Source organism: Poecilia reticulata, chromosome 18, assembly GCF_904066995.2.
Source record: "Poecilia reticulata chromosome 18, P_reticulata-male-v2, whole genome shotgun sequence".
Lineage (NCBI taxonomy): Eukaryota > Metazoa > Chordata > Actinopteri > Cyprinodontiformes > Poeciliidae > Poecilia > Poecilia reticulata.
Window position 1 is genome coordinate 24,789,252 of NC_088847.1, and position 70,536 is coordinate 24,859,787.

At 42.8% G+C, this 70,536-nt stretch overlaps 6 protein-coding genes across 8 annotated transcripts in view; 2 read left to right on the forward strand and 4 right to left on the reverse strand.

Annotated features, from left to right (window-relative positions):
* Window positions 1–950: 950 nt before the first annotated feature.
* On the forward strand, window positions 951–9,739 carry LOC145548542 (butyrophilin subfamily 2 member A2-like). The gene is made up of 3 exons (XM_081599095.1): window positions 951–1,074; window positions 4,158–4,499; window positions 5,862–9,739. The coding sequence occupies exons 1-3, from the start codon at window positions 1,011–1,013 to the stop codon at window positions 5,954–5,956; spliced, it is 501 nt and encodes a 166-aa protein (XP_081455221.1). The 5' UTR covers window positions 951–1,010; the 3' UTR covers window positions 5,957–9,739.
* Window positions 9,740–12,507: 2,768 nt separating this feature from the next.
* On the reverse strand, window positions 12,508–13,919 carry LOC145548543 (uncharacterized). Its single transcript, XM_081599096.1, has 3 exons — window positions 13,485–13,919; window positions 13,269–13,304; window positions 12,508–13,070 (listed from the first exon to the last, which is right to left on the reverse strand). Exons 1-3 carry the CDS (start codon window positions 13,513–13,515, stop codon window positions 12,781–12,783), a joined length of 357 nt encoding a protein of 118 aa, XP_081455222.1. The 5' UTR covers window positions 13,516–13,919; the 3' UTR covers window positions 12,508–12,780.
* Window positions 13,920–15,314: 1,395 nt separating this feature from the next.
* Window positions 15,315–21,841, forward strand: LOC145548541 (cell surface A33 antigen-like). The gene is made up of 3 exons (XM_081599094.1): window positions 15,315–15,447; window positions 17,053–17,397; window positions 20,164–21,841. The coding sequence occupies exons 1-3, from the start codon at window positions 15,330–15,332 to the stop codon at window positions 20,256–20,258; spliced, it is 558 nt and encodes a 185-aa protein (XP_081455220.1). The 5' UTR covers window positions 15,315–15,329; the 3' UTR covers window positions 20,259–21,841.
* Window positions 21,842–22,199: 358 nt separating this feature from the next.
* Window positions 22,200–23,637, reverse strand: LOC145548540 (uncharacterized). The gene is made up of 3 exons (XM_081599092.1): window positions 23,427–23,637; window positions 23,165–23,353; window positions 22,200–22,528 (listed from the first exon to the last, which is right to left on the reverse strand). Exons 1-3 carry the CDS (start codon window positions 23,635–23,637, stop codon window positions 22,347–22,349), a joined length of 582 nt encoding a protein of 193 aa, XP_081455218.1. The 3' UTR covers window positions 22,200–22,346.
* Window positions 23,638–32,188: 8,551 nt separating this feature from the next.
* On the reverse strand, window positions 32,189–37,687 carry LOC145548927 (CD276 antigen-like). Of its 2 annotated transcripts, none has more exons than XM_081600039.1 (3): window positions 37,470–37,687; window positions 32,777–33,115; window positions 32,189–32,697 (listed from the first exon to the last, which is right to left on the reverse strand). In XM_081600039.1, exons 1-3 carry the CDS (start codon window positions 37,528–37,530, stop codon window positions 32,546–32,548), a joined length of 552 nt encoding a protein of 183 aa, XP_081456165.1. In that variant the 5' UTR covers window positions 37,531–37,687; the 3' UTR covers window positions 32,189–32,545. The 2 variants fall into 2 exon arrangements, with proteins under 2 accessions (XP_081456165.1, XP_081456164.1); XM_081600038.1 differs by lacking the exon at window positions 37,470–37,687 and adding an exon at window positions 34,244–34,518 and having other exon boundaries at window positions 32,227–32,697.
* Window positions 37,688–42,702: 5,015 nt separating this feature from the next.
* The window catches only part of LOC103460288 (uncharacterized), a 71,839-nt gene continuing 44,005 nt past the window's right edge, over window positions 42,703–70,536 (reverse strand). The window contains exons 1-3 of one of the 2 annotated variants that reach the window (XR_014084561.1): window positions 56,673–56,695; window positions 52,670–52,765; window positions 42,703–42,870 (exon numbers count right to left, since the gene is read on the reverse strand). The gene's annotated coding sequence lies outside the window, so the exon portion shown is untranslated. Of the gene's footprint in view, window positions 42,871–52,669; window positions 52,766–56,672; window positions 56,696–70,536 lie in introns of those variants that run through there. The other variant, XR_014084559.1, reaches the window with a different exon arrangement.

Below are 70,536 nucleotides of genomic sequence, written 5' to 3' on the forward strand. Positions count from 1 at the left end.
AAATAAAAAAAAATGATTATTTAGGTAAAGTTGGAATTTAAGTTGTTGGATCTGAAGATGCTTCACTGACACAAAGCTCTGATTTTTACAGTAAACTAAATGAGTCACATCAGATGGTGGTTCATATTTTTATCTCTGTGGGACATGACAACTGAAGCTCCGTATCATGTGGAGCCACTAAACCACAACATCAAACTCTTCCACATCTTTTAACTCTTGGGCTGCACTGACAATAAATGCTGTGTTTCATTGTCCCTTATGTAACAGTAGATAGTATTTGCTGTTGTTTTAAACTTTTTGCCACAGTTAGAGTCTTTTGCAAACAAACCGTGTCGCGCTGAGTGTCGCTGTTGAAGCCGCTCCAGTGAAAATGTCCAGTCTGAGCTGACGGCTGCATCAAACCCATCAAGAAAAGGGGTGAAGCACCAGGAGGGAGTGGTGCTGTTGGCTGAGGTAGGAACTTTTCTGCAGCTGCTGCAGGAATGGACATGTTGGAGGAGAGCGGATCCACTGGGCCAACTGGAACCTCCCCAAATCAGTTAGACAGAGTCTGAAGGGTTTCTGAAATCCTGATAAGATCCTGTTGGAAGTTATCATTGCTCTTATTTTGTATGTTTTATTTTGGATTTAATAAAGAATTAAATACAGAATAATATAATTTATGCTTTAGCTAATGAAATAGTAACATAACAAATAGTTGGTTTATTCTTCTGTCCAGATTTGAACACTTTTGCTTGTGGATGAATAAAATAGACCTTCAGTTCAGGTTTGACCAGTCTAGTTGTTTTTCTGGTTTAACTGGTGTCTGACTTCATCCATCATCTTCAAAATACTTTAAAAAAACTTTGTTTTACTGAGAGAAATTACAGTTGTTTAGATTTTATTTTAGACTAAAATAATCCCGCCTCTTTGCAACAGCTGCTGTTTTTTAAAAAGAGGAAATACCTGAACTGCTTTGTCTGTAGCTTCAGTTCAGACACGTCTTATGATCGTGAAGGTTGTTTTTCCTCATGGCGACTTTAACGCAGCTGCTGGTTCTGGTTCTGGTTTCAGGCGTTTGTTACCCGTTTTCTGGTAAGTTCCACCTAAACAGCTGAAACACATCAGAAACTCACACTAACCTCCTTTACTGAGGAAATGTTGATGTTTATGGCAGTAAAGTTTTAGGAGGTTCAGATGGTTCTGGATGACAGAGTCCAGTTTGATCTGCTGCCGTTTTCTGCTGTTTTCTGCTGTTTTCTGTCTTTTGCTGGTTGATTTTGTCCAACTACTCAACTCTAGAACTTTACAGACATTTTTATTTTTATTCACCAACTAATGCAGAACAATCATTACAGACCAACAAATTAGTGCAAATTTACTGTTACCCTACAAATAACAACAGAATAATAACAGAAAAACTAACAAATAAAAACCTGGGGAGTTTACATTATTATTATTTACATTGTTTAATTTCCCTCTAGGATTAATAAAGTCTGTTTGAATGTGAATTCAGATGGATACATTCAGAACAAAGACAAAACAGAACATTTTCCTTTAATCAGTTATTTTTTGATTTGCTTTATTTTCATGTTCTCTAATATTTATTGATTAACCTACAGAGCCACAAATACTTTGGTAGAAGTTGAAAAGAGTGAAAGAGATTAAATAGATAATTCTAGTACTTGAGTAAAAGTATTGATATTATACTCAACTACGTGTTAAGTTGCTCAGTCTGAAGTTTACTCAATTTAAAGAAGTTTTTGCTTTTGAGAATTCTCACGTACTCAAAAGAAAATAATATATTTTGTAATATCATTAAGCTGCTGTACAGTTTTCTAAGTGATTTTACTGAACCTTGTACCTTCCTAACTGATGATGTACTGATGACAGTGTAGTGGTCAATACCACCTAACCCAAGATTAAGACCAAGACTTTTAGGGTCCGAGACCAAGTCGAGACCAAGACCAGCGGCCTGCGCTACAGGACACGATAAAATGTAAAATATGATCACAATTGCTTCTCAAAATGATCTGAAAGATCCATATTCCCATAAAAACACGAGGGCTGTAGTGATACAATAATATCACGATACGATACACAATTTTCTGCTCACGATATGATATATATTGCGATATTCAGCAAACGATACAATTCAATACACTTTTGCGATTTTCTGAAAGATTTTAGAGGGACAGAGTGATTTTGGTGACATTTTGTGACTGTTATAGAGTTGGATTGAATTAATTTAACTGAAAACTGATTAAAAACACCAAATACACGATACCTGGCTCTGGTTGGACATGGACACAGATTTAAAGTTGACAGCTGGGCAAAATGAATCAAAGAAGTGGTGAGAAAACATGTTTCTTTTAATTGAAACAGTACAAACTGTAGCTTACATGCATTTGTAAAGTAAATAAAGTGCACCAAGTACCTGCTCTGAATAGTTTGATACCTTTTTAACACTTAACATCTGAAGGAATCACTCTAAGCCTGATGACCGAATTACTCTCCTGGTGAAGCAAGCAGTGAGTGACAGTTGGATGTTACGATACTTGTGGATGAAAATCGATTTTTTTCTAGGAAAGAAAATATTGATATATATCGCAAAATGGATATTATTACACAGCCCTAAAAAACACCTAGATATTAAATACTTAATACATTTTACCAATATTAAAATGAAGTGCTTCCATCTTTGTGCTACAATCCGTGATGGTCTCGTGCCATCCCTAAAAAGATAACGCCCTGGGCGTTTGCCCATATTGCTCATGTCAGAAACCACCACTGTCTGCACCATTAAACATAGCAATTGAGGCAATGCCCTGACGGTAAATAACGCTCAACTATGAACACTGACCAAGGAGCAACAAGCAAGAAGTAACCAAGCACAAGGTGCTCACCGTAACTGTTTTCACCTTCCCTCCCGCTACATGAAGCCAGGCAGTCTGACACCATGGCAGACATTACAGCTGCCACTGTGAATAAAAACAATCATAGAGCAATGTGCATTCTGTGCGTGCTCTTTCGTTCTTGTGTTTTAGTTATCTGTTAATTAAAAACATATCAATGTACATGATTAAATAAAATAATAATAGCTACTGCAGTGTATGCAGAGCATTACAAGAACAAAGAACGGCTCTCAGTGACACTCCAGTCCTATTTTCTAAGTAAAGAGCCGTTCAGAAGAATCAACTGTTCCTGAATGTCACATCACTATATTGCAGACTTTTGGTCACAGCGTTGTCCCATACATGCGACAAGTCAGTCAACACCTCCGCACAATAATTCAGTGCAGTGAGTGACAACTTTTTTTCATTACAAATGCTTATGTCTCTCTATACAGCTAGCTTTGCTAACATCACGTTAACGGAACTTACCTTCTTTGAGCTTCTTTTCTAAGTGACGAAAAAAGTTAGACCTCTGAGTGACAACCTGTGAAAAACGAGACATCAACCACAGTAGATGAGATGCGTTTATGATCCATCTCCACTGAGATGGAGAAATGTCTTTGACATCTGACAGAAATCATCTCTACAATATTTACAAATTAAACCCATAAAACAACAACTTCATAAATCTTGAACTAGCAAAAGACATTATTGAGATCACTGTATTAAAAATATTGTTAAATAGGTGAATAGACAATTGATCTATTTGAGGGATCTCTTGGTCAAAATCTAAATCTATTTATATAATTACATACTATAAAAGTATAATGTTTAGTTTTTGTTGGTGAGACCAACAGTTTTCTACCAGACTGCAGCATCTTAAAGGAGGATCACAGAGGATGAGTCGGGTCATCGTGAATCTGGATCCCTTCATATAAATCACTGGGATAGACGTCAAACTGGTGACCAGTTAACTAACCAGTCTGTCTGGTAACAAGGTTGAGTTACCTCTCTTCTTTAATATTCACTCATATCTATTTTTAGAAACATAAGTAATACTAAAAATGCATCTCAACATGAAACTTGAAAAGTTGAAAACTGTAATATAATTTTTTTGACTCCACTGAGTCTCACTGCTTTACAGACCAGAACAGCTGAGCTTAACCAGATCATTTAAATATTCTGTAATTTATTTATGTTCTAACCAGATTTTTCATCAGTGCTTCTTTTGGTGAAACTCAGAAACCAGAGTCTGTCTTGAATGTCTGGTTTCCTCTCCTTCAGATCAGATCAACATCACAGCGAAACCTGGACAGGAAGTCACTCTACCATGTCGGCTTACGAACAGCGGACTTATCAAAGTAGTAGATTGGACCAGGGATAATCTGGGTTCATATCGTGTTCTTCTGTTCAGAAGTTCACAGTTTGTCACAGATCAGCAGCATCCATCTTTTAAGGACCGGGTGGATCTGCTGGACAAACAGATGCAGAACGGAGACACGTCTTTGGTTCTGAGGAACGTTGTGCCTGAAGATGGAGGAACATACAAATGTCAAGTCGTTTATAATGGAGCAGACAACAGGAATTTAAACCACGTCTGCATCGTCAACCTGGACGTTGCTCGAGGTGAGTCTGTCTGTCCGTCTGTCTGGACCAGATTTCAGCAGCTTCCTGCTGGTCATCATGTTTTCTAAGGCCTTAAGATGTTCTTCATCCATATCGTGTCTTTTACTCATCCATAGCTGGGAGTGGAGGAAATTATATAAGCTCTTTAATGAGCCGATGCTCATGCTCTGTATTTATCAACTCTCACCAAATGAACCAGTCTGGGTTGCATATGTGGGGTTAGATGTTGTTTACTGCAGCTGCTCAGGAGTCACACTGTGTCTCCATTGTTCAGGGTTTCTTATCCTCGTTATGAAACTGCCTGATGTCAGAGTCCAACTCACTCTGGATCCGACCTGCTCATGGGTTTGTGATCCCGTGGACTCTGTGTTAAATAATCCTGACTGAGGGATTTTCACCTAACAGAGCCACAGAGGTAACATGTTCAGTGGAGAAAGACTGATGGTTCCTACAGGCAGCTCCTTCTGCAGCTGGAAGAGATCCGGATCCTTCTGGATCTCAGATCTGAACCAGAACCAGCTCAACTGAGAGCAGCCAACCTCTAAGCTGTCCAGAAACGACTCAGCTTCATGTCTGAGCTGGAGGAAGGACAGTGACAGGGCAGAGTGAAGTCAGTCTGAGGAGGACCGACCCGTTAGTCTCTGTTGTCTGGTTCTGTAGCTCATCTTTGTCTTTCAGCTCAGCTTCTTCTTCACCACATCAGTTTAACTTACAGATACAAACAGCATCACATCATCTGCAAACAGATGAGAGATCAGACAGGCTGTGAGTCATGGAGCTGAAGTCAGGTCCAGGTTTAGAGATCCAGACTCCTGGCTGAGTGAGTTTCCCTCTAAAGCTCTGAGTTTCTCAGATCGGTTTTGGCACATCGGATGAAGTCCAGATGTCGGCTGATGCTTTTGCTGAGACAGTCTGGTCTGTCCACTGCTCTCCACCTGATGGTTACCTGACAGGTCAGCCGTCAGGGACAATGTTCATCAAGCCCAGTGATTTCTTGGACCTGGAATCTGAATGATCATGATCAGGGTGTATTTCAGATGTTGACTAAAGATGGGAACTGAGGGAAGGATGGCAGAGATGGTGGAAGCTGTGGATGGAGACGTCTCCACTTGGTTTTGTTTGATAAAAACAGAACAGATGGTCTGAAGAGAAGCTGATCTTCAACAATCACAAACTCAGGTCATGTTGGAGAAAATGTCTTCCTGCAGAACAAAGAAAGACCTGATTTGTCACTGAGCACCGAGTGAAGCCAGTTTCCACTGACAGCCTCGTTTGGCCTCCCTGTGACAGAGATGTTTGAAGATGTTTTGTTCTTCAGTTTCTACCCGACGCCTCGTTCTCACTGCTGGTTCTCCTCCACAGGGTCAAGGATCCTCTTAGGCAGAGGAAGCATAGCTGGATCTTCTGGACCGGTGATCGGACTGACAGCTCTTCTACTTCTTCTCTTTACAGACTGATTTAGGTTTAGTGGTTTCTGGAATCATTTATAGGCTTAGAGGTAAAAATATCCACCCATCACTGAATTTCAATGATTTTTTCCAATTCAATATCAATTCAGAAAAGCTCTTTGAATCGATTAGATTGGTTGGCCAGGGGTTCACGTCATACATGGATGTGTCAAAGGTCACAGTCAAGCGCACCATTTCTTCTGATTCCTACACTTCCTGCCAGTCAGACAAAGAGGACCATGTCTGAGTGAGGTGAGCAGCTAGAGGCATTTCTTTACCACAGCTCACCAGTCAGTCAAAATTCACGTAGAGCTGCGCAACCAGAGCTAACTAGAGTGGTGTTTAAAGTCCTACCTTGATCAAAACCTCTGGAAAGAATCATAATTCCTCACATTGGGTTTATATAAATATCCATACAGGTCAGCCTGTGTCCAGTTTGAGTGAAAGGAGGTGCGCGGTTTCCGCAAAGAGGTAAACTTAATCCAGCTACTGCAGCATGTGAGGCAACGAGCAGAGGTGCCAGCAGTGTGATTGGTCCAGCTTTAAATGCATAAACTATAAACCTATCTTCTATAAACATATCTTTTAGGAATAAATCTGTTCTGCCAGTGAAACGCTCAGAGCAACAGACACACTTGCAATCCAGCTTAAAACAGAAAAAAAAAAGTCAGCTCCACTGAAGGGGCCCCAAGCGGCTGCTTAGTTTGCTTTTGCCTTGGGCCGGCCATGATTCTAAGCGTAAAGCTGCATATACAGGTCCTTCTCAACAAATTAGCATATTGTGATAAAGTTAATTGTTTTCCATAATGTAATGATAAAAATTAAACTGTCATATTTTAGATTCATTGCACACCAACTGACACATTTCAGGTCTTTTATTGTTTTAATACTGATAATTTTGGCAAACAGCTCATGAAGACCCAAAATCCCCGTCTCAAAAAATGAGCATATCATGCAAAGGTTCTCTGAACGAGCCGTTAACCATCATCTGAATCAACAAAGTTACTCTAAACACCTGCAAAAGATTCCTGAGGCTTTTAAAAACTCCCAGCCTGGTTCATTACTCAAAACCGCCATCATGGGTCAGACTGCTGACCTGACTGCTGTCCAGAAGGACATCATTGACGCCCTCAAGCAAGAGGTGAGACACAGAAAGACATTTCTGAACCAATAGGCTGTTCCCAGAGTATCAAGGCTCCTCAGTGGGAAGGAAAAAGTGGCAGAAAACGCTGGACAACGAGAAGAAGAGGTGACCGGACCCTGAGGAAGATGGAGATGGACCGATTCCAGACCTTGGGGGAAGCAGTGGACTGAGTCTGGAGTAGAAACATCCAGAGCCACCGTGCTCAGGCGTGTGCAGGAAATGGGCTACAGGTGCCGCATTCCCCAGGTCAAAGGTCAAGCCTCTGTTGAACCAGAAACGGCGGCAGAAGCGCCTGACCTGGGCTACAGAGAAGCAGCACTGGACTGTTGCTCAGTGGTCCAAAGTACTTTTTCGGATGAAAGCAAATTTTGCATGTCATTCGGAAATCAAGGTGCCAGAGTCTGGAGGAAGACTGGGGAGAAGGAAATGCCCGGAACGCCTCCCTGGTGAGGTGTTTTGGGCATGTCCCACCGGGAGGAGGCCTCGGGGGAGACCCAGGACACGCTGGAGGGACGATGTCTCCACTGGCCTGGGAACACCTTGGGGTTCCTGGAGGAGCTGGAAGAAGTGGCTGAGGAGGGAAGTCTGGGCCTCCCTTCTGAAGCTGCTGCCCCCGCAACCCGACCCCGGATAAGATGGATGGATGGATGGCATTATGGAAAATAATGAACTTTATCACAATATGCTACATTTTTTGAGAAGGACCTGTATGTGCCATCATTTCTGTGGAACAGCCGTGGGCCCCATCTGAAGCTGTAAAGATAGCAGTAAAAACTTCATACCTTGATAACCTGACATGGGAATAATATATAATGTTAGTAGACAAATAATAAGTAAAAGAAAAATAAAAAAATTAGCAAATAAATAAAACATAAAAATTATATGCTTGGTACTGTAAACTTTACTGGTGATTTTGCTTTTTTGTAGTGATGAGGTTTTATTTTGATTGATTTATGTGAGCAGTGAGATTTGGCCTTTGTAACCGTTGAGGGAATTACTGTGTGACGGCGTGAGAGTTGGATTTAAAATATAAACCGACTTCTGCGGTTGTGGCCTCAGTATATCGTTTGTTTTACCTGTTTTGTGTATTTGTATTCAAAGGGGAGATAAATTGTTCAGGTGAGAATCTGCTTCAGTCTGGACAGGCTGTTGGCCTTCTGGAAGTGAGTTTGTTGATTTCTTTGAGGTCCTTTAAAATGTTACACATCTTTACAGTAATGTTTCTTGTAAAGTTGTATGTTATTTTTTATGAATTTATATAGAATGCTTATGTAGTGGTGCTTTTCTGTATCGTAGGGTCCATTTAACAAACCTGCTGCTTTTCTGGTGCCAACATTTTTATTTGTAATTCTCAAGTTAGGGAAATTGTATTTTTAATTTTGAAAATCTGTTTGAATTAATTGTTTTAATAACACATTTCACAAGTTTCTTTATTTTGTTTGTACCAAATCAAACCAACTTTAATGCTGTTCCATCTGAGGACAGTCTGGAAATCAAACCCTCTTCCATTTTTCAGCTGGATGTGTTTGGCTCATTTTTCTACATTTGGACACATTTATATCTGATGTGTGTTGATGATTTGAATGATGGTGAAATGTAATGTTTCATGTTTGTTTCCCAGTTTATTGTTTTTATGATATGAAGCTCTTTGAACTGCTGAGCTACTGAAACGTGTGATACAGATGAATATAAGACGTTTTCTCTGCAACACATATTTCATTATTTTTGTCTGTCCTGTTACCAAATGAAGGTTTTAACTGCGATGATATTAACTGAACCGTAAAGTATTTCGGTTTTGTTTTTATTCCTGCAGAACGACTTTCTGATGTTTTCAGTTTTTCCAGAAGGTGGTTTCAGGTTGAAACATGTCGAATCATTTTGGTTTTTCCCCTGAAGCTCCTCCTGTTCCTGCCTGCATGAACTCATGTGTTCATATTTCTAAGCAAACATTTTGTGTAATTCCCCAAAGCCTTTTTTAGGCCAGATCAGATAAACATATTATGAAGCTGCTGTTTGTAGCAGCAGCAGCAGCAGCTCTGTCCTCTTCCTCCGATGCTCCTCCTCATCTTCATCACTTCTTGTGATTTCTACATCCACATAGATTTCACTGCTTCTGGTTCAGTTTGAAAAGGTTTCAGATTTTACTCATCACTGTTTTGGCTGGATGGAGCTAAAGTCAGACCATTAGACGCCATTTACCCAAAAGATAAACAAATTCATAACATTTTATTTGACATTTTATTTTTCTTACCTGCAACAGATACAAAACTTCAAAATGGGTCAAAACATCTGAATATTAAAACAAATAAATCCAGTTTTTACTTTATTTATATATATGATTAAAAGCAGATTTGTGTGAATTAAAATCTGCTGTTGAGTAAAACTCACACGGTGTTGTTCTGGTTCTGGTTCTGGTTCTGGTTCTGGTTCTGGTTCTGCTGTGGTTTCTCTCCACCTAGTGGCGGGCAGCTGGTATTACAGCTCAGCTGATGTTTTCATTCTCCTTCAGGTCTCAGAGTCTCTCTGTGCTTCAACATTCATCACTTCATGTTCAGGATGATCTGGAACTGATTCATCATTAAGATGAAAATAAAGTTCTGACTCAGAATCTGACTGTAAATAAAAGTTTACAACATAAATCTGTCAAACATGTTTTCTGGTTCATCTCTCCTTCATCTGCTGTGCGGTTTGTTCTGCTCGGTTCTTCTGGATTATAATCTGGACATCTACACATCCTGCTTTGCTCCAACATGTTAGTTCATCACAGCAGGACTGGAGCCTTTGACTAGGACAAGCTGCTTTAGTCCAGATGTTCCAGATCTGAGCCTCTTCTGAAGAAGACCCAGTGTGTTTATCAGCTGAGTTGTAGTATCAGCTCTCCGCCAGTAGGTGGCAGCAGGAGGATGTTTCATCATCAGCTGATGGAGTCACGTGACTCTGAATGCTGGGTCTCTGCTGCTGGAGGTTTGTCCAGCAGGGGGCGCAGCTGCTGGGTCTCTGCTGCTGGAGGTTTGTCCAGCAGGGGGCGCAGCTGCTGGGTCTCTGCTGTTTTAGGTTTGTCCAGCAGGGGGCGCAGCTGCTGGGTCTCTGCTGCTGGAGGTTTGTCCAGCAGGGGGCGCAGCTGCTGGGTCTCTGCTGCTGATTTGTCCCTGTTGTCCGTCTCCTGTCCTCTCTGAATGATCTGTGTCTGCAGAATGAAACTCGGATCAGAGCAGCAGCTGCAGGACTGGAGACAGAAATATTCAGTCCTTCTAAACAAGCAGACGGTTAAAGTTCTCTGGAACATTCTGGTTGTTTCTGGTTGGTCTGAACTGGACCTGCAGGATGTTGGCGGCATGAGAAGCAGACCACAGCATTTAGAAGCCTTGGGGTCAGGGGTCATGTATTGAGCTCATCAGAAAACCCACTTCCTGTTCTTTTGAGAGTGATGCAAATGCTTCTGTGCAGCAGGCAGGTGCCCTTTTCTCCAGTTTCAAATGCTTTTGTTGTGTTAATCTAAATGTTTTACAGAGTCTCTGTTGAACTAAACAACATTTTAGCTCATTGTTGAACTGATGAACGTCTCCCAGGTGAATCCTGAGTTTCTCTGATGCAGGTAAATGTGTGAACCATCAGATGAACCAGTTTTCTGAAATAGACTGAAGTAGGGGTTGAACGACTACATATTTTTTAAGGTCGACTACATCAAAATAATAGTCGAGTCGATGTCGACTAGTCGCCATGACGTCATAGTGACGTAAGCGCAAAAACCCTTCACAACTACTTGGAGGCTTTATCAGCTACTTTCACAGCAAATATTGACCCCCCCTCCCCTTCTCCCGCTTTTACTAAGACTATTATGCAGAATTAAAAGAGCAATAAACAGATCATTCTTTGTGACCAGAAGAGAAAAGTTGGTGTCACAAAGTCGGTCTGACTCTTTGTTTTTTCTAAACACCTGCTGATACTGATGATCTCTGGATAGTTACTCCTATAGGAGTCAAATTATCACACTGACCACATGGCGCTTTTGGATCCTCACCAACCAAACTTATTATGAACGGATCCCGTTTGGTTACAGTTGAATCCAACGAAGCTTCCCGCTGCTCCTCAGCCCGATGAGCAGCGGGAAGCTCTGCTGACTCAGCAGCGGGAAGCTCTGCTGACTCAGCAGCGGCTCTGAACCGACACGCAGACGGCGGCAGAGATCACCTCTATCAGACCCTCAGGATGAAGCTTGGTCTTAGTTTCCAGATGTAGTCAAACCATATTTTTATAAGAGCGTAAAGCTGCCAGGTTAGAAGCTTCAGTACGCAGGTGACGCTGATCAGCTGGGGGATAAAAAAGCCTGACATCATTACGTGTCGCACATTACTCCAGGTAGTTTTTCTTTTTTTTCTTCTTTTTTTTATAGGATTTTTTCGCCACTAGTTTATTTGACAGCAATCTGACTGTAAGGGGGCAGAGAGAGCGGAGAGAGGCCTGATGGGTCCAGCGAATGGAGGACGGGAGTCGGACTCCTGACCACCGCGGGCTGAAGTCTCTGTATGCGGGGCGCCGCGCTAACCACCGCGCCGCAACGCCCCTATTGCGGGAGCCTATGCTGTAATTTACAGTTTGTCTTTGTTAAATTATTTACATTTTTATACAATTTGAGCTTTCTGACGAACTCACCTGGTCATCCTTCTTTCATTTCCTTGGAAAAACCTGCAGCCATAGTTTACCTCAGAACAAGTCGCTGACATACTGACATCATGACCGGCCAACTGATCCGAACCCAAAGACCCAAAGACCCGTCAGGCTGGAGCGCCGACACGTTCACTGACACACAGATTTAGTTTTCAACTGGATTTTGTCTGTAATCCTGTTGGGATGTTTGCATGACTTGGTTTCAGAAATTCACTGACTTGTTCAAATGCTGAGAATTATTTGAGGAATGGACCAAAGCAACTGAGACAAACGGTCAGAACCAGTCCTGATGAAAGCTGTTCCAGTTAGAAAGTCTCTAAGTTGCTGAATCTGGTTGGCTGCTTTTCAACACCGGATGCTTCCTGCTTCCTGTTTGGGAGAAGTTCTGAACCATCAGACCAACAGAACCTCCAGAACTTCAGAATGTGATGAAGCACATTTAATATTCCTGCTGGGATTATTTTAGTCACAGTTTGTGTCTCACCTTTACGGTTTTTAAGGAATAAAACCAGCAGAACCATGAAGAGCAGAGAAACAGCAGAACTGAAGAAACTGAGACGCAGGAGGAGAAACTGGAGGTCAGGAGGAGAGATGGATGGAGGGATGGAGGATGGAGGAGTGGAGGATGGAGGAGGAGTGGAGGTGATTCTCCCTGAAATGAATCAAAGTCATAATTTATTTCTGGTCTCCTGATGAAGGTTGAAGCAGACAGAGAAGCTGCTGACCTTTGACCAAAATCCTGCTGGATGGAGACTCTCCCTGACCGCTGATGTTGCACTGGTAGAGGCCTTCATCAGAGCTGGAGACATGGAGGAGGGTCATGTGACCTGATGGTCCATCACCAATGAAGGAGCCATCTTTATAGAAAGCAGCTGGGAGGTTGTGGGCTGGACTCTTTGCTCTGCAGCTCAGAGTGACGTCATCTCCCTCCATCACAGGGAGGACAGGACTCTGCAGGATCACTGATCCACCTCAACACAGAGACAAACTACAGCATTTCATCCATTTCCACACAGCAACACTAACTCCACAGTCTGATCTTACCAGAGACAGAGAGCTGGATGCTGCTGCTGCTGCTGGGGGAGGATCCAGATGTGGACTCACACCAGTACACACCAGAGTCTAATGGGAGGATGTAGATCATGTTGCAGGTAGAACCAGCAGCTTCTCCCCATCCATCTCCACACTGAGTCGTGTTTCCTCTGGTTGTGTTTCTCTTCACAGTTCCTCCATCCTCACAGATCAGAGTCACTGATTCATACTCAAAGAACTGAGATCTGCTGGGACTCACAGTCAGACGAACTGGGAGAACTGGAGATAACAGAACTGTCTGTAAATTCTCTGATCTGAATCATTGATCATGTCTGATTCCTCCACCCTATAATAAGTCAGTGATGTTCTGAATCTCAGGAGTTAAACATGATGATGTAACGTTTCAGACTCTGATTATCACCAGTTCCTGTAAGGAAGCAGCAGCTTCATTCAGCAGGTGGAGGATGAAACACTGACCTGAGTTTCCTGAGCAGCTCAGCAGGACGATGAACTCTGAGGAGAACAAAGTTCAGCTGAAGTTAACGACCGACTGCAGAACATTTCTGATCCTCACCACGAAGGTCTGACACACATTTCCTTCTTAAAGTCCTGCTGGGTTTGGGTCCAGTTTTAACCTCTGACCTCTCCATCAGAACCACCAGAACCAAAGCAGAAAGACAGACAGTTTCTCACCCAGCAGACGTCTGGCAGATGTTTCCTCCATGTCTCCTCAGAGCGTTGACCCGTCTGGGTCGGTGCTGGTGAGACCGGCTCAGTCCGCCCTCTTCCTCTGCTGCTGTTCACTTCCTGCTGCTGCTTCAACCAGCAGATAGAAACCAGGTTCAGCAGCAGCACAAAGTCTGAGTCAGGGAAGCTGCATGATGAGAGGAACTGGTGCAAAATGAGCTTTATGTCATTTTAGGTTTAAATTTAGACACAAAACCAGTTTATTTAGTTTACATCAGTTTATTAAAACCTCTATGATGAACATGAGTGATGCATTAATAATGGTAGTTACTGGAATACAGAAGCTCCTGTAATGTATCTGTACAGAACATCAGCGCCACCTGGTGTTGAATTGATATATAATATTAATTACTACTAAACATGTTATATTAAACACTATAAACATGGTCTTTATAAACTTTATGGTTTAGTGTTGGGTTGAAACATTAAACCGTATTAATGTTGAAACAAATAAACACATTAAATCAGGAGTCTGTGACCTTTATGAACCCAGGAGATGTTTTTATTCTCAGTCCACCAAAATGAAACTAGAGACATAAATGTTACAAAACCTTTTAAAATGTACATCTAGAGATTTTGATCAATATATTTTCATCCATCCATCTTCTTCCTCTTATCCGAGGTCGGGTCGCGGGGTCAGCAGCCTCAGGAGGCCCAGACTTCCCTCCCAGCCTCTTCCAGCTCCTCCAGGAACCCCAAGGCGTTTCCAGGCCATAGAGAGACATCGTCCCTCCAGCGTGTCCTGGGTCTCCCCTCCTCCCGGTGGGACCTGAACTCCTCACCAGGGAGGCGTCCAGGAGGCATCCTGACCAGATGCCCGAGCCTCAACTGGCTCCTCTTGACGTGGAGGAGCAGCGGCTCTACTCTGAGTCCCTCCCGGATGACCGAGCTTCTCTCTCTAAGGGAGAGCCCAGCCACCCTGCGGAGGAGGAAACCCATTTTGGCCGCTTGTACCCGTGATCTCGTTCTTTCGGTCATGACCCAAAGCTCATGACCATAGATGAGGGTGGGAACGTAGATCGACCGGTAAATCGAGAGCTTCGCTTTTTGGCTCAGCTCTCTCTTCACCATGACGGACCGGTACAGCGCCCGCTTCACAGTAGACGCTGCCCCAATCCGCCTGTCGATCTCCCGCTCCCTTCTTCCCTCATTCGTGAACAAGATCCCCAGATACTTAAACTCCTCCACTTGAGGCAGGACGACCCCCCTGACCCGGAGAAGGCACTCTACCCTTTTCCGGCTCAAGACCATGGCCTCGGATTTGGAGGCACTGAGCCTCATCCCGGCCGCTTCACACTCGGCTGCGAACCGCTCCAGTGAGAGCTGCAGATCACGATCTGATGAAGCCAACAGGACCACATCATCCGCAAAAAGCAGAGATGCGATCCTAAGGCCACCAAAACGGATCAACACCTCGGCTGGTCAGAGATTCTGTCCATGAAGGTAATGAACAGAATCGGTGACAAAGGGATAATCCTGTTTGTTTTGATATAAACAAAGGCATCAAATGACATTATTATAAATGACATGAAGGCACTAAGTACATAAAACAGTCTGTTAAAAATGAATACTCCCTCTCTGGTTTGCACAGTCTGAGTTGTTCTGGTTTAATCTGTGTTAACATCAAACCTAATCCAGCATTTTCAAAAAGGCTGAAAATACATAGATTTCATTCTAAACTGATATAATCCTGCTTTATTTGAAACGGTGAAACAGCCGGAGGGGTTTTATTCCTGGAGGTTGAACAGAACTGCAGCTTCTACCTGTGACGTTCTAGCTGTGACGTTCTAGATGAGACTCGTTCTGCAGGTCAGACTGTTTGCTGCTTCGCTCCTCATGGCATCTTCATCTCAGCTGCTGCTGCTTTGGCTTCTGCTGTTAGTCGTTTCTTCTGTGTCCACAGATTCTGGTAAGTTCAACTAATCATGTAGAAAACAAAGAGTCTCTGATGGAGGAATGTTTTAGTCAGTAAAGTTTAAGGAGACTCTGATTAAACCTGCTGGTTTGTCCTGCTGGATTAAAACACTCAACCAGAGGAGTGCTGGTGTTTTGTGTTGATTCCAGTTCATTTCAGTTTCCTGAAGTATTTTAACCAAATGCTGGTTGATTCTGTCCAGAGCCGATATAAACTGTCCTTTGTTCCAGTTTGAATCAGTTTCTGCTGTTTCCTCTGAACGTTTCTTTGCTGCTGAAGCTGAAGGTCGTTTATTTGTTTGACTGCAGAATGTATTTCTTGTTTCTGAGTTTAAGTTTCTTAACCGTTAAAAACCTTCATGTTAATCATCCCTGAAGCTCCGATCATATTTAATGATGAAACCAGCGTCATTAACACCAGACAGTCATGGTATCGGTTGGAGTGGGTGTTTCCAGCCGCACTGAGCAGATTTCCCTCCAGCGAAGGACATGTTGGAGCAGGTCATCATCCTCCAGGATCATTTATGTAGAGAGAGAGCGTGCTGCAGCAGGAACAGGAAGGCATGGTTCACCACACAGCTGGAGATTACCAACCAAGTCGGTTCTGGTTGAAGAACAACAACCAGCCTGTTGAGACCAACATGACCAGAGAGATCAGATTAATGAGTCAAAATGATTTGAGTTGAACTGAAGCTGCTTCTCCTCCTCAGTCTGGGTTTCTTAGCTGCTGGTCCAATCAGGATGTTGGTCAAAATGCTTGTTTTCCAGAGAAACTATGTTTGTATTTCAAATCCATCATCTACACCCACATCAGAGTCTCACTGCTTTACAGTCCAGAACAGCTGATCTATGTAACCGGGTGGTTTTACTGGAAAACATAGTTTACATCCAGTGGTTGTAAATTCCCACCCGTTCTCGGTCAGATGAGTGCTGGCGCCGTGCTCATCGGGTTGCGGTGGGAGGGTTCGGATCATGGACATTTCTGATACATGGGTTTTTGATGTCACTACCCTACCTGTCTGTATTATTGTCAGCAGATACGTTATTGTTTTTTTGGTATCACAGATTGTTGCTGTTGCCAATTATGCTCCCACAAACAGTGCAGAACTAGAACAGTGCATAGCTCCTTATTTTTATTAGCTTATTGGGCACAGCCTTAGGACTGGGTTGGTGCATGTGGGATTTGTTTTTCTTTTGTCTAACTTTATTATTTTTTTTCTACTAATTTGGTTTGCATTTGTTTTTGGTTCCAATTGCTTCTAGTCTTGTCCTGGGTTGGTGAGCTTTATTGAGTTTTAAATTAGAATAATAAAGTCTATTTTTAATAATGTAAAAGAATGTATAAATAAAAATGTGTGTACTATTTCTGTTTCATCATTCTCAGCCAGACCTACCTGGGTATTATTAATTGGGAAACTCGAGACTACTTGATATTTCAGTGGTCCACCAGTTGGCTTTAGAGTCACAATCCGGATTCTTTCCCCCGTGTTGCATAAATATTCTGAAACTTATTCATTAATTCACTAATTCATCAGTGCTTCTTTTGGTGAAATTCAGGAACCAGAGTCCAGTCTTTAATTTCTTGTTTCCTCTCCTTCAGATCAACACAGCGTCACAGCAGAATCGGGACAGAGCATCATTCTGCCTTGTCGGGCCGCTGACAGCTCACCTGCCCTGGTTGCAGAGTGGAAGAAGGCCGAACTGGGTTCTTGCTGTGTTCTGCTGGTCAGAGATTCACAGTTTGAATCAGAACACCAGAATCCAACTTTTAAGGGCCGGGTGGATCTGAGGGACAGACAGATGAAGAACGGAGACGCGTCTTTGGTTCTGAGGCAATTGACGATTGATGATACCGGGATATACGAGTGTCGAATCATTCTGGGTGGAGCAACAAGAAACTTGGTAGGACCTCCCAACAGCATCGTCAACCTGATCGTTACTTCAGGTGAGTCTGTCTGGGTTTGGATCAGAGATTTCAGCAGCTTCATTCTGTCATGTTTGAGTTTCACTCAACCAGAGCTGAGCTGGAGGGTAACAATGTTTGATAGATCTAAGACACACAAACACACCATAAAAGAAATATAACATGTAAAAGACACAGCATAAATCACTAACACCACTTGTTTTCTGATTTTCAGTGCAGGAATCATTCAGCAGATTTAATCTGTTTGATTACAGAACATTGTCATATAATCCACTTTTCAGTGCGTCTTCATCCATATAGAACAAGTCGTCCTCAAGTGTGTCAGAAGTTGGTCTGACCAGCTGATAGCTGACCACATTAGTGTTAAATGTCTTTAGCATCATGTTATGAAGGCATGAAAGATGCAACTAGTGAACAGGCAGAAAAGGATCAGAACACCCGGAATAGATGCTCCAATTCTCAACAGCAGGTTCCACCAGGATCAATGAAAGAAAGTAAAAAAACTGATCCATGCCTTCCACTGTCCACGTAATGTTTAAGTTCCTCCAGCTCATGATGGGCGTCAGAAATAGTTTAACCAGGTCCATTGTTGTAAACAGTTTCTGAGGGATCCTGGTTTGGCTCCAGCCAAGGAAATGAACTCTGGTAATTTCACAATGTCTGTGGAAAAGGAAGTACGTCAGTCGCAGGTGAACAGTTCATAGCATCCAGAGGTCCTTGTATGACTGTTCCTGTCTGGAGTGGAACAGAATAATCCCTTTTCTCCACTTGTTGTTCCTCCCTGCTGTGGGTGTTTACTCAGGCCACAGAGACACACCTGCTTCCCATCAGTGATGTTCCCTGGTTGGAGACCTGAGTTGTGTGTGGCATAGGGCAGCTGTTCACACATACAGCAGTTGACTTCGTTCCCTGCTGAGCAGCAATGGGGCGTCCGTATGCCAGGTGGAGCCTCTACTGCGCTGTGACTGGTGAGGGCCTTAGTTGTGTGGGGGAACATGTCTGCTTCCCTCTTTGTCCTGCTGAAGGTGTGGTCACTTCCCCCTCCAAACATCAGACATGCTGCAGTCACTGTGCAGTAGAGGCTCCATCTGGCATATGGACGCCCCATTTCTGCTCGGCATACAAAGATGTCAGATCCCCCAAAGTAAGGAGTGAGGATCTGTCGAGTTTCTTCACTCGACAGATCGGATTCGGAACCCCTTTGTAGCCAGAACTTCCCCGCCACTCAGGAATAGGGGTCCAACACTCTCTACAGCTTGCAGTGACTGAGATGTATCCAGCTGGGTCTTTCAACAATCTTTACAGCTGTTGGTGTGGTCATCAGCACCTGGACCGGTCCTTCCCACCGTGGACTGGTCCAGTTCCTTCATTTGATGATTTTAATGTAGACCAGGGGTCTCAAACTCAATTTACCCGGGGGCCGCTGGAGGCAGAGTCTGGCTGGATTCCACAAAAAACATTAAAAAATATCCTCAAATGTCATCAACATTTAATTATTTCTCCAATACATGAACTGCAGGCTTTGGATTCGACAAAGTCATGAGGGTGTGACAAAATTTAGGGTTCACATTGCAGCCTGATGTGACCCAATCCAGATTTTTTGTCAAATCAGACGTTTCTTGCCGGGCCGTTCACACTGCCAGTAAATGCAACCCGTATGTGTTCTGCAGTCTGAACAGGCAAACGACCTGAAAGTGTCCCGCATGCGCAGTAGAGGGCGCCATAGCCTCAGCGTTCTCTGCCAACTGCCATAAAAAGAAGAACTCAGTGTTTGCGGAAGTAAACATGGAGGCTAACGGTGGAGCTTAGCTTATATATTTGAAGTTGTTGTCCAACCGGAGCAACATATTAACAACTTAATCCTCATATAGTCCGTTATGGTTGTTGTTATCAAGATGCAGAATTTGTTGAGCTCAGTTGCTCAGAGCAGCTCAGCTCTGGGTCGTCCAGCAGCGACTCGGCTCCATGTCTGAGCTGGAGGAAGGACAGTGACGGGTCCTGCTGTCCTGCTGTCCTGCTGCAGCTCTCTGCTCTGACCACTCTGAGGAGGACCGACCCGTTAGTCTCTGTTGTCTGGTTCTGTAGCTCATCTTTGTCTTTCAGCTCATTTTCTTCTTCACCACATCAGTTGAACTTACAGATACAAACAGCTGCACATCATCTGCAAACAGATGATAGATCAGACAGGCTGTGAGTCATGGAGATGAAGTCAGGTCCAGGTGTAGAGATCCAGACTCCTGGCTGAGTGAGTTTCCCTCTAAAGCTCTGAGTTTCTCAGATCGGTTTTGGCACATCGGATGAAGTCCAGATGTCGGCTGATGCTTTTGCTGAGACAGTCTGGTCTGTCCACTGCTCTCCACCTGATGGTTACCTGACAGGTCAGCCGTCAGGGACAATGCTCATCAAGCCCAGTGATTTCTTGGACCTGGAATCTGAATGATCATGATCAAGGTGTATTCCAGATGTTGACTAAAGATGGGAACTGAGGGAAGGATGGCAGAGATGGTGGAAGCTGTGGATGGAGACGTCTCCACTTGGTTTTGTTTGATAAAAACAGAACAGATGGTCTGAAGAGAAGCTGATCTTCAACAATCACAAACTCAGGTCATGTTGGAGAAAATGTCTTCCTGCTCAACAAAGAAAGACCTGATTTGTCACTGAGCACCGAGTGAAGCCAGTTTCCACTGACAGCCTCGTTTGGCCTCCCTGTGACAGAGATGTTTGAAGATGTTTTGTTCTTCAGTTTCTACCCGACGCCTCGTTCTCACTGCTGGTTCTCCTCCACAGAGCCCAGGATGGTCTCAGGCAGAGGAAGCAGAACCGGATCGTGTGGACCGGTGATCGGACTGGCAGCTCTTCTACTTCTTCTCTTTACAGACTGATTTAGGTTTAGTGGTTTCTGGAATCATTTATAGGCTTAGAGGTAAAAAATCCACCCATCACTGAATTTCAATGAAATTTTCCAATTCGATATCAGTTCGGAGAAGCCCTTTGAATCGATTAGATGGGTTGGCCAGGGGTTCACGTCATACATGGATGGGTCAAAGGTCACAGTCAACACTCTGCATTTAAGTGTGTATTGACATTTACATACACTTAATGTAAATACATTACTTCATCTTGAGCACATAGTGCTACTGTTTTATTTGCAAGTATTTTAGCAGCAATGGGAATAAAGCAGTTAAAACTACTGGATCTACTGAAAGAATGGCTTTTTGCAGTAATGTGTTATCTGCTGGGATCTTGTTTGAGTTTTTTTTTTATATTTGTGCCATTTTTTTGTTCCTCAGTTGTTTTTATTTACCTCTACTTTTTCTTCTTTTCTTCTTGGTGATTCTGGTTGGGTTTGTTTCTCTGTCCAGTGTTTGATTCTGTTTCTTAGTCTTTATTTATTAGATCAGTTTTGTTTCTGTTCGGTTCTCTAAAGTTTCTCCTCATGTCTTTGTCTCTCTAGTTTATTATGTTTCTTAATGTTAGAATTAATTAATCTTCCTCTGTGTAACTTTCTCTCTCTCTCTGCCAACTTTGCATGATTTTGTATATTATGATAATTTATTGCACAGTTGGCAACTTTTAGAGCAACTTTGCATTAAAAGTGTGATTATTTACCGAATGACACTTCATGACATCAGTCATAAACACTCATAAAGACTTCTTTATGTTCATGTCAGTCTTATGGACACCCCTTCAAATAAAGTGTTACCAAAAGTATTAACTGATGATATTAATTGAACCTTAAAGTATTTCGGTTTTGTTTTTATTCCTGCAGAACGACTTTCTGATGTTTTCAGTTTTTCCAGAAGGTGGTTTCAGGCTGCAGGTTGAAACATGTCGAATCATTTTGTTTTCTGCTGTAACAGCAAACAGCAGCTCTGTCCTCTTCCTCCGATGCTCCTCCTCATCTTCATCACTTCTTGTGATTTCTACATCCACATAGATTTCACTGCTTCTGGTTCAGTTTGAAAAGGTTTCAGATGTTACTCATCACTGTTTTGGCTGGATGGAGCTAAAGTCAGACCATTAGACGCCATTTACCCAAAAGATAAACAAATTCATAACATTTTATTTTTCTTACCTGCAACAGATACAAAACTTCAAAATGGGTCAAAACATCTGAATATTAAACAAATAAATCCAGTTTTTACTTTATTTATATATATGATTAAAAGCAGATTTGTGTGAATTAAAATCTGCTGTTGAGTAAAACTCACACGGTGTTGTTCTGGTTCTGGTTCTGGTTCTGGTTCTGCAGCTGCTGTGGTTTCTCTCCACCTAGTGGCGGACAGCTGGTATTACAGCTCAGCTGATGTTTTCATTCTCCTTCAGGTCTCAGAGTCTCTCTGTGCTTCAACATTCATCACTTCATGTTCAGGATGATCTGGAACTGATTCATCATTAAGATGAAAATAAAGTTCTGACTCAGAATCTGACTGTAAATAAAAGTTTACAACATAAATCTGTCAAACATCAGTTTTCTGTTTCATCTCTCCTTCATCTGCAGAACGGTTTGTTCTGCTCGGTTCTTCTGGATTCTGGGTTATAGTCCAGATGTTCCAGATCTGAGCCTCTTTCTGAAGAAGACCCAGTGTGTTTATCAGCTGAGTTGTAGTATCAGCTCTCCGCCAGTAGGTGGCAGCAGGAGGATGTTTCATCATCAGCTGATGGAGTCACGTGACTCTGAATGCTGGGTCTCTGCTGCTGGAGGTTTGTCCAGCAGGGGGCGCAGCTGCTGGGTCTCTGCTGTTTTAGGTTTGTCCAGCAGGGGGCGCAGCTGCTGGGTCTCTGCTGCTGGAGGTTTGTCCAGCAGGGGGCGCAGCTGCTGGGTCTCTGCTGTTTTAGGTTTGTCCAGCAGGGGGCGCAGCTGCTGGGTCTCTGCTGCTGGAGGTTTGTCCAGCAGGGGGCGCAGCTGCTGGGTCTCTGCTGCTGGAGGTTTGTCCAGCAGGGGGCGCAGCTGCTGGGTCTCTGCTGTTTTAGGTTTGTCCAGCAGGGGGCGCAGCTGCTGGGTCTCTGCTGCTGGAGGTTTGTCCAGCAGGGGGCGCAGCTGCTGGGTCTCTGCTGCTGGAGGTTTGTCCAGCAGGGGGCGCAGCTGCTGGGTCTCTGCTGCTGATTTGTCCCTGTTGTCCGTCTCCTGTCCTCTCTGAATGATCTGTGTCTGCAGAATGAAACTCGGATCAGAGCAGCAGCTGCAGGACTGGAGACAGAAATATTCAGTCCTTCTAAACAAGCAGACGGTTAAAGTTCTCTGGAACATTCTGGTTGTTTCTGGTTGGTCTGAACTGGACCTGCAGGATGTTGGCGGCATGAGAAGCAGACCACAGCATGTTCCACTGCTGCAGAAAAACACCGTGCAGCTCAGACTAATCTGTCTCCATCTGTTGCCACCTTCAGACCACAGAGGAGAAACTGAGACTAGAGATGATCTGCGGTGAGATCGGGTCGGTTCTGATCAGGTCTCATGGAACTTTCCTGAACCAACAGGAAGCTGAGGTCTGAACCTCATCCGCCCAGTGATGGACAGAATCATGTTTACGACATAAACATCTGGTTTGCTGTTCACTGACCTGCTGTTGGTGTTTGGACTAAGAACCAGTCATCATGAAATCTGTAAACTGTAAAATAAAATCTTTCTGCATTCAGGAGGACGATAAGGTGGAGCAACAGAACCAGCAGGTTCTGACCGTGATAAAGTTCTGCAGATCAACAAGGTAACGTTCTGCTGTCTGAGGAGCTGAACTGAGTTAAAACACATTTAATATTCATGCTGGGATTATTTCAGTCAGATTCTCACCATTATGGTTCATCTGGATAAAGAATGAAACCACCAGAACCAGGAAGAGCAGAGAAACAGCAACACTGAAGAAAATGAGACGATGGATGATGCTGAGGAGGTTCTGGAGGTCAGGAGGAGAGATGGATGGAGGGATGGAGGTGGAGGAAGGAGGAGGAATGGAGGATGGAGCAGTGGAGGTGATTCTCCCTGAAATGAATCAAAGTAATAATTTATTTCTGGTCTCCTGATGAAGGTTGAAGCAGACAGAGAAGCTGCTGACCTTTGACCCAGATCCAGCTGGATGGAGACTCTCCATCCTGACCGCTGATGCTGCACTGGTAGAGGCCTTCATCAGAGCTGGAGACATGGAGGAGGGTCATGTGACCTGATGGTCCATCACCAATGAAGGAGCCATCTTTATAGAAAGCAGCTGGGAGGTTGTGGGCTGGACTCTTTGCTCTGCAGCTCAGAGTGACGTCATCTCCCTCCATCACAGGGAGGACAGGACTCTGCAGGATCACTGATCCACCTCAACACAGAGACAAACTACAGCATTTCATCCATTTCCACACAGCAACACTAACTCCACAGTCTGATCTTACCAGAGACAGAGAGCTGGATGCTGCTGCTGCTGCTGGGGGAGGCTCCAGATGTGGACTCACACCAGTACACACCAGAGTCTAATGAGTACAGGAAGCTGATGCTGCAGGTGGAACCAGTATGTCTCCCCCACCCTTTTCCACACCAAGTACTGGCTGCTCTGGTTGTGTTTCTCCTCACAGTCCATCCAGCTGAGATGTTTCCATCCTCACAGATCAGAGTCACTGATTCTCCTTGGAAGAACTGAGATCTGCTGGGACTCAGAGTCAGACGAACGGCTGGAGGGAAAAACTGCTGCTGGTTTTATTCTCATCAAAGCTCCAAATTCCTGCATTAAACCTGAACCCTGAACACATCCTGTTGGTTTCTCTCATAATCTGATCACTAATAATGTTAAATCACATCTTATCCCTGGATGGAGGAGATCTGAGCTCCTTAAACAGAGAAACAGATTAAAGTAATAACTGTTTTCCTCTTTTACATCGACTTCCATGTCTCATTAACTACGTTAAGGAAACTCATTCATTTTTTCACATATCAATCCAGTAAAATGTTCAAAACAGGAAGTGATCAAACCTCGGCTGGGTGTGCAGAAAAGCTTCAGGGTCAAAACTATAAAAAAGAGAAATTAGAATAAACTATAACAAATATAATAAACTAAATATGATTCACAGTTTCATAACTCAGACATATAAATGATCATTCAGGCGTCACAACTCAAAGCTGGAGTCTGTACTTACAGAGCAGGAGCCTGGCTGATGTTTGCTTCATGGTTCCTGTCAGAGATCTGACTGGTTTCAGTCAGAATCAGTCCGACCCTCTTCTTCCTCTTCCTCTTCCTCCGACGCCTGTCTGTCTGTCTGTCTGAAGGTGGAAAAAGGTTTAAATGAGGAAAAGAAGCAAAATAACAACATCAGCTACAGCTAAAGTTCAGCTGCTGACAGATTGTCTGTATGCATTAGCACAGTACCAATGAACCACAGAATAAACCCAAAAGCTCCTTCAGTCTCCAGCTTTCGTCCTTCCTTCAGCTCTGCGGCCACCGGAGGGCGCTGTTCGTCCAGGAACAGATCAGATGGTGGATGAAACTGCTGGGTCAGATATTCTGGATACCATGAAAGTGTAACTAACCTTCAGAAAGATGAACCTGGAAAATGTAGAAAACAACCCAGATAAGTGGGCGGAGCCAAGAACAAGATGGCCGACAGACGCAGCCAACGCATCTGGTTCCTGAATGTCTAAACTTCAGACGCTCATCGGATGGAGGACATGTTGATTTCACTTTTAACTTAATCAAATTATCACTCATTTTTAAGGGAGAATAACTAATTAGAAATTAACTTTACTTTTAATACCAGAAATTCAGTTTCTCTCATTCTCAGTAACCTGCAGCGCTGATTTCACAAAATCAATCAGGAGAAGCAAAATCTGACTTTTTTGACAGCAAAACTTTGTCATAGCAAGAAATTATTCAAAAATATAATATCTTAATAGCATAAATAAGCGATGGGATAAATATTCACCCCTTTACAGTGACGGACCTAATTCAACAGAGGTCCAGCCAAATGGTGCTAAAGTAACACAAAGAACACGTAAAGCTAAATTTATAAAATCATGAATTTTCTGGATTCTGCTAAATCAAAACAGTGCAGGTCCAGGAGCATAATGTGACCTCTGACCCCTAAATATTCAGCAACTGGTTACAGAAGGAGAGGAGGATGCAGCCATACTGGAGACAAAAACATTTCAGTCAGCAGAAGGACATCAGACCGTCCTCAACCGGAGACACTGGGAGAGGAGCTTAAACAGGGAGGACACCAGGTTACCGTGACGACGACACTTAGATTTTTTTGGTATCATCATTTTGTTATTTAGTTCATATTCAGTCTAATGTTCAATTTCCTCTGTATGTCTAAACTGACCTGGAGGCCCCATGTGAAACAGTTAACTGTGTTTCCCAGACCTTAAACTACGTTTCCTCAGCTGCCTCCTTATCAACCGGAATACTCCCTACCTTAGAAACTGCCTGTGTGCAGTAATAATTCTTCTCTGTTGTCTTCTTTAGCTATCCTGATGTGAGAGCAGAAGTGAGAAAACGACTGAAATTCAGGTCAAGGCCAAAGGGAAGAAGGAAGAGACTCCATGAAGAAGAGGAAGAACGTTCTTTGGACCAAAACGGAGATTTCTGACCATCAGACATGACGGCAAACACACTGCCTCAGGCGTCACTAAATACTGACTGAGAGGGGAGATTTATACCATCACATACATTTATATAATTGTCATTATGTTGAAATCTGCTTTGAGTTTGAGGTTAAAGAGTCAAAAAGCCAAATTTTCTTGATCATGGTTGATTTGTAAAAGCAGTAAAACATGCAGGAGAGAATGTTTTATACATGCCGTGTGTAAACGTCTCCTTCCTCTCTCTCTGTCTCTCTCTCTCTGTCTCTCTTTCTACCTCTCTCTGTCTCTCTGCCTCTCTCTCTCTGTCTACCTCTCTCTATCTGTCTCTCTCTCTGTCTCTCTCTCTCTCTCTGTCTACCTCTCTCTGTCTCTCTCTGTCTCTCTCTCTCTCTCTCTCTCTCTCTCTCTCAATCTCTCTCTCTCTCTCTGTCTCTCTTTCTCTCTCTCTCTGTCTCTCTGTCTCTCTCTCTGTCTCTCTTTCTACCTCTCTCTCTCTCTCTCTCTTTCTCTCTGTCTCTCTCTCTGTCTCTCTCTCTTTGTCTCTCTTTCTACCTCTCTCTCTCTCTTTCTCTCTCTCTGTCTCTCTCTCTCTCTCTCTCTCTCTCTCTCTGTCTCTCTTTCTACCTCTCTCTCTCTCTTTCTCTCTCTCTGTCTCTCTCTCTCTCTCTCTCTCTCTGTCTCTCTTTCTACCTCTCTCTCTTTCTCTCTCTCTCTGTCTCTCTTTCTCTCTCTCTGTCTCTCTGTCTCTCTCTCCTCTCTCTCTCTCTGTCTACCTCTCTCTATCTGTCTCTCTCTCTCTCTCTGTCTACCTCTCTCTCTCTGTGTGTCTCTCTCTCTGTTTTTCTTTCTCTCTCTCTCTGTCTCTCTCTCTCTCTCTCACTGTCTCTCTCTCTGTCTCTCTTTCTCTCTCTCTGTTTCTCTTTCTCTCTCTCTCTCTCTCTCTCTCTCTCTCTCACTGTCTCTCTCTCTCTCTCTCTTTCTATCTGTCTCTGTCTCTCTCTCTGACTACATCTCTCTCTCTCTCTCTCTCTCTCTCTCTCTCTCTCTCTCTCTCTCTCTTTCTATTTATTCATTTTCTTTTGCAGAACAGAAACATAAATCCTGCTGAGCCAGGAACATGTTTCTTTACAACTGACTCTTTTTTTCCAGTTTAACAGGAAGAGGGAAACCTGGAACCAGAACTGCTGAAGAACCACAGTACTGGTTCTGGTTCTGTTGGACCTCAGTGCTGATCAGGACATTTTACTGAATGGACTGGAGAGTTGGGTCGGACTCTCCGGTCCATTGCTCCACTGGTTCCAGGCTGATATAAAGAACTGGGATTACTTTGTTTAAATAAAACCTTCTCATCAGAGAGGTCAAAGGTCACATGTGGGGAACCCCAAGGTTCAATCCTAGGATCCCCTCTGACTCAATATCTATCTGCTCCAACTGGTTCAGGTTATAACAGGTTATAAGATCAGCTACCATAACTATGATACACAGCTCTACATCACGATGTCACCAGGTGACCTTTGACCCCATCCAGTCACTGAATAGATGCTGAGAACAGATCAATGTGTGGATGAGACAAAACTTTCTCCAGAAACTGAAATGATCATCTTTGGACGTAAAGAGGAACGATCTAGAGCTATAGATGTACAGTTATAGATCTAAGGTTATAGTTCAAGAGTTCTAGATCTACAGTTCTAGATCTAGAGTTATAGATATACAGTTCTAGATCAAGAGTCATAGATATACAGTTCTAGAACTACCGTTATAGATCTAGAGTTATAGATATACAGTTTTAGAACTACCGTTATAGATCTAGAGTCATAGATCTAGAGTTATAGATATACAGTTCTAGAACTACAGTTATAGATCTAGTCATAGATCTAGAGTTATTGATCTAGAGTCAGCTTCGGTTGTTCCAACTGTAAACTAGAGATCAGGCTGACCTCTGACCTCTGACCTGACCCTCTGGTTCCACAGTGGTTTTTCTCCCAGGACGTTTCCAGAGGACTAAAGTCTCCGATCAGAGAAACTGATGCTGAGGCATCAATATCCCACTAATGTTGAAATAACACAGTTTTGCCTCTGCTGTGTTTCTATTAAATAAAATAATTAAAATCGCCCGGATGATGAGTTCATTCACACGATGTCATTAAAAACCTTCATCTTCCCACCACTTCCTGTCGTCCTCTTCGTCTTTTCCAGCAGTGGTAACGTCAGCTTGTTATCATGTGACTCAAACGACGTGAAAAATCTGTTTCCTTTGCAGATTATAGACATACACTGAGTTTATACAGCTGGAAACCAGAAACATTTTAATTTTACCATGAAACTGGAAACCAGAAACATTTTACCATAAAACTGGAAACCAGAAACATTTTACCATAAAACTGGAAACCAGAAACATTTTACCATAAAACTGGAAACCAGAAACATTTTACCATGAAACTGGAAACCAGAAACATTTTACAATGAAACTGGAAACCAGAAACATTTTACCATAAAACTGGAAACCAGAAACATTTTACCATAAAACTGGAAACCAGAAACATTTTACCATGAAACTGGAAACCAGAAACATTTTACCATAAAACTGGAAACCAGAAACATTTTACCATAAAACTGGAAACCAGAAACATTTTACCATGAAACTGGAAACCAGAAACATTTGACCATGAAACTGGAAACCAGAAACATTTTACCATAAAACTGGAAACCAGAAACATTTTACCATGAAACTGGAAACCAGAAACATTTTACCATGAAACTGGAAACCAGAAACATTTTACCATAAAACTGGAAACCAGAAACATTTTACCATGAAACTGGAAACCAGAAACATTTTACCATGAAACTGGAAACCAGAAACATTTTACCATGAAACTGGAAACCAGAAACATTTTACCATGAAACTGGAAACCAGAAACATTTTACCATGAAACTGGAAACCAGAAACATTTTACCATAAAACTGGAAACCAGAAACATTTTACCATAAAACTGGAAACCAGAAACATTTTACCATGAAACTGGAAACCAGAAACATTTTACCATGAAACTGGAAACCAGAAACATTTTACCATAAAACTGGAAACCAGAAACATTTTACCATAAAACTGGAAACAAGAAACATTTTACCATGAAACTGGAAACCAGAAACATTTTAATTTTACCATGAAACTGGAAACCAGAAACATTTTACCATGAAACTGCAAACCAGAAACATTTTACCATGAAACTGGAAACCAGAAACATTTTACCATGAAACTGCAAACCAGAAACATTTTACCATGAAACTGGAAACCAGAAACATTTTACCATAAAACTGGAAACCAGAAACATTTGACCATAAAACTGGAAACCAGAAACATTTGACCATAAAACTGGAAACCAGAAACATTTTACCATGAAACTGGAAACCAGAAACATTTTACAATGAAACTGGAAACCAGAAACATTTTACCATAAAACTGGAAACCAGAAACATTTTACCATGAAACTGGAAACCAGAAACATTTTACCATGAAACTGGAAACCAGAAACATTTTACCATGAAACTGGAAACCAGAAACATTTTACCATGAAACTGGAAACCAGAAACATTTTACCATGAAACTGGAAACCAGAAACATTTTACCATGAAACTGGAAACCAGAAACATTTTACCATAAAACTGGAAACCAGAAACATTTGACCATAAAACTGGAAACCAGAAACATTTTACCATGAAACTGGAAACCAGAAACATTTGACCATGAAACTGGAAACCAGAAACATTTTACCATGAAACTGGAAACCAGAAACATTTTACCATGAAACTGGAAACCAGAAACATTTTAATTTTACCATGAAACTGGAAACCAGAAACATTTTACCATGAAACTGCAAACCAGAAACATTTTACCATGAAACTGGAAACCAGAAACATTTTACCATAAAACTTGAAACCAGAAACATTTTACCATAAAACTTGAAACCAGAAACATTTTAACATGAAACTGGAAACCAGAAACATTTTACCATGAAACTGGAAACCAGAAACATTTTACCATGAAACTGGAAACCAGAAACATTTTAATTTTACCATGAAACTGGAAACCAGAAACATTTTACCATGAAACTGCAAACCAGAAACATTTTACCATGAAACTGGAAACCAGAAACATTTTACCATAAAACTTGAAACCAGAAACATTTTACCATAAAACTTGAAACCAGAAACATTTTAACATGAAACTGGAAACCAGAAACATTTTACCATAAAACTGGAAACCAGAAACATTTTACCATGAAACTGGAAACCAGAAACATTTTACCATGAAACTGGAAACCAGAAACATTTTACAATGAAACTGGAAACCAGAAACATTTTACCATGAAACTGGAAACCAGAAACATTTTACCATAAAACTGGAAACCAGAAACATTTTACCATCAAACTGGAAACCAGAAACATTTTACCATGAAACTGCAAACCAGAAACATTTTACCATGAAACTGGAAACCAGAAACATTTTACCATGAAACTGGAAACCAGAAACATTTTACCATGAAACTGGAAACCAGAAACATTTTAATTTTACCATGAAACTGGAAACCAGAAACATTTTACCATGAAACTGCAAACCAGAAACATTTTACCATGAAACTGGAAACCAGAAACATTTTACCCTAAAACTTGAAAGCAGAAACACTTGACCATAAAACTTGAAACCAGAAACATTTGACCATAAAACTGGAAACCAGAAACATTTGACCATAAAACTGGAAACCAGAAACATTTTACCATGAAACTGGAAACCAGAAACATTTTACCATGAAACTGGAAACCAGAAACATTTTACCATGAAACTGGAAACCAGAAACATTTGACCATGAAACTGGAAACCAGAAACATTTTACCATGAAACTGGAAACCAGAAACATTTTACCATGAAACTGGAAACCAGAAACATTTTACCATGAAACTGGAAACCAGAAACATTTTAATTTTACCATGAAACTGGAAACAAGAAACATTTTACCATGAAACTGTAAACCAGAAACATTTCACCATGAAACTGGCAACCAGAAACATTTTACCATAAAACTTGAAACCAGAAACATTTTACCATAAAACTTGAAACCAGAAACATTTTAACATGAAACTGGAAACCAGAAACATTTTACCATAAAACTGGAAACCAGAAACATTTTACCATGAAACTGGAAACCAGAAACATTTACCATGAAACTGGAAACCAGAAACATTTTACCTTAAAACTGGAAACCAGAAACATTTGACCATAAAACTGGAAACCAGAAACATTTGACCATAAAACTGGAAACCAGAAACATTTGACCATGAAACTGGAAACCAGAAACATTTTACCATGAAACTGGAAACCAGAAACATTTTACCATGAAACTGGAAACCAGAAACATTTTACCATAAAACATATTTAAATCAACATGTTTTCATTAAACACGTTTAAACAATAATCTGCTTAAAGGCAGCAGAGCAGCTGAACCAGTTTAACTCTGTTCTAAACATGGTGAGTTTCTATTTACTCACTGAAACACAGAGACGGACACACAGATTATTCCACTTTTATTAAAATACAGATGAATTTGCCTTTGAACGTAAAAACAGAAGATAAATAAAAGCAACAAGAACAGTTTGACTTTAGAATTAATTCTTCATGTTTATCTGCAGAAAGTAAAACATAAAACTGACAAATTAAATGTTTTTCTTCATGACTTTTACAGGACAACAAAAACAAAAACACAGAAACCTTCATTTTTATGGGCCCCATCAGTGACAGGCAGCATTATGAAGCATCGCCCAGCCTGTATGGACATGTGGGGCCCATCTGGGTCAGAAACATGCTGGACGATGGGGCCCATACGGGGTCACGAAGTCACCGCTCATGTTTGATCCAGGATGGCTTTGGGGGAAAATGGGCCCCATGTGGGCTCTACATGTGTTTCTGCTTTTATCAACAAACTGGACCCAGCTGTAGCATTTGTTCTGTTTAGTCCACCTGGTCCCATATGAGCCCCGTCCATACTGGACCCGTCCAGCCTGACCGAACCCTGATGGGCCCCACAAACACATGCTGGTTAGAAACCAGCTTCATCAGACCGGGTCAGAATTCTTCATCCTCCTGACCAACCAAAGACAAAACTCCTTCATCAAACCAGCAGTTTGATCATAAATACTGTAAATATTCTTAGCTTCATTCTGCTGGTGCCTCTCCAGCTAACGTTCCAGGTGAGAGGCGGGGTCACCTGGACGGGTCACCAGTCTGTCGCAGGGCAACACAGAGACACACAACCATCCACACACACACACACACCTAGGGACAATTTGGACAGACCAATTAACCTGACAGTCATGTTTTGGACTGTGGGAGGAAACCGGAGTACCTGGAGAAAACCCACCATGCAGGGAGAACATGGAGACTCCATGCAGAAAGACCGGGAATCAAACCCAGAACCTTCTAGCTGCAAGGCAACAGCTCTACCCACTGCACCACTGTGCGGCCCCCTTTAATGCTCCAGTAGTTTGGAAGAAGACCAGAGAGCAGAAGCACTTAACGCTGTTTGCCTCCAGCTTTCTTCCTGCTTCTGTTCTGTTTCTTCTTCAGAACCAGAACAGAAGCAGGAAGAAAGTTGATGAAACCCAACGAAGAGCAAATAAAAGAATCAGGGACACACAGAGCAGGCCGGCTGCAGGGAAAGCTCTGTCGGATCCACTCTTGTTCCCTCCATCATTCCTGCTTCCATCCTGGTTCCCTGCAGCACAGAACCAGGAGTTAGTCTGATCCGACTGAAGATCATCACCAGGACGGTTCTGACCCAGTGTAACACTCACCTGGAGGAGGTTCAGTAGAAACCTGCAGGCTGACGGTGCTGATCAGTTTCTTCTCTGTGTTTATTTGAACTCGACACTCGTATGTCCCCTTGTCATCAGTCTTCACGTTGTCCAGAACCAAAGACGCCTCTCCATTCGTCACCTGCCAGTCCAGGAGATTCGCTCGGTTCTGATAGGCTTGGTGCCGGACCAATGAGTTTTTCTGACCGGGTCGGACAAACAGAACATCTGAGTCCAGATCGGTTCTGCTCCATATCACAGCCTCTGGATCTCTGAGGCCAGCAGCTGTACAGGGCAGAGTGACGATGCCTCCAGAACGAACCGAGAGGTTCTGCTCACCTGACGGAGCAGAGAGGTCAAAGGTGAGAAATTACAATGTACAAAACTGACCATCCTGTGTGACCTGGAGCAGGAAGTGCTTTTATTTTGATATTTTCAGCAGAACGTGTCCATTACTGCCAATGTTGCGCTTCATTAACATTTATGCTGTTATTGGGTCTGACTAGTTCCTGAGCTGTTGGGCTGCAGGTCTTTCAGGTTTCATGGTGTCACCAGCGTAACCGTCTCCTTTCTGCAGCAGGTTGAAACGCTCCTCTGATGAAGCTCACAGTGAGGCGGCTTCAGCTCTGAGCTGCTGCTGGTCAAAATGACCTCTTCTCCCCACTGCCCTGCTCTCTCCTACTACTCTCCAGCTACACTTTAACAGCTGTTATTGTTGCGTTAATGTTCAGCTCTTTCCTGAATGTTCCTTCCAGGTTTTCCAGGTTTTTCCAGCCTTGACCAGAATCAGCGTCTCATTCTGAGAAGGTTTCATTAGAAAAAAATCAGAAAATTAAAATTGATGAGGCAGAGCTTAAAGTTTTTCAAGATTTTGAATGAAAAACATAATGGATTCAATGATTTTTTACCTTATTTTTTATTTTGAATTAGAATCCAATAAGAAACAACAAATAAAAACTAGTAATCAGTTGTTATAGTTTCTATCACTTATCAGGGTTTCCCCCAGAAAACCTGCTCAGCCCGGTGGTTCGAGCGCCGAGGCCGTAAACCGTTTAATATTAAAAAATGTTAGGTTGACAGGAAATGTGAAAATATTACATTTGACCCGTCTGCAGGTTCCACTGCCTGAGCTTTTGTTGTTTTTAATATTGTTTCATATTATAAAGTCACTATAGGAAAGGGCTTTTCAAATGTAACTTGTGTTTTACGTATTGCATTTATGATTTAATAAAGAAACAAATGATCAATGAAAGAGATTATAATAATACTTGGTTTTGATATTTTTACCTAATATAAACTTTGCAGCTGGATGCAGTCTAGTCAAATCATCCTGTCTAGTTTTCCTCAGGTCTGTTCCTGACATGATTATGATTCTCAGAGGACTGAAGGGTTTATAAATGATCTTTCTACATTTATGACCATTTCTATTTCAGACACAGACTCTGGATAACATCCAGAAAAACTCACCCAGAACAACAAGCACAAACTCGACAGACGTGATGATGAGTAACGAGGCTCTGATTCCAGCCATCGCTGCTTCACCGCTGAGACTTTTTCTTTAAAGCTTGTATCGGATTATTCTCTTATTGTTTGTTCATTTAACAAATGAACAAACATTTGTCATGAATCTCCTAAAGATGTGGATGTTTTCCAAACGGAGCTCAGAGTCAAACTGTCGGATCAGACTGAAGTTCAGCCATAAACTCTGAAAACAAAAACCAGCACGTGTTTCAGCTGTTAGCTAAATGCTAAATGCTGCGTTATTAGCGGAAGTGACTCAGGAACGTTTCTGATCTGTTTCCAGGTTGATTTTTCATGAGAGGCGAATCGTGACGGATTCTGGTGAAACTGTCACTTCAGAGACATTTCAGGGTTTATTTTCTTCTCCTTTAGCCTGAAGCTGTAATAATAAATCACAGACAGTGAAGAAGTAAAGCAGGTTACAGCCTGTTGAAACAGCAGCATGAGACTCTGGATATGCAGATCTATGAGCTGTGAAGGTCAAAGTTCAGCTGCTACTGGAAGTTATGTCTATAATTTTACTGGTTTTAGTGGATATAAAGGCAATTTACTTATTTATTAGTCAAACTGAGGTAAATATAAAGGCACACCACACTTTTAAGATTTTTAAAAATAAAATGTTACTTTGTGTTTATCAGATAAAATCTTAATAAAAACAGTTACATCCGTGTTTGTAACCAGATCAAACTGGTGTGAATTAATTAGTTTAAAGATAAAATGAAACGGCTGCAGGACGTTTCGCTTCATTTCCTCCTCTTTGTCTGTAATCCTCAGGATTAAACCTGAAACCTGCTGATGATCTCAGGTAAATCCAGGTAAATCCAGGTAAATCCAGGTAAATCCAGACCAGCTCCTGATGTTCATGGAGGATTAAACCTTAAATCTGATCCCGTAGCAGAAACATTGGAGTTAATCCCATAAACACCTGGTGGAACATGATTCACTAAGATGAAGATTATCTGCTTCATAGCATCAATATTCAAACTGCAGATATAAAAACTGAGACATTCCTACGACACTGAGGCTCCTGCAGGCCTTTATTACCTCATATTACCTGAAAGTGAAAGAATATTCTGTTATTTTACATTTTTATGAAGTTAGAAGCTGAATGTCTCCATATTTCATCACAGATCCAGTTGAACTGATTCTCTCTGGTTCCTTCATTCAGTCACACTGGATGAAGGACTTCATCTCTTATCAAAGGTTTTCACAGGTGTTCAGTAGAATTCGGCTCTGGACTTTGACTAGGCCATGCATCTTTGTATCCAATGTGCCTCTGGGTTGCTGTCCTGCTGGAAGCTGAACCTCCAGTTTCAGGTCTGACTGGTTTTCCTGCAGGTTGATTCTGGTTTCAGCTCAGTCATCCTTCCACTAAACTTTCTGCCGACTGTCTTCCTCCTGCTTCCTGTGTGAATCTTTTAATGAGCCAAACTCCCTGCTGGGGTTTGTTTTAACAGCTTTTCTGATGACATCAGAGCCAAACGCGCCACAACTTTACACACAATAAGTTTCGTTTAGACCAGAGGTTCTTAACCTTCTTTGAGGTACCGAACCCACCAGATTCATACGCGCTTTCACCGAACCCTTCTGTAGTGATGAATAAAATATGATTTCCCCCCAAATTAAAGACATAGGGGTGACCCAACTAGAGTCTAGTTGGGTCACCCCAAGATCACCAAGTCTTGATAAAGGTAGAGTCTCTGAGATCAGTTCTTCAAAATATAGTCAGTGTTTTCAGCAAAGCTGAGCCGACTGTCCAGGAACGACCCAAAGTATTTAACAGGTTGGCCATCGAGAGAAACTGGAACCACTTTAAGGTCTTTAGATCATTTAATTAGCTCTACATTCTAAAGAGAATGAAAAACTAATAATAAATAATAAAGACTTTGCGGTATTCTGATTTAGTAATGTAATTATATTAGTTGTGTTACCACCCCCAGGCCACTAGAGGCAGTAACAACCTCAAAAAGATGCGACTAAGGAGCAGATTTAGAAGCTACAGAAGCTACCAAAAGCTACAGAATTTGGTAAAAACTGTGAGCTTTGCTGAAGTAAATAAAGACACAAGTTCAAATCCATGCTGAGAGGAGCTCCTTCAATCAGGGCTCCTCCACAGCTCTGATTGGCTAAGCAATGTAACGTGATCCTATGATTGGCTAAGCCATGTAACGTGATCCTCTGATTGGCTCAGCAATGTAACGTGATCCTCTGCAGCAAGTGATGGCAAAGCGGGGCGTCATCACGACTTTACACAAGTGAGTCTTTACCTCCGCGGCAGAGGCTCCGCCGAACCCCTGAGACCGACTCACTGAACCCCTGGGGTTCGATCGAACACTGGTTTAGACGAAGTTTACCATATTTTCTGCACTATAAGCACCTAAAAACCTTCAATTTCATCAAAAGCCGACAGTGCGCCTTATATATGGACCAATATTGAACCACAACAGCTCTAGCAGCTACGGTAAGCAGCCTCGACTTTATTTTACCGAAGAAGCGCGGTGCATGCTGGGATAGTTGTCAGAACGCTGGTTTGTTAATAAAGTGATAATACATTTAAAGCTGGGGGGATGGGGGAAGAGAGACAGAGACTGTGGCGGCAGCGTGTCGGTTGGTCTGTGTTACCCAGAATGCAGTTGGGCACAATATGACAACACCAACACCGTGACTGAGGCAGCGTACTATATAAAGTACTGGGGACCAGTCCTTTACAATGGAGATGTGTAATAATAGAGTACGGAACAAATTGGCAACCTAAACTGAAGTGTCTATTCTATGCACCTTATATATGAAAAAAGTTTTAAAATAGACCATCCATTGAAGGTCAATGGCCTATTTCACCATTCACCATCAATGGTGAAATAGGCCCTTCATTGAATGTGCGCCTTATAGTGTGGAAAATACGGTAGAATAAGAGAGATGATTCTGATCTTCAGCTCTTTATCGTTTTACTGTCAGACCAAACAACACATTCCACATTCAAGCTCCAACATGAGAACATCGTCCTGCTATCAAAATGTTTGTTTCCAGTCAAACCATCCGACTCCGTTTGTGCTGAATTAGCTCCGTCTGTTTCTCCTGCCTGTGTTTTTACGCCGTTTCAGTACAAAAGTATGTAAACTAATTCCTGTCTTTCAGCTTTCTGCTGTAGAGACGACATGTTTCAGAGACTCACCTGAAGCCGACATGCAGAGAACCAGAGCAGAACCCAACAGCAGGTCCAGACTGAGTAACATCAGCGTTCCTCCAGCCGTCAACACGCAGCAGAACTGAACCGAGATGGAGGAACGAGTCGACCCACTGATTCAGAACCACACAGTGTCAAGACTGAACTCACTGGAAGAAGACATGAACGGTCTTTTCTTTCCGAGGAGTCTCGTCAAAAAGGAGGAAGCAGGAAGCTGATGCTGAGCTTTATACAAGTATGATGTCGTGAATAAAGCCGTATTCAGCTGAGAAATGGCGTAAACTGATCCTCCTGAAGCTGCGTGGAGAAACAGCTTCAGGAGGCTGAAGGTTCTGCCAGCTGTCTGTCACAGAAACAGAAACTAAAAAACCAGATTGAACTCGTCCAGAGAGTGTTTCCAGGTGAGTTTACAGCTTTTACTAACTTTACAGAACAACACAGAGCTGTGAGATAATCCTGATGGATTGGAAACTTTTCTCTGTGGAGGAAAAAAGGCTTCATGATACTAAATACCATTAATAATGAGCTCAGGTTGTCGGTCTGTTCCTATCTGGGCTTTTGGTCACATAAAACGATAAAAACATGATAACTAAATTAAATTCAGGCATAAACTGAATTAAATCCTTCAGATTGATGATGTATTGCAATAAAATGAAGAAAATAAAGCTGGTATCCATCCCTGAGCCCAGAGCGGGTTCCTCATCAGAACCGCCTCAGTTTTAACCTGAACCGGTTCAGGTCAAAGGTCAGGTTCAGTTCTTCAGGAAGGATTTTCTTTCCCATGTTCACTGTTCACACAGAGGAGGCTGTTTTACATGGAAACACTTTATTACCATTATGGTTATGAATATGGCAAACAGTTTCATACAAACTAAAATGAACGATGAGTTAATGCAGCAGGCAGATTTTAACCCTGGAGGAACGTTACAGACGGTTAATGTTTCCTGTTTCCTTTGTTTTCTGTGTTTGATAATTTACCAGAACAAACTGAACTGGAACCCAACAACTGTTTGTTAAGCTATTAGCAGCAGCAGCAGCGGCGGCGGCCATGTTTATGATAACTGATCATGAGTTTCTGCTTCAGACACATTTAAGGGTTTAAAGGTCATTTCACTGCGTCTCAGCTGAGTTTAAGTCCAGACTTGGACTAGACCACCTGTCAGTCACCTGGGGAACATGTCACACCTGTTCTGTCTGGGTTTGTAGCTCAGCCATGTCTCATGATCTGATCTGATTTAATGATTAGAAATATACACTTTTAAAGAAAGTCTCTTTCTTTTCTTTTAGAAAGTAAAATAGTGTAAAAATGGAAACATTTTGCTTCAAAAAACCTTTTTCCTTTTATTGGTCAGGTTTTTTTCTCTATAACTTCATAGTTCATCCATCTATGAAACGTAACCAGATAGGAATCACTTTAAAACAAGAGGAACCAGCGACCTGTTCTTCTTCTTCTTTATGTCTATAAATCAGAAAACTTCATGTCTGAAAATGTTAGATCACTTTTATTATATTCAAATATGTTAAATGTTCATTTTTAGCCAGTAAAAACTAAATATAGATGAATTTATATCAATAATGTGCTTTATTAGTGTAAAATATCCAGTTAATATTGTTGCTGCTCTTGTTTTAACAGTTAAACTGAAAAACCAAAACAGGACAAAAAAAATGTAAAACCAGGTTTTAGTATTATACTATAATAGTAACACTAACATAATAACATTAATTAAAGATAACTGTACTGTAATAATGGTTAATTCAACAGGAAAAAGTGTTTCACTGATTACTCAGTAAATTATAATTATCAGAATAAAATCATCTGAAAGGTGAAAAACAATAAAGAACATCAGAGAAACAATGTTGATATGGAGACGTTACAGATATTAAACTGGATCTGACCTGTAATACTCCAGCATCACCAGTAGAGGGCAGAAGACTTCAATATGTCAGTAGACTTGGACTTTATCAGAATCATTAGAGATCTTTATTATTCTCTCTGCTGTTATTATGCAACATCCAGCCACACCCACTTCCTCATAATTCTCACATCCTGCCTGCTGACCAGCTCTCCGTCTAACGGGTCCATAAAATCTGTAAACCTCTGAGTCCTACCCTGAGGCAGGTCCATGGGAGATAATCTAATCAAGATGGTGGTGAGAGACTCATCTAGTCTTTAACTCCCTTCATCCGAAACGTTGTGACCGTTTTCAGTTAATGGAGCGATGAGCTGAGTAGCCCTCACAGCCGCATGGCTCCAATGACCACTGCTGTTAACGGTAGCTCTCTCTCTCTCTCTCTCTCTCTCTCTCTCTCTCTCTCTCTCTCTCTCTCTCTCTCTCTCTCTCTCTCTCTCTCTCTCTCAATAACAAGATACAGACTAGTTACAGACTTACAGACTAGATCAAGTTTAGTGGCTCATCATAAGCCCCAAGGTCATTATTTTATAAACGCCAAAGAAACGTCTGAAGCCACATTTCTAGACTCGTGCTCATGATTTTTTACATTAATCAGAAGAACCACACTCAGAAAATGACCCGATTAATTTGACTGTCCACAAATCTTATAAGGATTTTAATGCATCTTTATTCATCTAGCTTTTATCAGGGGAAAATGACAAACAGCTTGAATTACTAAAGAAACACAAATTTAATATTAAAGTTTAAAATCACTGTCTTTCTGATCACCTTTACCTATTCTGTCACTTAATTAACTGAGCGAGGCTTTGGGGTGCAGAACAACCCAAACCCAGATGGTGGATGATCTCAGCAACAGAAGGTTTGGTATCCTTGGTTTGGGTCTTGTCCTCGGTTTGGTTCTTGTCCTTGGTTTGGGTCTCGTCCTTGGTTTGGGTCTCGTCCTTGGTTTGAGTCTTGTTCTTGGTTTGGGTCTTGTCCTTGGTTTGGGTCTTGTCCTTGGTTTGGACAAGACCCAAACATTGGTTTGTCCTTGGTTTGGGTCTGGTCCTTGGTTTGGACAAGACCCAAACATTGGTTTGAGTCTCGTCCTTGGTTTGGGTCTTGTCCTTGGTTTGGACAAGACCCAAACATTGGTTTGGGTCTGGTCCTTGGTTTGGGTCTTGTCCTTGGTTTGGGTCTGGTCCTTGGTTTGGGTCTTGTCCTTGGTTTGGGTCTTGTCCTTGGTTTGGGTCTTGTCCTTGGTTTGGGTCTGGTCCTTGGTTTGGGTCTTGTCCTTGGTTTGGGTCTTGTCCTTGGTTTGGGTCTTGTCCTTGGTTTGGGTCTGGTCCTTGGTTTGGGTCTTGTCCTTGGTTTGGGTCTTGTCCTTGGTTTGGGTCTTGTCCTTGGTTTGGGTCTTGTCCTTGGTTTGGGTCTTGTCCTTAATGGCAAAATCCCTTTCTGAATAGAAGCAAAGCTGAACTGGAGGTTGTCTTCCGGAGACTCAGTCCTTCATATGATGGTCTTTGTCCATTCACCAAGTCTGTTGCAGCAACTGTAGATCTTTGGGTTGAGTGCAGGACGGCAGTCGGACCAGGAACCAGGATTCTGGTCTATCGGGTCTTGTTCCCTTCCAGCAGTGAGGGGTCTTCACCTCTCCGTGGTTCCACAGTGCGGTCCTGTATTTTCATGTTGGCTTGACTTCAGCACCGGGTAACTAAGAACAACTTCCTCGTCTTTTCAGGGGTTTTTATACTCTCTTTTTTTCCATGGTTGTGTGTGTGGCGATGGCCGATGTGACCTCTCGAAGGTTTGATGACCTTTCTGGTCTTAATCAGTACCCTTCTAGGTGTACATGAAAAAGTGTCTGACCGTTCTGCATCGTCAACGCCTCGTTCACTTCTCCGTTTTCTGCTGTTCATCCACTGACCCTCTGGTTTCACTTCCCTAATCTGCTTCGTGAGGGTTGTAGCTTATCACACTCAGAAAATGACCCAAAGCTTTATAGTTCCTTTATTTAGTTCTCCTGTTTCCCTCTCAGCCTCGACTTACTGCTGACTTCAACTTTTTAATTTTAACAGCATGAGAAACATGTCAGTTCACTTCACACAAGGCATAATTACCACAGTTTAAAACGCTGGATGATTAAATTATTAAACACAATCATCTTCGTTTGAATTTCTCAGACATAATCTTTCCTTCTAATAATCGTCTATTTTAAATTTTCTTTTACTAAATTTCATTTCATCATTTAATCATTATTTGATTCAGACTTTCAATCAAAACACAGGATCATTCTTTTTATAATAATCAAAATACAAGATTAAACATTATATAATCATGAGTAAATCAACAGATGACACATTTCTACCAGGTTTTATGATCCGTTTCTTGGAAGATCTCACCAATCTGTCACTTTTCACTCCACTGTCCAGTCGGTTTCACTCCAGTTTGTTCCTCTGTGGTGGAAACAGGAGGAGGAAATGTTGGCGAGTCGTGAACCTGCAGCTGATCTGATCTGATCGACTCTGATGATGTTTGCAGTGGAGAACCTCAGGGCAGGGCCGGCCCAAGGCATAAGCAAATTCAGCAGCCGCTTAGCAGATCCCTGCTGAGCTCCTCAGCAGGGATCAGGAGAGCCTGACTGTTAGTGAGACAGATGAACCATTTAATATGAGGCAGATGGAGGCTGCAGGCCTTCAGCCATCGATGATGAAGTTGGAGACCAGATAGAAATAAAGGTGAGAAATTTGATGGGGACATTTTTAGATGTAACACCTCCTGAAACATGAAGACAGACGTGACTTTTGGGTTAATAAAGAAACGTTTTCAGCTGCCCCCACACACACACACACACACACACACACACACACACACACACACACACACACACACACACACACACACACACACACACACACACACACACACACACACACACACACACACAAACACACACACGCACACCCACACACACACACACGCACACCCACGCACACACACTCGCACACACACACACACACACACACACACACACACACACACGCACACGCACGCGCGCGCACACACACACACACACACACACACACACACACACACACACACACACACACACACACACACACTGGTTGTTTTGTGCAGTTTCCCCTGAAGCCTTTTTCAGTCTGTGGTTTTGGTTTATTGCTTGTTGCTGCTGATGGTTGATGAACAAACAGGAAAACTTCAGATCTGATCTATCGGCTCTGAAGCCGCAGAGACCAGAACGAGAAAACAGACGAGAAAACAGACGAGACCAAATGAAAAACTGTAATAATTCACTGCAGAGACAGAACTGTGAGAAAGAAACATTTTATCAAACATCCAGAGAGAAACGATGTTAAAGTCAGATGATGAACTGAAGCAATAAAATAACTGAAGATGAAGCGGCAGCTGGAGGTCAGAGGTCAGACTGGTGGACTACCTCAGTGAAGAGTAGATGATGTCTGTGTCTGGTTGAACCTCTGGAAGAAAATAAACTGGTTAAAATAAAACCAAACAGCAGCAGCAGGTCAGTCAGAGTTATGAGAACGTTGAGCCTTTTATGAGGTCATTTATAAAATGTACATGGAAAAATTAATCGTTTCTCTTATTAAAACCCAGTTTAACTGTCATTAACTATATTCTGAAGAAAGCAGAGTTCAGCTTAATCAGCCATAGCTACACCTTGTTACTGCCTGAGCTGTAAAATCAACAGATAATTTAAAAAGAGCCGGTCTGACGACAGGAAGCAGGAGATGAGATCTCATGAATCTAATTATAATATTTAATTCCACTGAACAAGGAAGAGCAGAACAAAGTCAGTGACATCAGCCTGGAAAGACTGAAAAAACATTTCTAAGGTCAGAACTGGACCCAGTGGAGAACCGACCAGAGAGACGGGAAAACCAGAACAATCAGGAATATATTTATTTTTAAAGGGAGGCTCCCCCAAGAGAGCTCTGCCCTGGGGGCAGTTTCTGCCCCCCATGGAGCACTGGGAGACCAGGCCCACCCCACCCTATAAACACAACCAGAACCAGATCCCTGACCCAACACCAGGATGACACCCAGGGCAGACGGCCCACATCGCCTCTTCTACCGTACAACATGGCTGCCAGTGCAACATCAGCCACCAAGCTCAGATCCATCCTCACCACCAAACCAACAAAACATCAGAGGCCCCACATCCAGAAAGGCTGGACCCCCTTCAGTCCAGCAGCACCAACATGCCCTGCAATCAGAGCAGGAGATGCAGAGCTCTGCCCAACCACCAGGCCAACGGCAGCAACCTGATTCCACCCATCCATCAAACACGAGGCCACCCAGCCACCCACCCAGCCAACCAGCCCACCACCACGGCACACTGCAGTTATGATCGTCACACCAAGCTACTATCAACCTCTTCCTCCTTAGTAAAGCCCCTCTACCAATAGCCGTAAACAGACAACATGGGTCTGGAAAAACCCCAAGTCTCCCTCCACCTGCTCAAATATGGTGTTGATGTGAGTTTTTATAAGCAGCAACTAAAGCAGACATGGGAAGTTGATCATGTTATCTACGTCCATTGATCAGAGCTTCTTCTGTTCTCACATTCATGCTTCAGAGCTAATCCAGATTATCCCAGATCTGGGCAGGTTCACTCAGAGTATCTGCTTCTACTCAGAGTTTGATTCTCCCTGATGTCCTCCATGCTGCCTGACCAAAGCCTCCCATGGTCAACTAGGCTAAATTAGCAACATTTAGCAGAACTCAACTACTATAAAAGTAAAAAGTCAGCTCCTAAGAATCACTTCTTAAAGCACAAAGCATGCAGGTAGGTGAGTAATGTTTGATTTACTAGACGCTATACTGTGTTGTCTTAACACATGGAGGAAATCAACATGGTTGAATTTAATGCATTAGCTTCAGTAACACTTCATTAGAAGGAGTGAGACTGACATGACACTGTCATAAACATGACATGACATCTGTCATGAAGGGTCATTTGGTAAATAATGACACTTTTAATACAAAGTTGCTCTAAAAGTTGCATTAAAATGCCAACTTTGCACTAAATTATCATAATTTACAAAATCCTGCAAAGTTGGCATTTTAATGGACTTTTAGAGCAACTTTACATTAAAAGTCCATTAAAAATGTTATTTACCAAATGACACTTCATGACAACAGTCATAAACATTCATGTAGCAGCATAAATGGTACGCTGCCACTTTAAGAGTAATTTCAGCTGCTCCATATAAGCAAGCGTTCACCTGACATGAGACTGCTTGCGTCGTGACGTCAAACTGAAGTTGCTCCCTTTGTTTGCGCCGTTCTGGGTAAGCGTGGCTGTTTTATCATTTGTCAGCTTTAGGAATGGATATTAATGTCAACTGGTCTGTCTGCTTAGCCTCCTTCGCTGCACCTTTAATATCTGGGTCGATCTGTCCATTCATTTCTGCTGATAGGAAGGTAAGAGCTTAGCGTGGCTGAGTAACACCTGTTTCATGTAAACAAAACCTTCACATACCGTTTTTTATTACAGTTGCACTGCATCTAGGTGGTACTGAGGATCTGATTATTGGGCATTTATCAGGTCACAGGTAAACGGCTGCTGCAAGTTATAAATTTTGTTGTAGCAGTTGAATTAATTTGCTATATTTTTCTTTAGCCACCTGATGACTCTTCGGCATTGCACCTGGATTGACACTCGCTGCTGTTTTGCCTAACTCCAAATTGTTTTAAAAAGACCAACTTGAACTTGCCCTGCTTCTGGGAGCAGTGATGGCGCTATTGAAGGAATGAACTGCAACATTGTAGCGCCATTGTATCACTGTTTTACTTGTATTGTTTCATTTTTTTTGTCTTTCTTTTAAGGACTGAGGCTTCTGTGGTGGCGGTGGTGACCCCTGGTGGCGGTGTCTTGTCTTGCGTGTTTTGTTGGAGCACCTTTTCTTTCTTTGCTGTGTTTTTGTAGTGTCTAGGTGATTCCCTTTTTCTGCACTGGATGTTGCCCCTTTCCCTCACTACTTCCCCACTGGTAAGCCTCAGTTTCCTTTGCAATTTAGACGTTTTATGATAAATCTTGTTAACTGCATTCACTGTTTTAACCATTCAATTTCAGATCATTATTTTAAAAAAGAGATTATAAAGACGAATAAACTTTGTAGAACTTCCTGAATCTTGTCTCATTTTCCAGCAGAACGTACTTGCGTCCTTTCATTACATTTTCCTGGAATTATTCCAGGTGGCGTTGTTGGTCATTATAACCTGTAAGAGTTTATATCTTGGGTTCATAATTAAAAATAAAGAAAATCCACCCCCCAGGTTGCCACAAATTGGCGTTGTTGGCAGGATTATTGCTGTGTAAAAGGAGACTTGATTCCTTAGTTTTTTTTGTTTTTCTGTATGTGTAGTGGTCTTGTGTTTTGTTTGCTTTGGAGGAGAATTGTGTTGTGTGTACAGGCAAAACAGCAGTGAGCCCATCTAGTAAAGGATCCAGATTATGGAGGAGGAGATCCAAGAAATGCGGGACTTGATTGCCCGATTGAAAGCAGATAACTAACGACTGCGTCAGGAACAGTCACTCTCTGCCCCAGGTACTTCTACTGCCCCTTCTACTTCAAGCACATCTCGGAGTGCTTTGCCCGCCTCAGGTCCCCTTGTGTCAGAGAGGTTGGTGTTTGTGCCTCGTGACAGGAAATGTCCGATGTTCAGGGGAAGATCCGGTATAGGGTTAAATGAATGGTTGGAGGAGGCTGAGGTCTGTATGAGGGCACGTCACTTATCACCAGTTGATCAGGCTTTTTATTTGTATGATCACTTGGAGGGTGAGGCGCGAGAGGAGCTCAGATACCGCTCTAGTGCTGAACGGACTGATCCAGCTTGCATTATTAGAGTGCTAAAAGAGGTATATGGTTGTACTGATTCCTATGTCTCGTTGCAAGAGGCTTTCTTTTCTAGAAAGCAGCAGGAAGATGAAACTCTTCAAGAATTTTCACTTGCACTAATGGGATTAATGGAGAAGGTTAAAGCCTCTGCACCCACTAACATGGTTAATGCTGATGTATTGTTGAGGGATCAGTTTGTGGAGCATGTTCTAGATGGTCCACTGCGGCGTGCATTGAAACAGTTTGTACGGGAGAAGCCTGCAGCTACTTTACTTGATGTCAGGGCTGAAGCTATTAGGTGGGAACGGGAGGGCTCATCTGGCGGTAGTAGGGCCCGGAGTCTTTCAGTTCCATCACTTGGATTTCAGTATGCTGTCCAGAGCACTGCTCAGATTAGTCCAAGGGATCAGGGGTCAGAATTGAGGGCACTGCATGATATGTTGGCACGACAACAAGAGCAATTAAATAAACTTACTCAGAGCGTTGCCTCTCTTGGTCAAACCCACCAACAAAGTCGTCCCCCTCGTAATGCCCCTATAGTCTGTAGACGGTGCCAACAGCCAGGTCATTATGCCAGGGAATGTGACGGTGTACGTGTCCCTTCACGTTTTCACTCTCATGGCTCTCGACAGCCCTCTAGTTCCTTGCCTCATGGCTCTGCGGTCTCGGAAAACTAGTTCCCACTGAATTGTTGAGCCGCAGTTCGGGTGGGGTCACTATTGGCTCAGTCACAGCACCATGTAAGGGTAGGGAAACACCCGAGCTGGTTGCATCGTGTCCTCATTTAGATGTGTGTTTGGGAGGTGTTAGGGTGCCCTGTCTAATTGACACTGGTTCCATGGTGTCAACCCTTACAGAAAGTTTCTTTAAGGATCATTTTAAGTCTGGGGGCCCTGATGGTTTACGCCCTTGTCACTGGTTGCAGCTTAAGGCAGCAAATGGGCTAAATATCCCCTACCTTGGCTACATAGAGCTTAGTGTTGAACTTTGCGGCAAAGATATCCCAAACTGCGGTGTTTTAATTGTAAAAGATCCCCCTGGCAAAGTACCTCCTACACCAGGTGTTTTGGGCATGAATGTAATCCAAAAATGCTATCATGAGCTTTTTGTGCAGCACGGTGCAGGGTTGTTCACTCGGGACAACGTCCCACAAGCCCCACATGAAATCTGGCCTGCATTGCAAAAGTGCCATCAGGCAAGTTTGCAGGACTCATCAGACTGTGTGGGGAAGGTAAAAGTGCGGGGTCGTGCAGTATGTAGAGTTCCAGGTGGGGTTATGAAGCTAGTGGCTGCTACATGCACTGATCAGCTGTCACAGGCTGCACTATTTGAGCCTCCTGAGTCAGGTTTGCCTGGGGGTTTGCTTGCCTCTCCTGCTCTTGTCCGTGTGGTGCGAGGCACAGCCTACATACCAGTTGTTAATGTGGGCTCTACAGACATATTGCTTTACCCACGTACTGTAATTGGTACTCTGCAGCATGTTAATGTTATCAGTCTGCCTGCTGGTGTTACAGAAGAGCCCTCATATACAGCTAAGGTGTCCTCTCAGGTTGTAGTCTCTGTGCAGGACCAAATTGAGGCCATTGACCTTTCCCAACTGCCCAGTATACATCAGGGTCAGGTGAGGACCCTTCTTAGGGATTATTCATCTGTCTTTGCAGAAAATGATGGTGACTTGGGGTGTACAAATATAATTAGTCATGACATACCCCTTATTGATGAGACTCCTGTAAAGCAGCGTTACAGGCGTATACCACCATCAGACTATGAAGCGGTAAAGAATCACATCAATCAGCTACTTAGTGCTAATGTGATCAGAGAGAGCTGCAGCCCATATGCATCACCCATTGTGTTGGTCAAAAAGAAGGATGGGAGCCTGAGAATGTGTGTGGACTATCGGCAGCTTAACAGCAAAACCCGCAAAGATGCCTTTCCATTACCACGCATCGAGGAGTCTTTAGATGCACTTACAGGCGCTTGCTGGTTCTCTACATTGGACCTGGCAAGTGGTTACAACCAAGTACCTGTTACAGAAGCAGATCGTCATAAAACGGCATTCTGCACGCCATTTGGTCTATTTGAGTGGAATAGAATGCCCTTTGGCCTTTGTAATGCGCCCAGTACGTTTCAGAGACTTATGCAGCGCATTTTCTCTGACAAACAGAATCAGTCATTACTTCTGTATCTTGATGACATAGTTGTGTTTTCTTCTACTGTGGAACAGCATTTGGAGCGTTTGGGGATGGTGCTTGGACGCCTGAAGAAAGAGGGTCTCAAGGCAAAGCTGACAAAGTGCTCCTTTCTTCAGCCAGAAGTTAAATACCTGGGCCATGTCATTTCTAATAAAGGTGTTGCAACTGATCCATCTAAAATTGAGGCAGTGGTTAACTGGCAGCGCCCCACCACATCCACTGAGCTAAGGTCCTTCCTTGGGTTCGCCAGTTACTATCGACGGTTCGTTGCAGGCTTTGCTAAGTTGGCTGCGCCCCTTCACCAACTAGTGGGACAGCTAAGCGGTCCAAGAGCAAAGAAGCGGCCAAGACAGGACATCACTGAGGGCTGGACTGCAGAACACCAACAGAGCTTTGAGGAACTGAAGAGAAGGCTGACTACCTCACCTGTGTTGGCCTACGCTGACTTTTCTCTGCCTTTTATTCTAGAAGTGGATGCGAGCCATGCTGGTCTGGGGGCTGTCCTCTCCCAACAACAGGATGGGGTGGTGCGTCCCATCGCTTATGCCAGCCGAGGATTAAGGCCGACTGAACGTAATATGGATAACTACAGCTCCATGAAACTTGAATTTTTAGCCCTTAAATGGGCAATGACTGAGAAATTCAGAGAATACTTGTTGGGCCATAAATGCCTTGTATTCACTGACAACAATCCCCTCAGTTATCTCAGTACTGCCAAGCTGGGTGCCACTGAACACAGATGGGCTGCACAACTTGCCTCCTTTGACTTTAAGATCCAGTACCGGTCCGGGCGTACGAACAGGAATGCAGATGCCCTTTCCAGAAAACATCCATCTACTGGAGAACAGGTTGGTGCTCTCGTTCCAGGGAGCAGTCTGCCTGAATCTCTGCAACTGATGATGGAGAGACAGGATGCTACTCAAGCTGCCATCACCGTCCTTCCTGAACGCACAACAAAGGATATGCAAGTATTACAACATGCTGACCCAGTCTTGCAGGAACTTTGGAGCTTCTGGGCTCGCAAGAAACAACCTGACCGCACAGAGCGAAGGGACTTGCCGTCGCCTCTGTTGGCATTCCTGAGGCAGTGGGATCGTTTGGTGGAGAAGGATGGTGTCCTCCACCGCAAGACCTTTCGCCCTGATGGTGCTGAGGAGATGCTACAGTTGTTGCTGCCCACGGCCTTGAAGGAGGAGGTCCTGACTCGGGCGCACCAAGATCATGGACATCAAGGTGTGGACAGGACTCTCTCACTTCTGAGGACAAGATGTTACTGGCCAAAAATGTCCTCTGATGTTGTTGATTGGTGCAGGTCATGCGAGCGGTGCCAAGTGGCAAAAGATACCCTGCCTACTGCACGGACATATATGAGCCATTTGCTAGCATCACGGCCCAATGAGATCCTTGCCATGGATTTCACAGTCCTAGAGCCTTCTCAAGATGGCCGAGAGAATGTGCTCATCTTAACTGATGTTTTTAGCAAGTACACCCTAGCCATACCAACCAGAGACCAACGTGCCTCTACTGTGGCCCATGTCCTGGTGACAGAGTGGTTTTCAAAATTTGGTGTGCCAGCCCGTGTTCATTCGGATCAGGGGCGTAATTTTGAAAGTTCCCTCATCCAGCAGCTCTGTCAATTTTATGGCATCAAGAAGTCCAGGACCACACCGTACCACCCTGCTGGAAATGGACAATGTGAAAGGTTTAATCGTACGCTTCATAACCTGTTGCGTACCCTTCCTACCACCAGCAAAAGGGCATGGACTGCTTATTTGCCACAAGTTGTCTTTTGTTATAACACCATACCACATCAGAGCACTGGAGAAAGTCCCTTCTTTCTGATGTTTGGCCAACAACCTAGGCTTCCTTTAGATTTTCTACTTGGCCATGTATCAGAACCAAGTGCTGGCAGTGTTGAAAAGTGGGTTGCAGAGCATCACACGCGCCTGAAACTGGCTTTTGAGGAAGCCAGGGAGAAGCTGAAGACTGCTGCGGATAGGAGAAAGAGAAATAATGACCAGCATGTTCAAGACTCACCTCTGCATGAAGGCCAACTTGTTCTACTTCGAAACACCAGTCACCAGGGAAGACACAAAATTCAGGATCTGTGGCGTTCCAAAGTGTACAAGGTCCTGAAAGTGTTGGGTGACACTGGAGCAGTTTACACTGTTGCTCCTAAAGATGAATTGAACAAAATTAAAAGGGTCCATCGGTCTCTACTGAAACCAGTGGTTTGCAGTGACGTCCCAGCATCACCTCATGGGGAGCCACTAATGACTGATTCATCCTCTGAGGATGAAACTGATCCTGATTTGTTTTTGGAGGTAAATGTCCACCAGCCATCACTTTCTTTGCCCACCGACCCACAAATGGTCAGAAATGACACTGTTCCTCTGTCCTCCGGGGTATCCCATCATGAAGCTCCCTCAACATCTGCATCTCAAACTCCTAGTGTTGCCAGCTCAAGTAACGATCAGGGCCTTCCGAGGGTGGCGAGGAGAACTACACGCTCAACAGCAGGTCAACATTCCAATCTCCACCATCTCCCAAGACCAATGGCATTAGCGCATGGGGCTGCAAACTCTCCTGATTCACATTGCAATGCTGTTTCTGTAGTATTTAGACCTTGGTGCTAGTATTTTTAGAGGTCGTCGTCGGGGCGTCGACGCAAGTTGGGGGGGTAGACTGTAGCAGCATAAATGGTACGCTGCCACTTTAAGAGTAATTTCAGCTGCTGCATATAAGCAAGCGTTCACCTGACATGAGACTGCTTGCGTCGTGACGTCAAACTGAAGTTGCTCCCTTTGTTTGCGCCGTTCTGGGTAAGCGTGGCTGTTTTATCATTTGTCAGCTTTAGGAATGGATATTAATGTCAACTGGTCTGTCTGCTTAGCCTCCTTCGCTGCACCTTTAATATCTGGGTCGATCTGTCCATTCATTTCTGCTGATAGGAAGGTAAGAGCTTAGCGTGGCTAAGTAACACCTGTTTCATGTAAACAAAACCTTCACATACCGTTTTTTATTACAGTTGCACTGCATCTAGGTGGTACTGAGGATCTGATTATTGGGCATTTATCAGGTCACAGGTAAACGGCTGCTGCAAGTTATAAATTTTGTTGTAGCAGTTGAATTAATTTGCTATATTTTTTTAGCCACCTGATGACTCTTCGGCATTGCACCTGGATTGATGCTCGCTGCTGTTTTGCCTAACTCCAAATTGTTTTAAAAAGACCAACTTGAACTTGCCCTGCTTCTGGGAGCAGTGATGGCGCTATCGAAGGAATGAACTGCAACATTGTAGCGCCATTGTACCACTGTTTTACTTGTATTGTTTCATTTTTTTGTCTTTCTTTTAAGGACTGAGGCTTCTGTGGTGGCGGTGGTGACCCCTGGTGGCGGTGTCTTGTCTTGCGTGTTTTGTTGGAGCACCTTTTCTTTCTTTGCTGTGTTTTTGTAGTGTCTAGGTGATTCCCTTTTTCTGCACTGGATGTTGCCCCTTTCCCTCACTACTTCCCCACTGGTAAGCCTCAGTTTCCTTTGCAATTTAGACGTTTTATGATAAATCTTGTTAACTGCATTCACTGTTTTAACCATTCAATTTCAGATCATTATTTTAAAAAAGAGATTATAAAGACGAATAAACTTTGTAGAACTTCCTGAATCTTGTCTCATTTTCCAGCAGAACGTACTTGCGTCCTTTCATTACATTTTCCTGGAATTATTCCATTTGGCGTTGTTGGTCATTATAACCTGTAAGAGTTTATATCTTGGGTTCATAATTAAAAATAAAGAAAATCCACCCCCCAGGTTGCCACATTCATAAAGACTTATTTATGTTCATAACAGATGTCATGTCAGTCTTATGCTCACCCTTCTAGTAAAGTGTTACTTTAGCTTCCATTACATATCATGTTGGTGCAGCACTCTAGTGTTAGTGGAACTGATGGTTGTGATTAGGGTTAGCATAGCTAACATTTCAGTTAGCAATGCCCACCATTGGATTAGGGAACCTCAGTGGGGTCAGAGGTCATTAGATCACATGAAGGTCTTTTTTTCTGGAACATCAAAACCTCAAGATCATCTGAAGTTTAGCTTTTAACTCCTGAGCTTTAATGTTTACTGAGTGTTCAGAGAACTGGAGAATCTAAATGCTCCACATAAAGTCTAGACATGTTGATCATTAATAGATTATTCAGGACATTAACCAGCAGCAGTTCTACCTCTGGTTCTGTTGGTTCTGTTGGTTCTGATGTTGATTTGTCCATAACTGACCCCGTCTGTTCTCACGTCTGAGTAGATGGCAGATGAAGGACAGTCTGTGAAACACATAGAGATGATGTGAGCCGTCAGATAGATGCTTTGGCCATCGACACTTTGTTCAGTCTGTTATAAACTTAAACCAGCAGGTGGGAAACACTGAGACCGCAGTTTCACAGCTAAATCAGTCCAAGCCGACACGTTTCACATCAAACAGACACTCTGTCGCCTTCGATGCAGACATGCAGCTCTGCAGACCACCCTGCAGAAACCACTCACACCTCCAGAGGAAGAGCAGAGCTGCTTTCACATGCAGGTTAACTGGAGCAAAGGGTGAGAAGAAACACCCAGAAGAACCAGAAACACAGATCCTCTGACTAGAACTGTATCAGATACTGCCTGTGATTTATTGGGGTAATCAGTGATGATAGGCATGAAAGTTATTTGAAGATTGAACATAAATGTATAATTTTTTTCTTTTAATGTTGTTAAAACTCAAACTGAGCTGCTGTTTTAAAGATGAGCAACATAAGATTATTAAAATCTAGATCTACAGGAACAATCAGACTATTTTTACTCCTCCAGACCTTTAAATGGAGCTAAACATGGAGTAAGGGACAGTCAGTCCTCAGATCATTTACCAAACACTTCATCAAACTGATCTGATTGACTGTAATCTCAGAACAAAGTTTCATCTAAACAAATCAACTGTTTGCTGAAGACGAGGACAAGTCCAAGATAAACTTCAGTTCAGATGGTGTGAGGTGTGTATGGCAGTAATCAGGTTAGGAGATCAATGATGTGTGTTTGGCCTACAGTGGAGCACGGTAGTGGCAGTGTCATGATGAGTGCTGCTGGCTGTGAACGAGTTCACTGAGGGAACCATGAACCAGAGAGTGGTCCCCCCTTCAGAAACTTTATCACAGTATTCCAACATAATGACCATAACCACATCTCAATGATGATCGATGCTAAAGGCTCTGAGGGAAATGGTGCCGAACAAGTGAAGCTCCTCTTCAGTCCTAAACTCTATGAAGCATCTTCAGGCCTCCACCTTCTGTTCTGCCTCAAGCAGAAGGTGGAGGAACAAACGTCTCCATCATCCACCAGCTCTGTGATGTCACAATGAAGGGGATTGTAACACAGTGCTTCCCAGCCCTGGTTCTCAAGGCTCACTGCATGTTTTAGGTGTTTCTTTGTTTCAGTCCAGCTGATTTCAATCGATGACAGATTAACAGGCATTTGCTGAACTGTAATCAGTTGAATCAGGAACATTAAAGCAGGGGAACCTCTAAACCATGTAGGACAGTGAGCCTGGAGGACCAGGGCTGGGAAACTCTGGTCTAACAGAAACCTGTGAAACTCCATGATCTCTGAGCCCAAGAGAGGAGAGGCTGTGTAATGATGGACACACAAGATATTGATGGATATTGATTCATGTTAAAGTAAAGTGATGGTCCAATAGACTCAGTTTTACTGGAACCAGAACTCCATCATCTGCTCCACCTGCAGCTGCTGTGGTTCTGAATCAAAGCAACCTGTTCCCCTCCTGGCCTGTGGGGGCGCTGCACCAAGAACCGCTGAAGGAAACGAGCACAACTTCTTTCTTCGTGAAATATAAACAAAAATAGAGTAGCATGCGGTTGGAGGACTTCTCTGTGTCCATCCATCCATTTTCTAACACCCTTGTCCCTTAGTCGGTCAGGAGGTGCTGGTTCATCTCCAGCTAACGTTCTGGGCAAGAGGCGGGGTCACCTGGACAGGTCACCAGACTGTTGTAGGGCAACACAGGACACACAACCATGCACACACACACACACCTAGGGACAATTTGGAGAGACCAATTAACCTGACAGTCATGTTTTTGGACTGTGGGAGGAAACCGGAGAACCTGGAGAAAACCCACCATGCACAGGGAGAACATGGAGACTCCATGCAGAAAGACCGGGAATCGAACCCAGAACCTTCCTATGACTTCTCTTTAGTCTTTGGCTGAAGACCAGGAGCCATTTCTCCAGCTAGTGCTAGGCTAGCATGTATGTTTTGATTGTATTTACCCAGAATGCCCTGCTCTGTAGTCCACTTCCTTCTTTTGGAGCGGTCTCCGGTCGGCTTGGAGTTCACATGTGGATTTGAACCAAACTAGAATTCACTTCAACTGAACCAGACAGACCAGAGTTTGATTTGTAGATTACATGTTCACACCTCCCCAAAAGAACTGGACTTTGTAGGCAGACGGATTAAAGCAGATTAAAGCAAATTAACAGGACCGGAGGGAACGCCCTCACAGAGACTACTGAGGGACACAGAGTCCTGGAGAAACTGATGCTGAAAGATGTTCAGGGTTTGTTGCTTATTGTAGCCAAAATGACTGACCTACATGCTCTGATCTATCTGGTACAGGTTGGTATGTTCTCTGCTCAAGGAGGATCCACCAACCTGCCGCCATGTTTCAACGTCACTAAAATTATCATTTAAATAAGGTGAAATCCAATTCAACAAATTTAACCAAATATATAAACATAGCACAACTTTTATCTTTGAAATAAATGTAACAAAAATAAGCTCACTCCATGCATTAGTAAAACTGTTTAGCTTCTGATTGAATTTCTTTTATTAAATAATCATATGTAATTGTGTAGCTACAAAATATATTTTAGTTCTTCCTCTTGTTTCTGGTGTCCTGATGGGCCCAGCTCATACCGTAAGTCTGTGTGACAGGAAACGTTTTGATCAGAAACAGGAAGCTGGACGACCACAGAGCTGCTAGTCTGTTCAGCAGAACAACCACAGACTGCAGACAGAGACGGACCAACATGGCGGCTTGGTTCTGGTCCTACTGACTGTCACCATGGCAACAGATCACCTCATTCATCAGTCACCATGGACACAGATCACCTCATTCATTCCCACTGACTGTCACCATGGCAACAGATCACCTCATTCATTCCCACTTACAGTCACCATGGCAACAGATCACCTCATTCATTCCTACTGACAGTCACCATGGCAACAGATCACCTCATTCATTCCTACTGACTGTCACCATGGCAACAGATCACCTCATTCATTCCTACTGACAGTCACCATGGCAACAGATCACCTCATTCATTCCTACTGACAGTAACCATGGCAACAGATCACCTCATTCATTCCTACTGACAGTCACCATGGCAACAGATCACCTCATTCATTCCTACTGACAGTCACCATGGCAACAGATCACCTCATTCATTCCTACTGACAGTCACCATGGCAACAGATCACCTCATTCATTCCTACTGACAGTCACCATGGCAACAGATCACCTCATTCATTCCTACTGACAGTCACCATGGCAACAGATCACCTCATTCATTCCTACTGACTATCACCACGGCAACAGATCAACTCATTCTTTCCTGCTGACAGTCACCATGGCAACAGATCACCTCATCATTCCACTGACGTCACATGGCAACAATCACCTCATCATCCTGCTGACAGTCACCATGGCAACAGATCACCTCATTCATTCCCACTGACTGTCACCATGGCAACAGATCACCTCATTCATTCCTACAGACAGTAACCATGGCAACAGATCACCTCATTCATTCCTACTGACAGTCACCATGGCAACAGATCACCTCATTCATTCCTACTGTCTGTCACCATGGCAACAGATCACCTCATCATTCCTACTGACTGCACCATGGCAACACATCACCTCATTCATTCCTCTGACAGTAACCATGGCACACATCACCTCATTCATTCCTACTGACAGTCACCATGGCAACAGATCACCTCATTCATTCCTGCTGACAGTCACCATGCAACAGATCACCTCATTCATTCCTACTGACAGTCACCATGGCAACACATCACGTCATTCATTCATCATCATCACATCATCATCATCATCATCATCATCATCATCATCATCATCATCATCATCATCATCATCATCATCATCATCCTCACCTTTGGTTCTCTGCTGATGAAGCGAGTTATCTGACGTCGCGTATGTGACGTTGTCCTTTATCAGCTTAAAGAAACAGAGATTACCCACAATGCACTGCTTCAGGAGGCGGCTCAGTTTTATGAGGAAATAGTTCAGTGATGGAGAGATGTCTTTTCATTTCAACAAGGATTTTTTAAATATATATAAAACAGCACCACACATTAAAAATTCCTTTGGTGAAAACAAAATTTATGAATCAAGAAGTTTTTGTTTCACCTTTTATTTTGAGACGACGTCTCTTCACCAGTAGAATCAGTAACACCAGTAGAGACACAAGAAACAAAGATCCAATAGGAAACAAGATGACAAGAAGAGGAGAGGAGGCAGGAGGAGACGAGGTGATTTTATCTGAAATAAAGATGTTTATAAATATAATGAAACTTTATAAATTAGAGTCAGTAATGAAAGTCATGAAGATCAGCGGTTCTGACCTTTGACCCTGATCCTGCTGGATGGAGACTCTCCCTGATCGCTGATGCTGCATTTATAAAAGCCTTCATCAGATCTCTTCACTGTTTTAAGAGTAAAGTTTCCCGATGCTCCATGACCAATGACGACTTTACTTATAGAAACAGCTGGGAGTTGTGGGCTGGACTCTTGCTCTGCAGCTCAGAGTGACGTCATCTCCCTCCATCACAGGGAGGACAGGACTCTGCAGGATCACTGATCCACCTCAACACAGAGACAAACTACAGCATTTACCATTCCACACAGCAACACTAACTCCACAGTCTGATCTTACCAGAGACAGAGAGCTGGATGCTGCGCTGCTGCTGGGGGAGGATCCAGATGGACTCACACCAGTACACACCTGAGTCATGTCCTCAATGCCCCTGTTTACAGGTAGATCGTTTATTCCACCATCCATCTCCACCTGAGTCCTGGTCTCTTTGGTCGCATTTCTCCTCACAGTCATCCATCCTCACAGATCAGAGTCACTGATTCTCCTCAAAACTGAGATCTGCTGGACTCACAGTCAGATGAACTGGAGAGACTGGAAATAAAATCCCTGATTCAGAATAAAAGCATTTCTTCACATGAAGGAATCAAGATAGGTTTTGTATTTTTTTACTTTTTCTTTCAGAAATCTCTCAAATTTGTCATTATAATGGTTTAGTAAAAAACTTTACTAACCGTGGTTTAATCTGCAGCCCACAGAAACCAGACCTACAGAAACAAACATTTAAACTAGTTCAAAACAAAGTTAGTGATTAAATAAAACGATGAAGCAGACGACCAGCAGCCTTCATGATACATTTCTAGCTTTTTGCTCCTTTAGTAGTTTCTAAACTGGGTAAAGATAATTTAGCCTTAACTAAGTTTTAAACCTAATGAGTTAAATCAGTTTAACTTGTTCTCCTTCACATCATCATCATCATCCTCATTACATCAATAATCAGACAGTATAAATCATTAAATCAATCAGCAATATGAACTTACAGAGCAGCAGAATCTGACTTGTTTCCTTCATAGTTTCTCTCCTTCATTTGACGTTTTTCATGTCTGACGGAGACTAAAAAGAGAGAGAGAGAGAGAGAGAGAGACCGCCCTCTTCCTTAACGCAGCTGCTTTCTGTCCTCGTCATCAGCTCACTGCCATTATCAAACCAAACTATTGTTATTCATTATTATTCAAATATACAACACATTAATATTAAAGTTCAAATCCTGTTGGGGCCTTCCTGTGTTGAGTTCACGAGATCTCCATATCAAATCCAGACAAACATAAATTTACTTTGTTCCGTCAACAGTTTTAAGTCAGATCTTAGATTGGACCTAAATGCTGCACTGCAAATGCAAACATGGTCATTGAAAAAGTTGACTTAATCAGTTTCATCAAATTTCTATCAACCTTCACTTTTAGTAAGTCACTCTGACTTTGTGTTAAGTCTCCCATCTCACTGACAAAAGTAAGGTTTGATAACTGTGCTTTTTTAAGTGTTGGTAAGTATTTTGACTCAATACTGTATCCAGATACGAATGCTTTACTTGAGGTTTTTTTTCTCTCTTCTGGAATGGTAATTATCTCGTTTGACTCATGATATTGAGATAATCCCGGCGTTCCATGAGCAGAGCGCATTCACATAGCAGAATGTCAGAACAAGTTTCCATGTATCATTTTGTTGACAACCCCCAAGACCGAGGTCTAAAAGCTGTTAATATATTAGAGAGTTTTGGTTAACACATTTGATTTGGTTTTGGTTTCCAATGTCTCTGTAACTGATGTCGCCTGTCGATCACTTTGCTGTTATCTTTGACAGTTCTTTATCCGTTAACCCACTTGGACAAACAGCTACTATCACAAAACGTACTTTCACAGAAACATTTAATCAAATCTACTCTTCTTCCTCACTCTTCAGTATAGTGACGTAGATAAGTTGGGGATATTTCAGTGCAAACTTTCAGATATCATTGATTACATTGCCCCCACTAAAGTGAAGGTGTGTCTGGTAGGAAGAAATCTCCATGGAGAAATGCACAAGTAGTTCAATCGCAAGACAACTCTGCCGCAGGCCGAACGGAAATGGCGTAAAGGTCAACTGCACGTTATTATGACATATACAGGGAAAGACTATGTAACTATCACACAACACTGAAACATGCGAGAGAAGCTTTCTTTGCAGATGTCATAAACAAAACATAACAACGCTCGAGCTTATTGCCACTGTTGACAGGCTCACAAACCCTCCTATGACGTTACCACCTGAACTTCAATCTATTGCCTGCAACAAGTTTTCAAGTTCTTCTCAGAGAAAATTCAAAAGATCAGAGGATAATCTGCTCATCCACTCCAAAGACAGTACCAATGCTGTGCCCAAACAAACAAATGCAGGCAAAATGACCCAATTTCAACTACTACATTATAAAACCCTAGAAGAAATTAAGTCAATTAAGCTCCGGTTCCTGCTGTCTGGATGTCCTACCCACACATTTCTTTAAGAAAGTTCTGCCTGTTGTTGCTACTGATCTGATCCAAATAGTAACTCATCGCTCTCTTCAGGTGTTTTCCCCCAGGCTTTGAAAACAGCAGTTATCAAACCACTGATAAAAAAGAACAATCTGGACAAATCACTACTGCAGAATTACAGGCCGACCTCTGACCTCTAACCTCCCATTCATCAGCAAAATTATTGAAAAAGCTGTTTTTAAACAATTAAATAACTTCCTAATGATAACAAACTGCTTGACTCCTTCCAGTTTGGTTTTTGTGCTCACCACAGCACGGAGATATAAGAATATTATTAGTAATTCTTCTGCAGGTCTATTGTGTTGTAGGAAAGTATGAAATATTCAAACCCGCAATTTAGTAAGATATGTAAATCAGAGCTGGACCACCAGACATATTTGTCTAGAGGTGTGCCGATCGATTGGTCACCGATCATAATTCCAGCTCCTTCCTGCCGATTTTGTGAAAAAGTGCATGATCGGTGATCGCGATCATTGGCTCTTGTTGCCGATACCGATCACCTGCACTCATTCTCAGCCTGCCTGTGCAGCTGGCTCCTCTTCCTTCACTCTGCAAACGCGCAGCAACAAATCCTAAGCGATGTGAACTATAACTATAACGCACTGAGTCAATGGGGAAGTTGCGTGTTGCAGCGGAAAATTGAAGCAGGTCAAAATGCATCAACACAACGAATTTAACATGACATAAAAAACTATGCCATACTTGACGGAGTTGGCTACATCGAGGCTCACTGCAGTAAAAAAGACATGGAGGATCAGATAGCAGGTAAAGCAGCAACAGCTACAAACACTCACCCGGATTAGCATGACGGTCAGAAAGCTAAACAAATAACCGCTAAATGATTAAGTCTTGGAGCTGCGATGTAAGACGCTGGTTCTGCCTCGCTGTTGAAACCGCTGCTACGCTACAGGTAGTAATATTTCACAGACGGAGCGCCGCTTCTACTCCACCTGGTAGTGACTCTCACACCGAACCTCTGCTTAAAGCTGCAGCATCTAACCTAAAAAAATACATTTACATACGTATTAAAACTTTCGCTGTCCTAACATGAGGCAGATAATCTCTAAAACATAATCCATCTCCTCCCTGTTCTGCATAATTACTCTGCTCAGTCAGAAACAAGCCCACTCAGAACTAGCAGAAATCAGCTAGCGCCATGCTCACAGGAAGTTTTCATTCAGTAACTCTGGATGTTTATTGTAATGGATCCTGTATTTGCCTTTGAATGTTAGTTTATACTTGAATTATTTGGCAATGTTGAGAGGTTTTATTTTGACTCTTTGCATTATTTGCCTCTTCAGAGCCTCCATATGTTATCAGTCTGTTAAAGATAGTTTTACTGATAGCAGGACAATTTGCACAATGCCTCTTTTGTTAGTTTTCTTCTTGGAAAAAATTATTAAAAACAAGTTTTGTCTAATTAAGGTGAATTCATGTTCCTTTTTCCACATAATGTAACTGGTATGTTTATGATAAAATAAATAATAATGTGATCGGTATCGGCAGGAAAGACCAGATCGGCACATCTCTAATTTAGTCTTTACATAATTACACTATTAAAATATAACTAGGGCTCAATGCAACCTTTTAGTGACTGTAATCTATAACAGATCTGCCTGTTTGCTGCAGTGGAGATGAAGACGGTCCATCAGGAAGCAGAGCTGCAGCAAACTTAACTGGAACTGCAGAAAAAAGAAACAAAAGTAAAAATGAATTGTTTGAATTAATGCATTCACCATGAGAAAACCTACTGAGTTTTTGCTTAAAAAAACTTTTTAAAATTAAAACACACATTTTATCTCATGAAGTGAAAATTATTGCAAAACAAAAATATTGCGCTTGTCACAATCTTTCTGAATTCTAATTTGTTTGTGAAAAAAACTTAGTCACCTTTGCCATGGTAACCTAAAAATCACGCGTCATAACAAAGCAGCAACGGGTCAATGCTTAACTAGTGCAGGGTTGGACTGCTAGTATAAGGTGGTTTGATTTGCATGCACTTCCGACTTGTTTTGAAAAAATACATTCTTTATTTCTTGTAAAAAATAGCGACAAAATAATTACTAAAAATGTCTTACAACTTACCGAAAATGAAAGTAAACTTAATTGATGTTCAAGTCCAAAATGTGGTGGAAAAAATCATTTACAAAACCTCCCGTCCACACACCAAACATTTGCCAAACAATGCCTCCACCAAACATCCAGTGTTTTTAATTACTCAAATTAATGGGAGGGTCCAACAGTTACCAACGTAATCTAAACAATTCAAATATACAAATAATTACAGATTTAGTTCTAAACTAACTAAATATATTCTGTCCAAAGAAGAAAACTAGTTAAAATTACAATCCACAAATTACGTAAATAGCCACAACATGTTCAATAAACAAAGTTTACTGAACAAGGAGAATTGTACATCTTGTCTTGGCCCTGGGGAGATCAGGAACAGCCTGGATCTCTGAAGGTGGAGGGAGAAAATAGGTGAGCAGGATTGGTTGATTACTGGAAAAGAAGCTCTACTGATGAGAGCATCTGACAGGGGGTTTGACTGAGAGTTGGACCAGGTCGGTGTTGGTTTGTGATCAGAGATCCAGAGGGAGAGTGGAGGAGACTGCTGGGGTGGTTGAGTTGGAGGGCAGACCGGTAGCAGCACAGTCTTGGAGGAAAGGTAAGAAGTAGAACTAGAAGCTTCAGAGAACAAAACATGGAGCAGCTCAGAATACCATGAAAAGCAACATCAGCCACTGGAGGCTTGGTCACAGCTCCCTTTAAACTCTGGCTGATGAAGTAATGACTTGCAGGTGCTCGGACCACCATCTGAGATACCTCCTCAGTTAAGACCGGCTTCTGGCCCCCTGGTGGAAAACTGGAAAAGGTGCCTTAAACCACCACAGAAAAACAAAACGCCTGATTCCCAGCAGGTTCTCCACTGCATGTCGGCTGTCTGAGTGGCTTGTGCTCTTGATCTGCTCATCTGAGATTAGGCTATTTTACAATCAGTGGCTGGAAGTGGTGGTTTCTGACATTGCATGTGCATCTGCCCAGCATGGTATTTTTAATTTGCTGAGAAAAAGAGATTTGTTGGAGGGAAAAACCAGACAGGTATCAGGACTGAGATGTCTGAGAGTATTTGTGTTAATTTAACCAGTTTGTCAGCTAAAACTTGTTAGTTTAACTTTAGATTGACTAAAGTTAGGCGCCTTGTCCTGAACTGTGGCTGTTATTGATCATGTGTGTTTTTAGCCAGTAAGGAGAAAGTGATTGATTGATAAATAACTCAATAACAGTGTTTTAAAATCTCTTCAGTCAAATTTAAGTTATAGTTTTGCACAAGAGATTTCTTTGTTAATTAGAAAGCATTGTTTGTTAGTTACTGGGAAGCTAGTGTGGGAGTCTATAATTTTGGGGAATTTCTTTCTTCTCTGGTTTGGGTAAGTTGTTTGCTTTCAACTTCATATGATGAGTCCAGTGATAACTGTTAATTGTTGACTATTAGGTGCGGCTGATCTGAGCCGATTCCCCTGTAGGCCTCAGCCTGTCTCCCTTTGGGATTCATGTGTTCAACACAATAATGTGAGATCATACGGTTGGAGCATTGTCTCGGGGGCTCAGCCATAGTGTTGGGGTGGGGGGTTGCTGGTTTCTGGTCGCCTTCCCACTCCACTGGTATTTGGTGCATAAGTACCACACCGTCCCTGATCTCTGAAGACTAGGGTAGAGCTAGTTAGTTTCTGATAGGCAGTTGGAGGGGAGGTTCATGTTGGTTGTTGGTGTCAGCAATTTAATAAATCTCCATCAGCAGAATTTCTGGAGCTAATTGTACTAATTGTTCTCAAGAACAATTAGCATATGAATTAGTCTCTGAAGCACAGACAAAGTTAGAACTGGAAAAAAGGTGACAAAACTTATGTGGAGTTTGCAAGAGATTGGAAATTCATTTCAACCGATGGTGCACTTCCTCTGAGGATAAAACACTTGGTGATCTCTGTAATTTAAAGGTTTGGAACAATTAAAAACTCTGTTCTCATAGTATTGCAGTATACATTAAAGAACAGAAGGTTAAAACTGTGTCAAAGCTGCAGTCTTGGCTGACGATTTTGTCTTGGCACATAAAGAATACAAGTGGAGAGCACGCAGTTGGAAGAGAGTTCCAAACTGGCATTCAACACATTCTGGAGGTTCTTTTTGGATCGCAGTAACCATGATCTGGACAAAATTGTAATTATTGTCACAGAAAAGGTCATTGGAAGAAAGACTGTGCTTTGCTGAAATCCAGAAATAAAATGGAACTCTGGTTAAACCAGCAGCGTTTGCTGGCATCAGTTTCTATAAATGTTCCTCACAAAATGGCTGAAGTGTCATCTTCTGGAAAACCTGACTTGAGTTCTTACAAACCATTTCTGTTGGAGGGACATGTTCTTTGGTGGGAGTGACGTTAAGGTGCCAGTTACTATCTTAAGAGATACTGGTGCATACGATTCATTCATTTGGGATCTGTTTACTTTTTCAGATGATCTGATACTGGATTATCTAACCTGTGTTGGGTATGGGATGTCTGTGTTTTGTGTTCCAGTACATAAACTCATGCCCATTCAGAGTTGTTTTGAAGAGAAGTAAGAATGGGTGTGAGACCAGCGCTGCCTGTGATGAGTGTTACAGTTATACTGGGGAACATATAGCTGGAGGGAAAGTCTGGCCTGATCACCAGGGTCTCCAGTTGTGGTTTCAGTACCTTTGATCAGCAGTGGTGTCTTCTTTTTTGTTTAATATTCCTCTATTTCACAGAATAATCTGAGACAGGAGCAAAGATCTGACCCCACATTACAGCCTTTGTTACAGTCTGCATTACCTGCTGAGGAGATGCAGAGCCGTGCTCATGGATACTTTGTTGAGAACAAGGTATTGTTAAGGCAGTGGATGCCTTGTGGTGACAATGCTGTTTGGGAGCCATCAGGTTGTGGTTCCTTAGAAATGATGTGACTTGGTTTTGCAGGTGTCCCATGATGAACCCGGGAGTTGGGAAAACCTATGACCGCATTTTGAGAAACTTCTTTTTGGCCGCAGCTGAAAAAAGATGTTGCTGCTTATATTAAAACCTGTCAGCTGACTGGTAAACCCAATCAAATCATAAACTGGGCATCACTGCATCCTGTTCCAACTATTGGTAAACCGTTTGAGCACCTAATAATTGATTGTGTGGGTCCTTTTCCCCTTTCGCGTTCAGGTGCTAAACAGCTTTCTACTTATGTGCCACTGCTACACAGACATAAAAAATCCTGTAAATCACTAAAATAAGACAAAAAACAAAATAATTGTGCCGAAATAATTGTTTTATGAATTTTTATTAATATGTATTTTTTAAAAACATATACCACTCCAAATGAAATCGACTAAATATGAGAAATATATATTTCTCAACCTCATTGTGAAACAATATGGGGTTTTCCCACCAAGAATAGATTCTGGACCCACTGCAGAGACTTTATTTCCCTTTTGATTTGGGATAGCAGGATCATTCAGAATGACCAGAAGAAGTTCCACAGATGGAAGGCTGGTTTCACTCCTGGGCCCGGTATCCCTACAGAACCCCGTCTCTGATTCCAGTCTCTAAACCAATTCATTCAGATATTTGAGAATGAAACAACTTGTCACAGAAATGCAAAATTTTACAAATGTTCTTTTGTTATTAACCAATACTAATGGTCACATTACTCCAAATCTACCATTTACTGAAGTAAAACTATGAATCCTTTTACATATGCAAGAAATGCAGGAGCTGAGCTACATGGAGCTAATTCACTCACCCTAATGAAACAGGGATGTGATCACACCATTCAGTAATTAACAAACTGCTGTTTATTATAATAAAACTTTAATCAGAAGATTCAAATCAAGCAAACACAGGAACAGCCAAACTCTAGAATAAGGCATCAGATTTAGAACATTATACAAGATACAAATTCAAGAAAATAAAATTGACTGGGTAAGAAAAAGATTGAGGTGATTCAGTAGAAAACATTAACTTTCCTCTCAAAAGATCAGCAACACAAACAATAAAAATTCATGATTAACAGCAGATCAGTCAGTCTGGAGAAATCAGTTACTTTATTTTTATTATGTGGAGCCCAGGAAGAGAAGCCGTTGTCATAGCAACAGCTAATTGGGATCCATATAAACAAACAGTAAAGATCTTCAGGCCAACAACTCCTTCAGACCTGCTAACAGTCGGTATTCAGGAACAACAACAATACTGAAACAGTGAAACATCTTATGAACTGATTTAGAATCAGTTCACAAACAGATAATCAGTTTTTCTGTTTAGAAAGATAGTCTAAGTCAGTTTTTCTGAAGATTCACCTGAAACAACCTGGGAGTTTGTGAGTTATTTTATGAGCTGACTTTACAGCAGATCCACTCAGAGAAGATTAAAACATTTGGTTAAATGCGAGTCATGCAGGAAGCAGAGTAATGAAGGTAAACAGCCTTTACTGATTATTAACCATGTTATAATATTTACAATGATGTTCAAAGATGTATAAGTTAATTGGAAATGAAACAATAAAGCAACAAACTGATGGAGAACAGTAAACCTAAACACTGTGTGTAAAAACATGTTGAGTAAAAAAAAAAACTGATGTAAAAACACTGCTTTACTTTGAATTAACACAAATCTAAAACAGAAAAGACCAAAAAGAAACAAAATACTTCATTAGGCATTGATCCGATTGTTCTTCATATCCGACTCAGTATTTTAGACTCAGTCCATCAGGTACCAACACGTGTCCTGAGTGACCTGATCACTTCCACTCAGAGAAAATACAGACGTTTAAAACACTTTAAGGCTAAAATCCCAACCCAGTGTGATTTCTTTTATAAAAAATTAACAACTGGAACAGGACTGAGCTGCTCTGCAGTTAAATAAGTTAAAACAAAAATTCACATTAAAACATAACGCACACAAAAGTCCTATATCAATATAATGTTTAAAAAACAGAATAAAAATCAAATAAAAACTGATAAAAAAAACATAAACCAGAACATGTTTCAAAGGTTCATGGCCAAACTGTCCTCAGACAGGACAGGGCAGATCATTGGGAACAGATTGTAAATTATAAATAGAAGATAAATACCTGATATGTTAAAATGAGATCAGCTTCATGCAGCACACCCTGATGAAAATTTGATTTGAAAATTGATTATTGAGATTAAATTAATAAAAAGGAAATGCAATGAAAATTTAAGATTTAAGCTATAGACCATAATTGCTTTACAGGTAAGGCTATTTTCATAATAATCTGTCATGATTGATTATAGAAGTTGATCAATTGTACATAGATCTACAGATGAACTGGAGGATCTGATGTTCCTTCCTAAAGCAAGCTTGTTTTTTCTACAGATTAGAATAAAACACACAAGAACAGCAGCAGCAAGAACAACTGAGATCAAAACAACTATTATTCAACAGATCCATCTTGGTCACCAGCTTTCCTGTTTCCTCCATCTTCACCTCCTGCAGAACAAACCAGATTATGATTAGAGTATGATCCTCAGGTAGGTGATGCATTAAGGTCATAATGTTAGCATTAGCACCCCTGATGAAATGACACAAATCTCTTCATATTTCATGAAATGACCATAAGCACTTCATCCTGCTATTGCTTCAAAGTTTGACCAGTAAATTGTCTTAATGTGCTGAATTGTAACAAGACAAGTGAAACTATAGTCTTCTGATATTAATGGTCAATATTTTGACCTCTAGGTCTTCACTAGTATTATAGCTGGAGGCATTTTTAGTTGGCCTCCACTGACTCCCCTCATTGGACATCCTCTGTATCGTGGTTGGACGATTCATCCCCAGCTCATCCAATCACAGAAGAGCCTCTAATTAAATCCTGCTCTGCTGTCAATGAATGGCAGCTGTGATTTGATCTGAGCAGTTTGCCTTTTTGTTTGGGTGTCTTGTGAAACATAATTGTTCCTGCCTGGTTCTTTGTATTCTAATTTAAGCTCTGATTGTTTTTCTTTTGCGAGCCTGAATTCTACTTTGCACTCAGTATTATTTTATTATTAATATTAATAATACCTGACCGCACGTCACTGCTCTGCACCCAAAGAGTTCAGGTTCACTCTCATCAGACCAAAAGACTGCCAGAGATCACTATGTTTCAAAGGTTCATGGCCAAACTTCAGTCATCCATTGATTTGCCATCAATTCAGTAATGGATGTTTTTCTTGGACAGAAACCCTGAACCCAATGAACCCTCCTGATGAATACCTTCTCCCTTTCTGATGTCCAGACTAATTTATCTATTTTTTTTTTTGGAGTAATGAATTTGATTCCTCTCATGTGTCAGAGAAGTCCAGGTTTCAGGTGCCACTGGCCCAGCTAACCAGAGATGCTATATAGGGTTAGAATTATAACGACTGATTACTGGTTTGGCTGTAAAGTTCAATAATTGGTCAGATTTGTCTGAAATAAAAAGAGATTGTTTCAGTCAGGTTTTCAGCACATCAACAAATCTACTGAAAGTTGGGGAAGAAGACTTTGTTCTTTTGGAAGCATGAACAGTTCCATTTTGGTCATTTCCACGGAAATGGAGATTTGTGATTTCATCAGTGAGGTGATAATAATTCTGATTGTAAGTATTTGGAGAAACTGCTGTCCACATCATCAGCTCTCAGTCCAGCAGTTTTCTACTCTGCTCAGCAGATCTTCAATGTTTTAGTGGTGCTAAATCATCAGTGATTTATAAATTACCAAAAATTTTAGAGCTCATCATCAACATCCCTCTCCTTGCTGCCACCTTATCGTGGTGGAGGGGTTTGAGTGTCCCAATGATCCTAGGAGCTATGCTGTCTGGGGCTTTATGCCCCTGGTAGGGTCACCCAAGGCAGACAGGTCCTAGGTGAGGAACCAACAAAGTGCAGCCCGAAGACCCCTATGAATACGAACTTTGGACTGCGTTTTCCCTCGCCCGGACGCGGGTCACCGGGGCCCCACTCTGGAGCCAGGCCTGGAGGTGGGGCACGATGGCGAGCGCCTGGTGGCCGGGCTTTACCACGGAGCCGGCCGGGCTCAGCCCGAAGAGGAGACGTGGGTCCCCCTGCCGATGGGCTCACCACCTGTCGGAGGGGCCAAAGGGGTCGGGTGCATTGTGCTATGGGCGGCAGCCAAGGGAGGGGACCCTGGCGGTCTGATCCTCGGCTGCAGAAGCTCTCGGGACGTGGAACGTCACCTCTCTGGTGGGGAAGGAGCCGGAGCTAGTGTGCGAGGCTGAGAGGTTCCGGCTAGAAATAGTCGGCCTCACCTCGACGCATGGCTCTGGTTCTGGAACCAGTCTCCTTGAGAGGGGCTGGACGTACTTCCACTCTGGAGTTGCCCACGGTGAGAGGCGCCGGGCTGGAGTGGGCATACTTGTTGCCCCCCATTTGGGCGCCTGTACGTTGGGGTTCACCCCGGTGAACGAGAGGGTAGCCTCCCTCCACCTACGGGTGGGGGGACGGGTTCTGACTGTTGTTTGTGCTTACGGGCCGAACGGCAGTTCAGATTACCCACCCTTCTTGGAGTCCTTAGAGGGGGTACTGGAGAGTGCCCCTCCTGGGACTCCCTTGTTCTACTGGGAGACTTCAACGCTCACTGGGCAATGACAGTGAGACCTGGAGAGGCGTGGTTGGACGGAACGCCCCCCGACTGAACCCAAGCGGTGTTCGTTGTTGGACTTCTGTGCTCGTCACGGATTGTCCATCACGAACACCATGTTCAGCATAAGGCGTCCATATGTGCCACTTGCACCAGGACGCCCTAAGGCCGCAGTTCGATGATTGACTTTGTCATCGTCTCATCGGATTTGCGGCCGTATGTCTTGGACACTCGGGTGAAGAGAGGTGCGGAGCTGTCCACTGACCACTACCTGGTGACGAGTTGGCTCCGGTGGTGGGGGAGGAAGCCGGTCAGACCTGGCAGGCCCAAACGTGTAGTGAGGGTCTGCTGGGAACGTCTGGCGGAGTCCCCTGTGAGACGGAGCTTCAACTCTCATCTCCGGCAGAACTTCGAACACGTTCCGGGGGAGGTGGGGGACATTGAGTCTGAGTGGACCATGTTCCGTACCTCCATTGCCGAGGCGGCCTATCGGAGCTGCGGCCGCAAGGTGTTGGTGCCTGTCGCGGCGGCAACCCTCGAACCCGTTGGTGGACACCTTCGGTGAGGGATGCTGTCAAGCTGAAGAAGGAGTCCTACCGGGCCTTTTTGGCCTGTGGGACTCCAGAAGCAGCTGATAGGTACCGGCGGGCGAAACGGCATGCGGCTCGGGTTGTCGCTGAGGCAAAAACTCGGGCGTGGGAGGAGTTTGGAGAGGCCATGGAGACAGACTTCCGTACGGCTTCGAGGCGATTCTGGTCCACCATCCGGCGTCTCAGGAGGGGGAAGCAGTGCAGCACCAACACTGTTTATAGTGGGGATGGTGCGCTGCTGACCTCAACTCGGGACGTTGTGGGCCGGTGGGCGGAATACTTCGAAGACCTCCTCAATCCCACCAACATGCCTTCTGTTGAGGAAGCTGAGCATGGGGACTCTGGGCTGGGCTCTCCAATCTCTGGGGACGAGGTCGCCGAGGTGGTCAAAAAGCTCCTCGGTGGCAGGGCCCCGGGGGTGGATGAGATCCGCCCGGAGTTCCTTAAGGCTCTGGATGTTGCGGGGTTGTGTTGGCTAACGCGACTCTGCAATATCGCATGGACATCGGGGGCAGTTCCCCTGGACTGGCAGACTGGGGTGGTGGTCCCCCTGTTTAAAAAGGGGGACCGGAGGGTGTGCTCCAATTACAGGGGGATCACACTCTTAAGCCTCCCTGGTAAGGTCTA

Bases quoted from the DNA above. Each gene is read 5' to 3' on its own strand.
- LOC145548543 (XM_081599096.1), bottom strand. From the start codon at position 13,515: ATGGAGGAAACATCTGCCAGACGTCTGCTGG. The intron at 13,305-13,484 runs GTGAGAAACTGT...TGTTCTCCTCAG, and splicing joins ATCTGCCAGACGTCTGCTGG to AGTTCATCGTCCTGCTGAGC. The intron at 13,071-13,268 runs GTCAGTGTTTCA...TGTTATCTCCAG, and splicing joins GAGCTGCTCAGGAAACTCAG to TTCTCCCAGTTCGTCTGACT.
- LOC145548542 (XM_081599095.1), top strand. From the start codon at position 1,011: ATGGCGACTTTAACGCAGCTGCTGGTTCTGGTTCTGGTTTCAGGCGTT. The intron at 1,075-4,157 runs GTAAGTTCCACC...CCTCTCCTTCAG, and splicing joins CGTTTGTTACCCGTTTTCTG to ATCAGATCAACATCACAGCG. The intron at 4,500-5,861 runs GTGAGTCTGTCT...TCTCCTCCACAG, and splicing joins CAACCTGGACGTTGCTCGAG to GGTCAAGGATCCTCTTAGGC.
- LOC145548540 (XM_081599092.1), bottom strand. From the start codon at position 23,637: ATGGAGGGAGATGACGTCACTCTGAGCTGCAGAGCAAAGAGTCCAGCC. The intron at 23,354-23,426 runs GTCAGCAGCTTC...GATTCATTTCAG, and splicing joins CAGCTGGATCTGGGTCAAAG to GGAGAATCACCTCCACTGCT. The intron at 22,529-23,164 runs GTGAGAATCTGA...TTCATTCTGCAG, and splicing joins TATCCAGATGAACCATAATG to ACACAGATCATTCAGAGAGG.
- LOC145548541 (XM_081599094.1), top strand. From the start codon at position 15,330: ATGAGACTCGTTCTGCAGGTCAGACTGTTTGCTGCTTCGCTCCTCATG. The intron at 15,448-17,052 runs GTAAGTTCAACT...CCTCTCCTTCAG, and splicing joins TTCTGTGTCCACAGATTCTG to ATCAACACAGCGTCACAGCA. The intron at 17,398-20,163 runs GTGAGTCTGTCT...TCTCCTCCACAG, and splicing joins CAACCTGATCGTTACTTCAG to AGCCCAGGATGGTCTCAGGC.
- LOC145548927 (XM_081600038.1), bottom strand. From the start codon at position 34,307: ATGGCTGGAATCAGAGCCTCGTTACTCATCATCACGTCTGTCGAGTTT. The intron at 33,116-34,243 runs GTGAGTTTTTCT...CTGCTCCGTCAG, and splicing joins GTTTGTGCTTGTTGTTCTGG to GTGAGCAGAACCTCTCGGTT. The intron at 32,698-32,776 runs GTGAGTGTTACA...TCTGTGCTGCAG, and splicing joins TTCTACTGAACCTCCTCCAG to GGAACCAGGATGGAAGCAGG.